At 46.9% G+C, this 59,467-nt stretch overlaps 2 protein-coding genes across 3 annotated transcripts; one reads left to right on the top strand and one right to left on the bottom strand.

The window, feature by feature from the left end:
• The first annotated feature begins 1,940 nt into the window (after positions 1 to 1,940).
• On the top strand, positions 1,941 to 19,064 carry ASPA (aspartoacylase). Its single transcript, XM_010847484.1, has 6 exons — positions 1,941 to 2,343; positions 6,185 to 6,380; positions 7,771 to 7,864; positions 10,693 to 10,800; positions 15,370 to 15,479; positions 18,239 to 19,064. Exons 1-6 carry the CDS (start codon positions 2,108 to 2,110, stop codon positions 18,434 to 18,436), a joined length of 942 nt encoding a protein of 313 aa, XP_010845786.1. The 5' UTR covers positions 1,941 to 2,107; the 3' UTR covers positions 18,437 to 19,064.
• A 7,424-nt stretch (positions 19,065 to 26,488) lies between these two features.
• Positions 26,489 to 53,512, bottom strand: TRPV3 (transient receptor potential cation channel, subfamily V, member 3). Of its 2 annotated transcripts, none has more exons than XM_010847482.1 (17): positions 53,394 to 53,512; positions 48,580 to 48,684; positions 48,368 to 48,454; positions 47,453 to 47,607; positions 46,489 to 46,665; positions 43,617 to 43,757; positions 41,014 to 41,294; positions 37,566 to 37,742; positions 36,481 to 36,639; positions 35,661 to 35,762; positions 34,558 to 34,631; positions 32,509 to 32,674; positions 30,550 to 30,616; positions 28,748 to 29,022; positions 27,445 to 27,557; positions 26,823 to 26,902; positions 26,489 to 26,586 (listed from the first exon to the last, which is right to left on the bottom strand). In XM_010847482.1, the coding sequence occupies exons 1-17, from the start codon at positions 53,510 to 53,512 to the stop codon at positions 26,489 to 26,491; spliced, it is 2,376 nt and encodes a 791-aa protein (XP_010845784.1). The 2 variants fall into 2 exon arrangements, with proteins under 2 accessions (XP_010845784.1, XP_010845783.1); XM_010847481.1 differs by having other exon boundaries at positions 26,489 to 26,583.
• Between the last annotated feature and the right edge of the window lie 5,955 nt (positions 53,513 to 59,467).

The raw sequence follows: 59,467 nt of genomic DNA, 5'->3' as shown, positions 1-59,467 counted from the left end.
GTTTCCCCATCTACTTGCCATGAAGTGATGGGACTGGATGCCATGATCTTTGTTTTCTGAATGTTGAGCTTTAAGCCAACTTTTTCACTCTCCTCTTTCACTTTCATCAAGAGGCTCTTTAGTTCCTCTTCACTTTCTGCCATAAGGGTGGTGTCATCTGCATATCTGAGGTTATTGATAATTTCTCCCGGCAATCTTGATTCCAGCTTGTGCTTCTTCCAGCCCAGCGTTTCTCATGATGTACTCTGCATATAAGTTAAATAAGCAGGGTGACAATATACAGTCTTGACGTACTCCTTTTCCTATTTGGAACCAGTCTGTTGTTTCATGTCCAGTTCTAGCTGTTGCTTCCTAACCTGCATACAGGTTTCTCAAGAGGCAGATTAGGTGGTCTGGTATTCCCATCTCTTTCAGAATTTTCCACAGTTTATTTGTGATCCACACAGTCAAAGGCTTTGGCATAGTCAATAAAATATGGTAGTAGGTTCAGTATTTTAATTCACTATTTAGAATTCTAGGTCCTTTGTCACAAGAAGTCCACATAGTTTATACTGCACACTGTGTATGGAGGTGCAGAGCCTGTGGTAACTTTGCCTAAAGTTATATGGTGGTAACAAGTTCCAGTCTGAGCACAGGCTGACCAAGGCTTGCATCTGTCCGCTCACTCCAGTGTTGCCAGTGAGCACTTGCCAAGTAGGCACTGTGATTGCACACTCCTCACTCCCTGTCATTATCACTCTTCCTACTTTTGTGGTGGCTTATTTGATGCCTTACTAGTTCTACACACTGATAGCTGATGTGTTGAAGTGTCTTAAATGTTGTAAGGGAAACCATGACCCCGCTCAGCTTGACCACTCATCCAGCGGATGGGCCTGTGGCACCTGAGTGGGTTGGCCGTACTTTCCAAAGCACAGACGATGCCCCAAAAATGAGGCAGGTGACATTTACAGTCATGGGTTCTGAAGAGGCTCACTTACTGAAAAGTCCTGAGGTTCTAAATCAAAGTGAGTATCTTTAATCAACACTCACAAACTATGTATTATGCTGGTTGGAGGCCAAAGGTCAGTGTTATAATACTACACTGTAATTGGAGGGAGGGGAGCGCCAGCCAGTCCATCGTGCTGTTGTAAGAAGCCGTTCACGTGCATAAAGTTATTAGATACACAAAGACAGGCTTTGGTAGTGCAACTGAAGAAAGTGTGTACCCAAGCATCTTCACAGCTTCTACCGGATGCATTTTCTTTTTAGGAATGAAGGAATATTCTCCCATTTTTGATCCATTCTTTTATGTCAGTTCTACAAAATTGCATGTAACTTTATATTTTTAAAAGATTCTTAAGTATTTAATATTCTGCTAATTTGATTTTGAATTATAAATGCCAGTTCAATTGAGGGTTTTGTGTTTTACTAGGTTAAAAAGGAAAAAGTGTACATTTTTAAGGATTTTTTATGAATAAATTTAATGTACTGAAAATAAAAAAAAGAAAGGATAGTGGTTCCAGAGGAGTTCTCTGAGGATCTGCCATTGGCTGTTTATAGAGCTGAAATTCAGATGCCCTCAGAAGATAAATAGGGCCTGAACTCATTTCAGAGAAGAAATGGTTTTAAGCAGAAATATAAATATTGAATAATAAGATGCATACTATAGGCCAGTCTTTTATTTTATATTTTTGAGGATAAGAAAAGTGTAATCTATTTTTACTACCACAAATAATCATGAAAACACTGTTAGAAAACATTCTGGCTAAAGAGAAAGCAGAAGTTTCGCTTAAGTGTGAGATGCTAACTTATTATTGCATTTAGGTCTACCGACCATTTGAGGGAGTTAGAAGTTAAAGTAAACAGCTGCATCTCTAGTTGATCTCTGCATATTTTAACCCAAATATGGTAAAGGGCAGGGCTAAAGAAGGGAGTATCCCTATAATAAACACAGCTCAGAACTTGTAACAGAAAATTAAAATATACTCCACTCAAGAGAAGTCTGTACTTTGCACTTAGGTTAAAGTCTCATTTAGATTTAAGTTTCTAAACTTTGCCTAAGAAATTAAGTTTTCTTTGATCTCCTCTCTTCTGAATTGCCGAAATCAGATAAACCTACTTCACAAAAATGACTTCTTGTCACGTTGCTGAAGACCCTATAAAAAAGGTGGCTATCTTTGGAGGAACTCATGGGAATGAACTAACAGGAGTATTTCTAGTTAAGCACTGGCTGGAGAACAGCACTGAGATTCAAAGAACAGGGCTGGAGGTAAAACCATTTATTACCAACCCAAGAGCAGTGAAGAAGTGCACCAGATATATTGACTGTGACCTGAATCGAGTTTTTGACCCTGAAAATCTTGGGTAAGACTATATTTTGTGTTGTATGTGTGCACATGTGTGTGTGTGTGTGTGTGTGTGAAAAGTAGTATGTGTGAAAGCACATGTGTATACATATGATATTCATGTTCATACACAGAATCGCTATTGTGAATAAGATCACTTTCACTTTTAGTCATACTATGTGATGAATTAATTACCTAAACTGGACATTCATGTACTCTTTTATAAATTTTTTTAAACATCAAATACTTCTTAACTGATTTTTTAAAATATATTCTATCTAGACTGGGACAACAAATAACAGAGGTTTTTATTTTTAAATTATGTCTTTAAAGAAACAGATTTAATAAGTCTTTTGCATTAAATTAATATTTAACCGCTACACTTAGGTACATATTTTTTAGCTTTCTAGGTGATTCACTACTACACTTTTTGCAACTATATTTTGGTAGCGCATGAAGTTCTAGTTAAGAAAAGTGTAATGTTTCAGTTAATGTTTGTTTAATGAAAGAGTGAATAAATGACCATCATCAGAAAACATTAGACTGCTCTGTGATCTGAGGAGTACATGTACTACCTTCAGTAGTGGGTCCTTGAGACCTGAATTTTCTGAATTTAAATTATAGCTGATGATACATTACATATAGTGTATACAATCATAATGCTCTATGTCCTTATTATTTTTGCCTTTGTTTACATCATTGTAGCTACTCCTGTAGATATTTAGGCCTCTAAGCTTTTTACCACTTCTTTCATTTACATAAAAATATTATTAAACACCTACTCTTCATGGGGCACTGTGCCAGATACTATGGGAATACAAAGTTATGTACAAAATGATTTCTGCTCTCAATGAGCTAACAGACGACAAGCTAAGATATAAGTAATGCCCAGCAACAACTAATATAACACTTTTATATACTCATTTTCTATTAAATCCTGTTTTGAGTTTAAAGAGTTACTTTAATCTCATCATAGATCAAAAGATGGCTACTATATTTATACAAATCTGCCTCACTTTATGGAATACAATCTCTGGGGCAATTATACATTAGTCATAGCTTACATCAGAGAAGGCAATGGCACCCTACTCCAGTACTCTTGCCTGGAAAATCCCATGAACAGAGGAGCCTGGTAGGCCGTCCATGGGGTCGCTAAGAGTTGGACATGACTGAGTGACTTCACTTTCACTCTTCACTTTTATGCATTGGAGAAGGAAATGGCAACCCACTCCAGTGTTCTTGCCTGGAGAATCCCAGGGACAGGGGAGCCTGGTGGGCTGCCGTCTATGGGGTCGCACAGAGTTGGACACGACTGAAGCGACTTAGCAGCAGCAGCAGCATAGCTTACATATCAAACCATATTTTTACTAACATAAATTTTAAATTCAAACATGCTTTATATTCACGACTGAGGTTATGTCAACACGATTAAGGTTTATCTATTCACCTAAAATACCTATTAACTAACTCTTACATTATCACTAAAGATTTGTTGAAGAATAACTTTTAGTTGGCATGTTAACTTGCCAAATAACTCTGAAATGAACTAGATTGAGTTTTCTTATTATGACCACTCAGTGGCTTGCATTTCAATGAGAGTAGTCTTTTAAATTAAACTCACTTTCTACTTCTTATATTTAACACTTATCAGAGGCTGGACAGTGTTTTTTCAGGGTGTTCATGGAAACTTATGAGCTAGATTAGTCAATTACCTTCTCCCATCCTCCTTCTCCTAAACTGTGCTGCTTTCCCTGTATTCCTCATCTCAGTGATGTCACCATTACCCACTAAATCACATGGAAATCATCTTAGAACCTTCCACATTCTTTATTCCCTACATCTAGTGGGTTACTAAATCTTTCAATTATTCAAATACTGACTAGATGTTTATTACCTTTCAGGACATCATTTCTTGACTCTGAGCACCTGAGTAGCTGGTGGTGTCATTTACTCACATGGGGGAGAGGAAGAAGCAAATCAGTTGTGGCAAGGAGGGAGGAACTTATGCAGTTGTGGCGTTAATTAGCTTTTAAAGTGCATTTGTAGCCTTTGGGCTTCCCAGGTGGCACTCGTGGTAAAGAAAGTGTTAGTCACTCAGTCACGTCCGACTCTTTGTGACCCCATGGACTGCAGCCCACCAGGCTCCTCTGTCCATGGAATTCTCCAGGCAAGAATACTGGAGAGGATAGCCATTTCCTCCTCCAGGGAATCTTCCCGATCCAGGGATTGAACCCAGGTCTCCTGCATTGCAGGCAGACTCTTCTGACTGAGCCACCAGGGGATCAGTGGTAAAGAACTCACCTGTGAATACAGGAGACATAAGAGATGCAGGTTTGATCCCTGGGTCGGGAAGATCCCCTGGAGGAGGGCATGGCAACCTACTCCAGTATTCTTGCTTGAAGAATCCTATGGACAGAGGAGCCTGGAGGGCTACAGTCCATAGGGTCACAAAGAACATGTCTGAAGCAACTTAGCCTGCACACACATACACATGTAGCCTTTAGGAACTATCTGGTTGCTTATAATAGAAATCTGAAAACAATGACTTAAACAAATAAGGGTTTCTTTCCACAAATAACAAGTCCAGAGGTAGGCAGTCCAGGCAGGACTGGATAGCTCAGTGATATTATAAAGGCCACAGACTTCTGTCTTCCCACTGTGCTGTGCTAGTCGCCCAGTGTCCGACTCTGCGATCCCACAGACTGTAGCCCTTCAGGCTCCTCTGTCCATGGGGCTTCTCCAGGCAAGAATACTGGAGTGGGTTGCCATGCCCTCCTCCAGAGAATCTTCCCAATCCAGAGATCAAACCCAGGTCTCCCACATTGCAGGCAGATTCTTTACCATCTGAGCTATCAGGGAAGCCCAAGAATACTGGCGTGGGTAGCCTATCCTTTCTCCAGGGGACCCGACCTAGGAATCGAACTGGGGTCTCCTTCATTGCAGGTGGATTCTTTAACAGCTGAACTACCAGGGAAGCCCCAGTCTTCCCACTGCACTAGCCTTAGTATGCAGCTTTTCTTCATAGTTGAAAAACTGCTGCTCCAATTTCTTGATTGCATTCCAGGCAAGAATTACTCAGGTACAAACTGTAGGTCTTTTGAAGATGCTAACAAAAATAGTCAGAGAATAGAAATAAATGGAATTATAGGGAAATGTTGAATGCTTTCATGAGAAAAATAAATTTAAATTATCATGTACATTAAGAAAAAATGTATCCTAACCATTGAGGTTGGAGGTGGGGGGCAGCAGGTAGAGACTCATTTGAGAATTCAATAAAAAATATCAACCCTCATCCTAGAAAAATGCATATATGCATACTCCTGCAATGTTTTGCATTTTCACAGTGTACCCAGACTCTTCTCTGTAAACCTTGACCCTGGACCACTAGTGGGTCCTAGAATCACTTAAGAATCCCTAATAAGATGATGTGAGCTCCTAAGTTTGACTATTCTTGTGCACTAGAATTAGCTAGGGTGTAAAAAAATAATAGGTGCATTTGATGGTCTAGCTTCATTATAGCCCAGTGCACTTAACTACTAAGGGACTCTTGATTAAATTAATGGGCGAATTTCATTCAGAGTTGAAGTCAAATGATAAAGTGTTTGAAATGTCCTTCCTGTGACCAGCCACATAAATGAACTATTATTTGCAAGTGTGACAATGCAACATTACTTGGAATCAAACAGAGGGGGGAAATGTAATTTTTAATTTGTAAAATTTTCAAATAAAGTTCCCCTTCCCTCAGAGGTTTTTCATATTAAAGGTTTGGTGCCAGGTTTCTAATATACTGTGTTCTCATTGTATATGTATGTTATCTTAGCTCCAGGTGTTGTTAATCTTTTTCTTTCTGCTAATAACAGCAAAAAAAAGTCAGAGGATTTGCCATATGAAGTGAGAAGGGCTCAAGAAATCAATCATTTATTTGGTCCAAAAGATAGTGAAGATTCCTATGACATTATTTTTGACCTTCACAACACTACTTCTAACATGGGGTGCACTCTTATTCTTGAAGATTCCAGGAATGACTTTTTAATTCAGATGTTTCATTATATTAAGGTAATGTCAATGTTATTAATTTACAAGTTAGCCTAGGACCTGTAATTTTAAGTTGATTATAGATGTTGAAACAACCAGAAAAGGGTGAGGAGGGAGGGTCCAAGAGAAATGAGAGACTGAGGGGAGCACCAGAAGAGAAGCAGCAGTGACAGGCAGAAGAAAAGGAGAAGGGATGAGCAAAATAATAAATATAATGAAAAAATAATAGAGCATATGAGTCACTGTGTCTATAAAATTTTAGATCTTTTATTAAGACTATGACAGTAATCATGGGTTTCTCAGTAAAATTAATACCAAAATTTTGAAGTGGTTGAAGTGGCTCAATTACAGTTTTAAGAAGCTTAAAAGATAGTCATTTAATGTTGACTAAAGACCAATGATAAAAAGACTGTCTTTAGCCCTGTCTTTGTCTCCGTTTGGTTCATATACCCCAACATACATCTGATCTTTCAGTACTTCATATAGCTAATCATCTTAAGGCTCAGAAATCTACAAGATGAAAAAATCAGCAGTCCAGTGCCTATAATAAGAAAAACTGCTAGAAAATAACTGTCAAGCAAAACACAAATAATGAACTGTATGGTTATTTCTATGTAATGGATAGCCTTCCTTCCAGAGAGCTAGCATGAGCTAGTATGATTTAATGAAAAGTATGTGACCCATATAGCCAGTACCTGGGTTCAAATCCTGATTTTCTCACTTGCTAACCTTGAACAAGGTAATCAACTTCCTTGCTTTCCTTGTTTTATAAAATTGGCATAATAACAACAGCTACCTGATATGACCATAATAAGCCTTACATAAGAAAAAAAAATTCTTAATGCATTTAGCTGAGTGCTTTGAGCAGATAGTAAGGATTAACTATTATTTTTGTTTCCTTGAATTAGTGACATTGACTAGATAGTAGTTCTGCTAGGAGATCATAATGCAGTATCTTTGCTGCTCATTGAAGGGAGCTGAATACTTTGTATGCTGCATTGTCATCAAAACCAAGAGGCCTGTCTTGAATTATTCAGATAAGTGGGGGAATTACTTGCCATCTCTAGAGACCTGGCCCACAAGGGTAGAAACAGAATTCTTTAAGAGACCCATAGTAAGCTAAATACTCAGAGTAACGAGTGATGAAAACAAAAATAACGAAAGCCATTCAGAAGAATTTATTCATATACTTTGTTCATGGTTCTGGAGAATTGTTTAATATACATTTTATCCAGAAAGTTACATATAATCTAATTTTATATGTAGTTGGAGTTTAGAATGTGTTTCATAAAGTTGTCTTACTAATCTTAGTTGATGAAGTTAAACATACTGAAGGCATTATTGACTGACAGCAAAGAGAACAAGGCATATGGTCTTTACATAATAAGAACATGTTTTAAATTCTTTTCAGACGTCTTTGGCTCCATTACCCTGCTATGTTTACCTTATTGAGCATCCTTCTCTCAAATATGCAACTACTCGTTCTATAGCCAAGTATCCTGTTGGTAAGTCACATTTCCCACTGTCACAGCTAAACAAAATATGTCTGAGACAAAACTCTAAGAAAACTAATTTAAAGACTATTTGCAGCTACTTTGCTTATCATTATGGCTTGTAATTGTCAAGTAATAAGCAAACTATCCCCAGGCTGTCTCTAGCTATATCAGATTTCCTCACTTTCATTGACCAACTTTCTACATTCCAGAAAGAAGCACTGAGTGAGAGGAATTTGAGTCTTTTATAATGGGTAGTAAGCAACCTGCTTTTTGCTCAAGCAAGACACCAGCCCTATCTTCCAAGGGTATCCACTGTACAAAATTCTTAAAACAATAATCTGGAGCCAAGGTAATCAGTATCTTGCTGGCAAGACGTGCAGAAATACAGAAGACCCATGGAAAATTCTCTCCCAGCATCCCTCTTAGCATCTGCTTCGAAGTAGAGTCTCTGATAACCTGTGTTTATTATCCATTCACTTGTGTGCCCTGTCAGTTACTGAGCTGTGGATTTGTCTTTGCCTTCTGGTAACTTCCAGCACGCAGGCTTGCACTCTCATACACCCTCTCCGACAGTCTCTTTTTTCTACATCCCGTTCTCCTTCCTGAGTGACGTACTAGCATCATTGTTTGCAGACCGCACTGTAATCCTTAAAATTGCTGTTGTCTTACAGTCCATGGGGTCACAAAGAGTTGGACACGACTTAGAGACTGAACAACAGTAACACAACTTAGAAGTAGATTTAAAGTTATCTTGGTTATTTGGTTTTTTATAATTTTGGTGCATAATCAAGGGGTCCATTGAGGCAAGCTAAATGACCAAGTGTAGGTAATTATTTGAAACAAACCAAGTGCTTAAAAATAAAGGATAGAGATCTATGACACCAAATAAAGCATAAGATTTACAAGCCTTGGTTTATTACATTTATGGGAAATGTTGCTCTTAGCTAGAATGAATATCTATTGATATATCTGTCTCTTAAAAATAGATCCAGGGACTTCCCTGGTGGTTCAGTGGTTGAGACTCTGCCCCTCTGCCGCAGGGTGCCTGGGTTTGATCCCTGGTTGGGAAATTAAGATCCTGCATGTAGTGTGGCAAAAAAAAATAAATAAAAAATCCCACTCCTCTGAAAATAGAGCCAAATCTTGCAAGCGTTTCAGTGTGGGGGAATATTAAGATCATTATAAATAATTAGAAATATTATACCTACTTTACTATATTATTTGGAATATTTTTATATCATCCAGTCATGGGCAGAGGGGACACTTAAGATCAGAGAGACACTGTCTCCACCTCAGTATTTTGTAATACTTCTATGACTTTAGATGGGCATCCCTGGTGGCTCAGCAGTAAAGAATCCACCTGCCAAGGAGTCACAAGTTCAATCCCTGGGTGAGGAAGATCCTCTGGAGAAGGAAATAGCAATCCACTCCAGTATTCTTGCCTGAGAAATCCCCTGGCAGGCCATAGTTTTCTGGGGTCTCAAAAGAGTCAGACATGACTTAGCGACTAAACAACAATGACGTGACTTTAGGTGGCACAAGATGTGCACTGTAATTTCAAGCATCATATGCCAACATGGCAGTATCTGGTGGAAGAAAGGAGAGTCCCAGGAACTCCCCTGTGGACCTTCCGTTGTGGCCAGTTATTCAGAACTGAGTCATATATGCATTCTTCAATTAATTACTAGGGCTGATGGAGTACTGTGATTGAGCAAAACTGTTCTGTGTTTACCCCTGAGCTGGAATCCCAGCCAAAATCAGGACTCTGTCAGCAAGGAGTAGATGGAATGAATTTTGGGTAGGGAAGCAATAATACCTTGTACAGAATGCAGACAGATATATCCACAAACACATTTTCACACATTTACAAATCATCTATGCATCTATGCATACCTTAGCCACACTTATACCATATTCTTAAATATATGCCCAAACATAAATCCAGAAGAGCTAAACACAAAAGTGAAAAATGAGATAAAAGAGACTACAATAAGATTTTGTGAATGGGGAAATAACAGAAGTGGGTGAAAACAGGATAGGTGGAAAGGAATGTATATGAATAGATGGAAAGGATTGGATGATGTTATATTGGTAAATAGCTTTATAAATGAATAAGGTGATGATTGTAATTATAACAGTGTGGGAGACTTGGATAGGAGGGAAAGGACTAGATAAGTGGTTTAGAGAAAAATATTTTGTAGGTTTATGGGAAGAATGCTTGACAGCCACAGGAAGTAGACCTAATGGTATGGGAATTAATTTCATTGTGATGAGAAGAAATGAATACAGGTTTTTTCCACAGAAAATTAAAACCATTGACTATCATGGCGGGTTGGGTTGTTGTGTTAAAGGCAAGAATATTGCTCCAGGGTCACACAGATTGTCGTTTGACTTAAATCCATGGCTTGTTTAGTTTAGCTTTCTATTACTAAATAGATGTGTTTTCTCCTACAAGCTGTGTCTATGACAGTTTCTCTTTGTGGTCACTTACTATTTTGTCAATATAAAGTTGTCTGCTCCTTTTACTGTATTATAATTTTTAAATATTTTGTCAACATTGAAGGAAATTTAGAGAAAAAAGACCCATAAGACCTTACTACTATAGCACAACTCTGATTTTCTTATGTTCTCTCCCAGTCTTTATTTACTATGCATATAACTTGTAAATGCTCGGCTTAATTTATTGCCTAATAGTATGTCTCACGTATTTTCCATTATGCTACATGGTCTGCCTTTTTAATCATTTTTAATGATTCGATTCTAGATCTTGATGTATGAAAATGCTCCATCTTGTATTCTAACACATGAAATGTGACTATCTCCCCTTCTGTACCTAGGTATAGAAGTCGGTCCCCAGCCTCAGGGGGTTCTGAGAGCTGATATTCTAGATCAAATGAGAAAAATGATTCAGCATGCTCTTGATTTTATACATAATTTCAATGAAGGTAAGTAGTAGGCCGAAATTGTTTCTCTCATTGTTAGCTTGTGTGTGTGCAAATAAATCAGGACAGGAAGACGAGATGGAGCGCACATGATGACTAAACCACTCAACACTGAAATAACAATGGACCCTAGGTCAAGTTTGCCACGTTTGCGATATTAATTGTTTTTTTAAAAAAAATGTAATCATCTCAGCCATTCTTCAATGACCAGTGTAGACACATTCAAGAAGAACAGCTACCAAATAAAGTCTCACAAATGAAATCCTCGTTTTCCTATTAATGTCCATTTTAAAAAGCAAAGAAATACCAAGAAATATAGATGTCCAATAAACAGATGAAAAGATGTCCAATATCACTAGTAGTCAGAAATGCAAATTAAAATACAAAACCATTTTATCCCATTAGATTGGGGAACTAATCTCTTTTCTGCCTTGCATGAACACTTGGGGAGACCTGTGAATAAATTCTGAATACATACTTCAGGAGAAACATCTTATAGTAGAGGTTAGCTAAGGAAATGGGGAGAAGGCAATGGCACCCCACTCCGGTACTCTTGCCTGGAGAATCCCATGGACAGAGGAACCTGGAGGGCTGCAGTCCATGGGGTCACGAAGAGTCGGACACCACTGAGCAACTTCACTTTCACTTTTCACTTTCATGCATTGGAGAAGGAAATGGCAACCCACTCCAGTGTTCTTGCCTGGAAAATCCCAGGGACGGGGGAGCCTGGTGGGCTTCCATCTATGGGGTCACACAGAGTCGGACACGACTGAAGTGACTTAGCAACAGCAGCAGCTAAGGAGATGACTGAGAATGTTGAAGAGTTTGAAAACCATAATAAAAATAATCCCAAGGATGCACATAGAAGTTCAGTTTACGGAATACCTTCACATGTATCCTCGTGTATGTGACAATATTTGAGTGCTGGTTGATAAAATTAAAGGCACTTAGACTGGCAGAAAAGGAGTCTTAAAGCCAATTTTATTTTAGAGTTTCAGAAGTATTATACTGGAAAGGAATTAGACAAGTTTTCTGTGACTCAGAGGGCAGAATAGAATCTGTGGGATAATGTTATCTAAGGACAGAAATTTTTGATTAGCAAAGCTGACCAACAGTGGAACAGACCACGCTTTGTGAGGCTGTTCAAGCAGGAGCAAGATGACCACTTAGCCAGAAGGATACGGAGAATATTCAAGCATCAATGGAAGTTAAGCATTTGAGAGTCACTCCAGCTCTGAGATTCTAAGGAGCAAAAACATGTTCCTTCGTGTTCTACCACTTTCTTCTTTTCTCCCAGTGAACCTTCTGGTTTAAAGAAATGACATCTGATATTTCTGTCTTCATCTTGGAAGATTTGGTAAATTATAAAAATGGCCACAAATTCTTCTCTTCCCTGCTTCCATGTCCTAGCTAGAGATAGAGTCTGTTTTCCTACCACCTGGATCTGGCTTGGCCATGTGGCATGTTTTATACCACAGAAGAGATCTGAAAAGAACTTGCATGTCCGGGCTTGCTGTCTTGCTGCTCTTAGGAGCCTTGCTCTGTCATTTTGTGAATCAGCTCACCTAGCCTGCTGGGTGATACAAGACCATGAGGCTGAAGACTGAGACCTCCAAGCCAGTAGTTCTGCAGCTCCAGCTGAGGACCCATCAAATGCCCAGATATGACAGCAAAGCCATCTTAGATCATCCACCTCCTGCTGATCTGCCAGCTCACCGAAAATGCATGAGCAAGCCAATTAGAAATCAGCCGTTCCAGCCTAGACCAGAGGGACTGCCCAACCAAGCCACAGAATCATGAGCTAAACTAGAGAGTTGTTTTATGCCACAGAGTTCTGGCATAACATATTATGCAGCGGAAGCAAACTGGTACAGAAGTGATGGCAGGATATCTGAATTCCACCCTGGCTGCACTTTCTGCACTAAGGGGAAAGGAAGATTTTCCTTTGGATTGCAACCATAGCATAGTGTGGGCTCTATGCTGGATGAAAGTTCATCCTGTTTATTCAGAGGTAGCCCGGTATAAATGTAAACTACCCCTTTTCCAAGTTTCTGGGCACTGGGTTGTTTAATGTTCTGCAGCATTGTAAGTTTCACTCCACTATGGGCAGACTGGCTATATCCCAATATCTCACTGTTCAAGAGCTGCCCAGATGTTTAACATACTTAGTTAAGAGGAGGAGCACAATGGTGAAGTCATCTAACCTGCTGAACGTCCTCCTGAAGTTACACAATCACAGGATGTCAGAGCTGGAAGGGGCCCTCCAAGATGAATTGATGTGAAATCTTCATCTGACAGGTAAAGAAAGTGAGCATCGAGAAGTTAAGCATGTAGCTCAAGTTGACACGGCTGGGAGATTAGAGCACAGGTGTCCTGCCTGACTCTCATTCCTAGCCTCTCTCTCCCCTGCACTGACTTTTTAAGTTCTGCTTTCCACCTCTGTCCAACCTCTGTGTACTTGTGGACCCAGTGCTGGTAGGAATCATTCGAGAACATCCTTTGGTTTAGTGTTGTTGTGAACATCCTTAACTAAAATTTTACGGAGCAATATAAGACCCCAAATAGCCAAAGCAATCTTGAGAAAGAGGAGCAAAGCTGGAGGCATCACACTTCCTGACTTCAAAGTGAAAGTGAAAGTGAAAGTCACTCAGTCGTGTCTGTCTCTTTGCAATCCCTTGGACTATACAATCCATGGAATTCTCCAGGCCAGAATACTGGAGTGGGTAACTGTTCCCTTCTCCAGGGAATCATCCCAACCCAGGGATTGAACCCAGGTCTCCCACATTGCAGGTGGATTCTTTACCAGCTGAGCCACCAGGGAAGCCCCCAACTTCATATTACAAAGCTGTTGTAATTAAGCCATATAGTGTTGGCATAAAAATAGACACACAGATCAATGGAATGGAGTGGAGAGCCCAGAAATAAACCTATGTGCTGCTGCTGCTAAGTCGCTTCAGTCGTGTCCTACTCTGTGCGACCCCATAGACGGCAACCCACCAGGCTCCCCAGTCCCTGGGATTCTCCAGGCAAGAACACTGGAGTGGGTTGCCATTTCCTTCTCCAATGCATCAAAGTGAAAAGTGAAAGTCGCTCAGTCGTGTCCGACTCTTAGCGACCCCATGGACTGCAGCCTACCAGGCTCCTCCATCCATGGGATTTTCCAGGCAAGAGTACCGGAGTGGGGTGCCATTGCCTTCTCCAAACCTACCAGGCTCCTCAGTCCATGGGATTTTCCAGGCAAAAGTACTGGAGTGGGGTGCCATTGCCTTCTCCAAACCTATGTATATATGGTCAATTAATATACATCAAAGGAACAAAGAATCTACAGTGGAGAAGGGGCAGTCTCTTCAATAAGGGGCCTTGGGGAGACTGGACAGCTAGGTGCAAAGGAATGGAATGACCACTATCTTAAAGACCATACACAAAAATTAACTCAAAATGGATTAAAGACATGAACATAAGAACTGAAACTATAAAACTAGAAGAAAACATGGGCAGTGAGCTTCCTGAAATAGGTATAGGTCTTGGCAATTTTTTGAATCTGACACCAAAATTAGAAGAAACAAAGGCAAAAATAAATGAGACTATGTCAGACTAAAATCTTCTGCACAGCAAAGGAAACCATCAACAGAGTGAAAATACAATCTACTGAATGGGAGAAAATATTTGCAAATTATATATCTGATAAGGCACTAATATTCAAAATATATAGAGAACTCATACAACTCAATAGTAAAAAAAAAAAAAAATACTGATTTAAAAATGAGAGGAAGATCTGAATAGACATTTTTCCAGAGAAGACATACAGATGGCCAACAGACACATGAAAAAATGTTCTACATCATTAGTCACCAGGGAAATTAAAATCAAAACCGTAATGAGAGGGGAAGGAGGTAGGATGGAATGGGAGATCAGGATTGATGTGTGTACACTACCATGTGTAAAACAGATAGCTAGTGGGAACCTATGGTGTAGCTCAGGGAGCTCAGCTCAGTGCTCCCCGGTGACCTAGATGGGCGAGATGGGGCAGCAGGATGGGAGAGGGAGCTAGGAGACCAGGGCTGTTTGTATATGTAGAGCTGATTCACTTCATTGTGCAGCAGAAACACAACATTGAAAAGCAACTGTACCCCAGTAAAAAATTAAATTAAAATATAAAGTATAAAAAAAATAATAAGATATCAGCTCGCTCCTTTTAGAATGGCTATTAGCAAGAAACAAGAAATAAGTTATGCTGAAGATATGGAGAAAAGGGAACCCTTATGCACTACTGGTGGGAATCTAAGTCGGTGCAGCTGCTATGGAAAACAGCATAGAGGTTCCTCAAAAAATTAAAAATAGGATTCCCATATGATCCCAGCAATCCCACTTCTGGGTGAAATTGTGTTTTATGTACTTTCTGAGTATTATATTTCACAATGAAAAATGATTTAAAAGCAAAAAAGATACTGTGTTCTCCCTATAGCTGTCTGTTTGCAGTTTTTGGTTCCTTTTTTGAAGTATAAACTTCCCTTTTATCAGGAGTGTTTTTTATTTTTTAGTTGCCATTTATATTTATTTATTTTGCCACAGGAAAAGAATTTCCTCCCTGTGCTATTGAAGTCTATAAGATAATGGAGAAAGTTGATTATCCCAGGAATGAAAGTGGAGAAATTTCTGCTATCATCCATCCTAAACTGCAGGTAATGGTTACTATTTCTTTTAAATATTCAAAATAATGATGCCCTACCTTTCAGGGGAGGGATTCCCAGGTGGCTCAGTGGTAGAGAATCCACCTGCCAATGCAGGAGACACAGGAAACATGGGTTCAATCTCTGGGTTGGGAAGATCCCCTGGAAGAGGAAATGGCAACCCACTCTAGTATTCTTGCCATGGAAATCTCATGGACAGGGAAGCCTGGCAGGCTATACAGTCCATGGGTTTGCAAAGAGTCAGACACAACTGAGCATGCTCGCAGCTTTGAGTAGACCTTTACAGTCCGTGGTGACTCAGACAGTAAAGAATCTGCTTGCAATGCAGGAGACCCTGGTTCAGTCCCTGGGTCGGGAAGATGCCCTGGAGAAGGAAATGGCTACCACCTCCAGTTTTCTTGCCTGTAGAATCCCATGGACAGCAGACCCTGGCTGGCTATAGTCCATGGGGTTGCAAAGAGTCAGACATGACTGAGCGACTAACATTTAACAGCCCATTAAGCATTTTACATATGTGAGTGCCTCAATAGATGTTCTCAAAAACACTGCAGTCTAGATAAGGTATTCAGATCATCGCTGAGTAAATATTTATGGAATAAATCCTGTGCTGGCTCTGGAGGTACATCAACGAATATGGTTTATATTCATGTGGAACTTATAGTCTAGATATACTAAAGTCTAAACTGTGGTCTTGAAATGAAGATAACCAGATGCTATAACAGAATAATGAGATGTGGATGGGGGTCAGAGAACATGAAATTCCTGCGTCAAGTGCAATGGATAAGAATTATTACATCTACTTTAATATAAGAAAATGGAGGCTCAGAAATTAGATCCTTCCCACAGTCCTGTAGTTATTGATGGCAGATCCAGAACGAAGGTTCTTTGCAGTTGGCCACGTTGCTACCACCTCCCTGTCATCACTACTGTAAAAGTTAGAGCAAACCAATCAGAGCCTCCTCCTTTGGGATGTTTTCTGCCTTTTTTCCCTGACCCCTCAAGACCCCAGTATGTATCTGCTCTTTGTCTGGTTTGATCAATAATGGTGTAATGAAGGGGAAGAAAAGGCTCGTAGGAAAGAATAGGAAGTTTAAATCTGGAAGAGGCAGAGGTAAAAGCAGAGAAGAGCAAAGATTCTAAAAAGCTAAAACATCCATCTCCCCACACACTAGCAGACATCAGAAATGGAAGAGAACCAATGGATTGTCTAGCCTGGTGCAGTCAGCCCTGGAGGCACATCGCCTACAGCGCCTTTTAGAAAATAACAACGCCCGTCCCTGCTCTGGGATAATCTGATCTTATTGGCCTGTGTAATTAGAATGGGAAACCACTGATCCAGTTCAGACTGCTATTTAATGACCCTAATGATAGTCATTAGGACTTACAACTTAATAAAGCTGCTGCTGCTGCTGCTAAGTCACTTCAGTTGTATCCGACTCTGTGCGACCCTGTAGACTGCAGCCCACCAGGCTCCCCGACCCTGGGATTCTCCAGGCAAGAACACTGGAGTGGGTTGCCATTTCCTTCTCCAATGCATGAAAGTGAAAAGTTAAAGAGAAGTCACTCAGTCGTCTAACTCTTAGCAACCCCATGGACTGCAGCCCACCAGGCTCCTCCATCCATGGGATTTTCCAGGCAAGAGTACTGGAGTGGGGTGCCATTGCCTTCTCCGACTTAATAAAGCAGCCTGCCCCAAAACACAGACTAGTGGAGCAGATCCAGCTTTGTGCCTTAGTGAGATCCAGGTGGAAACTTGAAGGAGCCTGAGGCAGTGTTTTAAAGGATAGAAAGATAAAGATTGTGAACCTCTTAAATGATTCAGTTGTTATCATAATGTGGGAACAGGTATAGGAAATATTCACCTATCTTGTGCTTTTCCCAGGTTTTTCCCAGCCTATCCCCACCTTCTCCCACCAATCCCCACCAGAATAGAGCCTTCTAGCATGCAGGCACAAGGTCACTCATTTTTTATCCCCAATAGTAGAATGTCTTATATACAGAAGACTCTTAATGAATATTTCCTAAATTTTGCTGAGTGGAATTTAACTTCAGCTAGCAAGAGATATAATTTGCACTTAAGAATATGTGCATGTAGTTTGGTTTTTGATATTATAAACCTCTTCAGCAACATTCAAGGTGAACTTGATACCAAAGCAGACTCTGATCATGTGGCAGTTATAAAAATAAAAAGGGGAACTCTTAAAACTGCTGCCAAAACAAACTGCTCAATCTCAGTTTAGTCACATATCTCTAACTTGTCTCTTTTAAAAGAAGATAGTGCTGTCATTTTGGTTGTCTAGAGCCTGACATAAGAATGTTTTAATTTATTTTTTATTGAAGTATAATTGATTTTTTGACGGGACTTCCCTGTAGCTCATACTGTAAAGAATCTGCCTGCAATGCAGGAGACCTGGTTTGATTCCTGGGTCGGGAAGATCTTCTGGAGGAGAGAATGGCAACCTACTCCAGTATTCTTGCCTGGAAAATCCCATGGACAGAGGAGCCTGGGGGGCTACAGTCCATGGGGTCGCAAAGAGTCAGACACGACTAAGCAACTAACACTACTTCTATGTATAGTTGATTTACAATGTTGTGTTAGTTTCTGGTGTACAGCGAATGATTCCGTCACATATATGAATATATAGAGATAGATATACACATATACATCCTTTCTCATATTCTTTTCCATTATACAATTTGTAAAGTAGGAGAGAAACCAAATGTAATTTATGTATGTTGTTTCCTGAAAGGATCAAGATTGGAAACCCTTGCACCCTGAGGATCCTGTGTTTTTAACTCTTGATGGAAAGACTATTTCATTGGGTGGAGACCAAACCGTGTACCCAGTGTTTGTAAATGAGGCCGCATATTATGAGAAGAAAGAAGCTTTTGCAAAGACGACTAAACTAACACTCAATGCAAACAGTATTCGCTCCTCTCTACATTAGAAATCACTTGTGGCTCACTTGTTAGAGAGCACCTTGAAAAATTCTGCCAGTTTATAAGCTCTTGAAGAGCAGGAGTGTGCCTTACTCATCATCATTTCCACAGCTCCTAGTGGTGCCTTGAACACAGTGGACATTCAGGTAAATTTGTTGAATGAATGAATGTGTTAATGAATGCCTTTCACAGATATCATACTTTATGTATGTAGCCTATTCAAAGAAGTGCATTTCTTATTTCTCTATAGCTTTATATACCTTATACTTTGATAGTTTAACGTTCTTAGTAAACAGCCTTAGAATTCAAATTTTAACATTGAAACAGTCCATGGGATTGCAGGGTTGGACACAACTGAGCGACTCAGTACAGCGCAGCACAGATACTATATACAAAAAACTATTAACTTGAGCATAGAGTTAAATACTGTATGCTTTTAAGTAATATAGAAATACTCCTAGAAACTAATAGCACAGGCTCACTATTTTAAATTTTTTCACGTTTGAATTAATGCTAAAGTATTAAAGTCAATCAGCAGCAGTTGTGATATCTGTAGATTTTAAAATGCTCTTATGACGATGAAATGTGAATGAGAAATGAGGGCTGATTGTAAAGGTGACATTATGAATAAATCAAGAAACTCTGAATGGTCCTTTGTCCACTGAGAGTCACCCACACAAAGCATCACAAAGCTTCGAGCTCGGGTACGCCCACTTGTTCTGTGCTGACCCCAGGAAGCCAGGAGCCTCCTTCAGACCTCTCACACGCCCCCCCAGAAGCTCATGTTCTTTCCCAACTTGGAAGGCATGTCCTTCCCAGCTGTCCCTTCTACTTTGAAAGAACTCATTTGTCCTTCTTCCTGACCAATGTATAAGAAAGTCTCTGGGCTCCAGCCGTGTAGGTGGTAAAGACAGAGCTGAGGGCAGTGGACGCTAGTAGAAATGTGACCCAAACCCGTCTCTGGTTCACAAATGCATTCTTTTAAGACATTCCCTCCTGTCCTAAATGCCCAAATCCCCCACTCTCAAGATCCTTCTTAAAGGTCTTTGGTCTAATTTTACACCTCCCTCCCTCTCCAATCCTTGCAAGAGCCTCTCCTCCCCTCTCTCTTAGGCCATGGCAGCCAAGTAAAGAACATTTTATCCCATGATTTGGACCCCAAGGAAACCCATGTTTACAGTTTCAAATATATTTACAAAATCATACTAATATTGTCATTATCTGTAACATGTATATGTCTATATATATAATTTCATTCTTGCAAAACAAATCCCATTAAGCCAATTTCATTCCATATTCAGTGCTCTATAGCACACAATTAAACTGCTTTGAAACGTTCAGCATTTATTTTTGTACTTTACCAAAATTATTTTCTTTGGAATAGACTCTCTTCCTTCTAAATTCTTTAGTAAAAAAAAATTTTTTTTATCAATTGGCTTTTGTATAGAACAAGCTTTACCAAGCTTCCTTCTCCCACTGTGAATGTTTCTTTGTGTCCTATGCACAAGTTCAATTTTTCTAGGTCAATTTTTCCATATATATACTTTGGGAAAAATATTTTCCCATCAAATTTTAGTTAGTTCCAAAATTTACAATGTGCAGTTTAGGCCACTGTGGTTTCAGTTTTTGTATTGATTCTTTCTATCAAGTCTAATTTTCTCTGACTCAATATTTATAGTCTTTAGAGTTTCTAATTAGATGTTATTTTTTTTTAATCTATAACATATTGCTTGCTGTGTGACTTTAGCCACTTTCAGTTTCATTTTTATTATTTCTAACAGTCTACAGATTTGGTTTTCCCATTTATAAAATAGGGATATTCATAATAATAGTGTCCCTTTCATGAGATTGTTGTGAGGATTAAGTGGGCTAATGCATACAAGTACTTACCACAGTGCCTAGCACAGAATAATAAATTATTCAAGTTGAAATTTCTAACACAAAAAGCCCTTTATGATCTGTCCCACACTCCCCACAACCTCTCTAGACGCATCTGCCTTTAGCTCTTCTCTGTTCCAGTCGGCTTTGCGTTGTTTTATTCCTGTGTGTCTTTACAGAGTTTGGCCCTTCCACCTAGAATTTTTTTCCTTCCCTTTTCTTCCTCCATCCTTAACACCCACACCAGACCTCACCTTATCGAATTCCTATTTTTTCTTCAAAATGCAACTCAATTCTCATTTCACCTGTAAAACCTCTCTTGACTCGGCCCTCTGCCCCTCTCTGCTTCTGTCCCATCTCAACGATATTACCCGTGTCTTTTTCAGTACCTGCAATCTGGTAAGTGCCCTGTGAGTTTAGCTGAGTAAATGAGTGTGCTCAGACATTCCTTCTCTACTGAAACGTCTTCATGTTCCACCAGCGTCTCTGCCTTCTCTTTGCCTTCTTCCCTTCTTTCCCAGTCACTTCCCGAGTATCTCCTTCACTGTCAGGTGGAAATCTCTCCATTCCACGCTCCAGCCTGTTACTATGTCCCAAATGTTGGCAGATGGAACAATACACCCTTTTAAGTCTGCAACCCTACGAGGGGGAAAGGAAGTGTTCATATCCAATAATACCCTTGTGTGAAACCTTTTAATGGTTCCCCTAACCCTCAGTATGAAATCTCAAAGCCTTCCCCACAGCTGGAGGAGTTCTGTGTGCTCTGGCCTCTGCCTGCCTCTCCAGCCCTGTTCCTAGCAATTTGGCCTCGCAGACTTCGCCATCCTCAAATTCACCCTACTACCTTGGGGTCTTTGCTTCTCTCCATCTATGGTGCGCAGGTTCAGCTGCCCCAGGGCATGTGGGATCTTAGTTCCCTGACCAGGGGTCAAATCTGCATCCCCTGCACCAGAAGGCAGGTCCTCAGCCACTGGACCAGCAGGGAAGTCCCGACACTTATTCTTAAGTGTGATTCAAGGACTTCCCTAGCGGTCCAATGGCTAAGACTCCACACTCCCAATGCAGGGGACCCCAGTTTGATCCCTGATCTAGGAACTAGATCCCACATGCTACATCTAAAAGATCCGCGTGTACCACAACTAAGACCCAGTGCGGCCAGGAAAGTCTATTTTAGGGTGAGTCGGGCTAGGCTGACCCACTCTGTTACACAAGCTCATTGACACTGCCGGACCAGCACATGCCAGCACACCCAGAAAACCTGGATCCTTGGCCCAGGAAAAAGCACTGCCACCTCAATCTGTCATTCCATCTCTCTCTAAGTCTCAAATTCCCCAAGTCTCCATTTTCTCTGTTCTGTTGAATGGCAATAGAATACTCATCAAACTGTCTACAGAATTGTGGATTAAGATAACCAATATGAGTGAAAGCACTTTATAAATAGGGAATTGTACAATCTCAAAGGCTGAAAAATTGCAAAATATCTTTTGGAAGGTAATTTTTCATAATATCAAAAGTCATAAAACTGTTCATCCTCCTGACCTAGGAATCCCACTTTCAGAATACATCCTATGATGGGGCGCCCACTCTTTCTCTATCAAGAATGTTCCCATGGATGGCACATTCCTAGATTATAGACTGAAGCCTGTTTGAACTAGCATGTGGATTATGTACAAGTCCCATTTCCTTGCCAGTCAAGAAAACATAGCCCAGTGAAGGGTGTTATTCCGGGAATCGTTTGGATGACGTAATGGACCAAATGCAGCATATTGCTTATTAATAAATTGTTTGCAAGTTCTACAACCCTTCAAGACACAGCAGCATCTTGGCATTCAAGTTGAGAACCACCATTCTTTCAAAATAACACAAAAGAATGAAAAAAATGCATATACATATACATTGGGCAATAATGATAGTAATAATATCAGTTCTTTCCTATCCATTCCCTTATTGCCTCCTTATAAAAGTGTGTGAGGTAAACAGGAGGGATTTCTACTTCCTGGTCTCCAAGTGGAGCCATGAGTTCATACGCGTGCAAAGTGGAGAGCCAGCGACCATGATGGATGGACCCCCTGCTTGAGGTCATATGACCCGAACCTGTAACATTTTCAGGCTGTGACTCCTTGCGCATGTCACTTCAAATCTCTAGGTCTCCTTTTACTCAAATTCCTCCCAGTTATTGAGTGGTTTAGATGGGGTACTGGATGTGATGTACTTTGGGATGTACAAAGGTGGTATGTCTTAGCACGCCGAGCTGGGACCAATAATTGATCCTTTAAGTCCAAAAAGTGACCTTCCCTTTATCCACTCATGTTAAGCAACACCCTAAGATTTCAGTCATCATAGTGGCCCTCCTAAGACAAAGATAAAACATGATCACAACAAGGCAAAATAAATATTTATTAGAAATCATTAAAGCATTTCTTCAACGACACTAAAATGTTCTTACTCCACTTATGACTTCTCTCTTGCACATAGAGTTTCACACACACACAACACTAAAAACAAAGATGTAAATGGAACTTGTAAACATGAGGCACATTCAGTGAGAACAAGGTAACAATTCTATGTTTGGGACCAAGATCACAGTTAAAAAAAAAAAAAAAGTAAATCGATGCAGAGATCAAGTATGGCTTACAGGCCCACATGATGGTCCATCTATCTGGCCCCTACCCAGAGCCAAAGGACTTAGTCCACCAGGCCTTGTAGAAGGAAAAGAAGGTCAGTAACACTGGGCTCCAGGGCAGGAGCCCTCTAAGAGCTTAGTGACTTCACAGTACAGCCTTGAACTCCTTCTCCCATTCCCCACCCAGGGAGGAAGGTAAGCACCTTTTTTACTCCAAACAGATATATAACTTAATTTCTAGAATAATAGATTCTTCCTGAGGCAGAATTTAGCTAAAGGAAAATTTCTAGCCACAACTATTATCTGAGCATGTGAGATTCCATTCCTGGAAAATGCTTTCCCCTGAAATTAGTGAAATGTGAATCACTTAAGATATCCTTATACACCTGTGGATTCAGTGTGTGCAGTGTGTGTGTATGTGTGTGTGGTTTTGTGCACATCTGTATGCACACACTTGAATTTAAAAACCCACAGGGATCACAGGGACAATGCAGACTGCCAGCATGAATCATCTGTGCAAAAAACCTAATCCCCTAACACATGCCAACCACAAAAGCAGACTCAAATTTACCAAAGAACTGTGCCAAAAAAATAAAATCTCACAGGAGGACATCTGTGATCTGTGGTCCAGAATCAGAACACTCCAGCTTCAACAGCTCTGATACAATCTCCCGCATGACTTTGAACAAGTCCACTTTCCTCTTGGAGCTTTGGTCTCCAGGTGTCAAGTAAGAGAAATGGTCCTTTTAAACCAATGCTCTTTGACTCATCACCTTCCTTGGAAAACCTGCCTAGGTTGAGACTGTCTAGGATAAAAGCCTTTGGGGGACACCACTGTCAGGAGGAAGATTCAGTATAGAAAATGGTCCTGCCAACAAATTCGATCCAGATCCATAGACAGGTCTCCATATGCATACGAAGACAAAGATCCAGTTATTGACTTCTGTCTAACCTCCCAGCTTTTTTTCAAGTGGGAAGTGAAGAGTTATACAGTTTTATCCATGCATATCCAGACCAAAACAATTCTGAATTCCCAGCTGCACAGAGTAGAGCGTGGAGCCATGTATCCGAGTTGCTGCCCTTCAAACCAAGACATCTATCTGTTCAGGATAAAGGCAAGAAGTTAATTCCAGATACAGGATGCTACTCTCCAGGCTAAAAGGAGCTTCAAGTTCATCTGATGATGGTCTTTAACAATATCCCTCATATATGCTCAACCAGCTTCTGCCTAAATATCCCCAGTATCACAACTTCCCTGGAGGTCCAGTGTTTAAAACTTCACGCTTCCAATGCAGGGAGTATGGGTTCAATCCCTGGTTGGGAGTGAAGATGGCAAATGCTCTGGGGGTGTGGCCAAAAAAAAACCAAACATAACATCTGAAGAAGTTGTTGGACTACATTGAACCATAATCATTTTCCCTGAAGCTTCCAACTTTGGGGCCCTAGTTCTGTTCATCTGCAACACATCTGGTCCTCCTGCCTCTGTGATAATCCCCCTAAATCTCCCCTTCTGCAAGAAACATGCCTAGCCCCTTCCTCCCCTGCTCACACTCGAACCTGGTCTGACCACTACGCTTGGAGCACTGGGCAGTTCCCTGGGTCATCTGAGAGTACAGGGGCTACTGCAGATTGCAAGGCTGCATCCTCGACTCATCTGTCCCTGACCCAGCCCATCAGGGACACAAGGGCTAAGATTCTGCCCAAACAAGTAAGCTGGTGCACAGAGAGCCCAGAGCAGAGAAATGAGCCAGGAGTGGACTGGGTGGCCCACACTCCTTAGTTTGCTTCTAGTCAGATTAACTAACCAACAGCCAAGTTATCTAAAAGCTGAATGATTTTGTGCCATTTAAAAGTAAATTTCATGATTAATATCGTTACAATTTCACCTTGAAAATCCCACAGGACTGTGATGACCTAAAGGGGTGGGATGTGGGCGTGGGGGGCAGGAAGGAGGTTCAAAAGGGAGGGGATATATGTATATTCATGGCTGATTCACATTGTTGCACAGCAGAAACTAACACGACATTGTAAGGCAACTATACTAAAAAAAAAAAATTCCCACACAAATCTTTCACCAGACAACTGAGTCAGAGTGGATTTTCTGGTTGTTTAGGTTCCAATAGGACTTCTCTACTGGCTCAGATGGTAAAGAATCCCCCTGCAATGCAGGAGACCCGGGTTCATTCTCTGGATCAGGAAGATCCTCTGGAGAAGCGAATGGCTACCCACCCCAATATTCTTGCCTAGAGAATCCCATGAACAAAGGAGCCTGGAGGGCTACAGTCTGTGGGGTCACAAAGATACGGACATGACTGATGGACTAACACACTTGAGTCATCTGGAACATTTCTACTCTCTCCACTTCATCTCTGTCCCCAAACTGAGTAATTTCAGGGAAGAAAATCAGAGGATGAGAATCTAAAAATAAGCCCCATATCTTGGCTCCTCCTCAGATGCCTTCTCCTCTGCTTCAAAATTCACAGTTAAAAAAAAAATATTGAATACCAGAGCATTTCAGATATTCTGTAAAATTCCTCCAATGAAAAATACTGATGTGTAAGAGTAACCTCTGAGATTCAAGACCATATAAATAGAGCAGCTGCTATTTCTGTTTCAGACGAAGCCACTATCCCAGCTTGGAAGCCTGCACTGTGCCAGGGCTGGGACAAGGAAACCAGCCAAGATCTTTCACCCAGATCACAGGACCTGCCTGGCATTTCTCATGTTGTTTTAAGTATGTAAAGAAAAGCTTTTTATCCTTGTTCTGGCCACCTTGAGGCCAAGTATATAATACTTACATCCAACCCCCAAATCCTAAAAACTATTTCTCAGCTTTTAAAATCACACACTTCATTTGAAGTAATTTTCATTTAAAACGGAAATGTCCTTTCTCTACTGAAAAGAAAAACCCTGTGTTAATTATGCTTCTAGAATTGTCTCTCCGTTGGAGACAGTCTGAGCCTTGAGTACCAAGGCCACTTATTCCAAGGGTGTTTTCCTGCTCCCCGAAGATTCCAGAAGCTCATTCCTCTCTGACCCCAGGATACCAGGCTCAGCTCAGTCCCCTGTACATTCTAGGATGGGATCAAGAGGCCCTTAAATTCAGGAGATCCAGTCACAGTAGGGGAGATGGTAGAATATTAGGGCTGGGGCTAGGGGCTGTCAAGACATTGTCAAGACATCGGGAGAAGAAAAACTCCTCTCTGTGCTCCTTGGGCCCCTGTCCCTGCCCTGCCATCCTCTCTCCCAGCCAAGTCGACCTGCAGTTGGTGAACACAGGAGCTTCACCCAGGATTCAGGGCTCCTGGAACTCCCAGGCTCAGGACTGCTGGCCATAGGTTTTTACAAGCTCTGCCAAATAACAAACTCCAGGGTGTTGCCCACTCAGACAAACTGACAACTGCCCCTTGGTTCAGCTACCCGCTCAGCGTGAGGGTGCGTTCCTCGTCTCTGCAGGCGGAGCCAGGCTCCATCACTCTGCAAAGCATGCAGCACCAAGTCCAGCACCCAGGTTCCAGCATCAGATGGCCCACACGCACGTGAGCTCTGGGTCCTGCTTTTACACTGAAGTTTCCGGAAATTCATCTATTTCCTCAAATGCATTGAGGGTGGTTTTGCTGTTGCTTCTGGAAGAATCTTGGATTTTGTTGGAATCTGCTTTAAAGACAAAACACTATTTTACAAATACAGCACTCTGCAAGTTGTGCCTCCAGGTAGGTCTTGGCCCACCACTTGACTTTCAGAAATGTTTCCAACTCAGGTTATAAAATGATAGAGCTGGAAGGGATTAGTTCAACCCTCCTCCCCCACTTTACAGATGGGGAAAATCAGGGTCCCCCGGGGTCACATGGTCAGGCAGGAGTGGGCATCATGCTTCCTGACAGCAGCGGTACCTGTCCGTCTCCCGGGCCCCGGATCTTCATTGAGGAAGGAGACATGAGTTTTCCATTCAGTCCACTTCACCTCGTTGATCCTGAGGGTGTGATAATCATTCTCACTATTTCCCAAGCGCACTTCATGAAATACAAACAAATACACTAGCACCACATTTGGGGTGTCCCCCACGGGGATTGGGAACACCCCTGACTCATGTGTCCATATCAGTGTTACTGGGGCTTGAAGCCTGCCCAAGTACACATCTTCCCAGGCCTCCAGGATCAGTCTCCTCCCAGGATATGGGACTCAGAGAGACATAAGGGGTGAACCCACACAGGGGAGACAGAAGGACAAAGGGTGCCAGGCTGGCAGATCTCTTCTAAGGTAGGCACTGGGCGGGGAGAAGCCACAGAGGCACCTCCAGAAGGGCAGAGTCTCCCCGCTCTCCCTTCTGAGGCTCAGGAAGCCTGTCCCAGGGCCAGCGACCCCAAACAAGCAAACTCCATCTTCTGAGGAGGCGGAACAGACCATGGCCATGGTCCGACAAGCAAATGGCATCACGGCTTGGCTAACATTCACACCGCATGTCTCTTCACCCACCCACAGAGCACCAGCAAAGTGCCCCCCTCCCTCTGTTACCGCAAACACAGCCGGAAATCGTCCTCTGCCACTTTACACAGCTCCCCCATGCGGAATCTGCTCCTCAGCCATTCTGGTAATATTTTCTCAAACTCCAAGATGGTCCTGGCTCTCTGGGAACACAAAGGAGCCTGAGTGTGTCACTGAGGAGCCAGCGCCGGGGTGCCGCCTGAGTGTGGGTGTGCCCACACATGTACACACACAAACAAGAACTTGCACACACAAGAACACACACACACACCACCAAACGGCCCACTCCACCTGCACAGAATGCTTACTTAATGCACAGATCCTGAGGATCTGGCTCACCTACAGAATTCAAAAACCCAGGGTCTTCCCCGATGGTCCAGTGGTTAAGACTTCACCTTCCAATGCAGAGGGTGTGGGTTCGATCCCTGGCTGGGGAGTTAAGATCCCACAGGCCTCAAGGCCAAAAAAAAACCACATAATACAGAAGCAATACTGTAACAAATTCAACAAAGACTTTAAAAAAATGAAAGAAAAGAAAGCCCAGTAAGTTTGGGAAAGGTGTTAAAATTATTTTAAACATCACATAAACTATGTTTATGCGAGTCCAGAGTTTCCTAACTGAAAGGTAGGATTCTGAGCTCCTGTGGTGAAAGGAGGTTCAGACATCACACAGTCCTATTCCATCTCAGGCTGGGAATCCCCTCAGCAATTTTCCCAACCATAATTTGTCTAATCTCCCCTGAATATTATTGATAATCCATTAAGAAGGCCCTAACAATTAGTAACTTCCTTGTATCAGATCAAAGCTTTTCTCCCTCTTGTTCCCCATATGTCCCATTTCTGCCTCTGGGATCACAGAAGAAAGCTGCTCCCTCTTTCCCAAGTAGCTCTGCAAGAAGGAATTCTCACCATCTTCAACCCGGTTTCAACACCGTCTGTTGTGAGGCATGGTTGCCAGGCCTCTCCCATGCCCGGGCCATTTTGTGGGTTAGTATCCCCAGTGTGTAAGGCCCACAGCATATAAGGAGTATTGGAGGGAAGCAGAATTGTCACCTCCATTGTCCTATACCCTCAACACCCACATATCACACCATTGACTCTAAGCAGAGCACAGCCATAAGCCTGAGTACCTCTCACACATGCCATTGTCCAGCCACACTCCCTGGACCCTTTACTCCAGGAACCTACCTTCCTTGAACCTGGCCAAGCACAGGGAGCTTATGCAGGTTTCCAGGCCCCAGCCTAGATCCACGGGTTCCATGTGCTGAACTGAGTCCCCATGACAGGACCCCCCCCACACACACACACACAGAGGGGACTCTGCCAGGCTCACCTGTAGGCGCCAGATGCGCTCGCTCTCCTTGGAGACATTCTCCACCGTCTCCCCCATCAGGGCTATGAGCATGTTGAGGAGGAGGACGAAGGTGAGGATGACATAGGTGATGAGCAGGAACAGGAAGAGGATGGGGTACTTGGAGTTCTGCTGGATGTTCAGGTCACCCAGGCCTATGGTGAGCTTGAAGAGTTCCAGCACCGCGTCGCTGAAGCTGCCGTAGGAGCTGCAGTTCTCATGGCTCTTGGGGCATTTCTCGATCAGCGAGGCCAGAGCTGTGAGGACATAACAGGGTGTTCTCTGCAGCCTTTCTGTCCGGTTACTCAGTGAACTCGTGCATACCTGCACGTGCACACATGCACACGCGGACATACAGGCACACAGACACTGCTGTCTTCCTCTCTCTGGTTATTGAAATCGCATCTCCAGCCTCAGTTCCTCCAGAAGCCTCATCAGGCTGGTGTTCTGCCTTGAATGACTGCAGAAAGACCTTTCTGCCTAACAAAGCCCAAACTCTTCTCTCCCTTCGCTACCCCACCGTTCAGCCCTTGACCAATCAAGGGTTTGCAGAGTTGAAAATTATAATCTATAATCTGTGTGTCCCTGGCTCCTCAACCAGGCTTGGAGCTCCCAACTTCCAGTAGCCTGGGTTGTCTCTCCCAAGACTGGCAGGGCCTGAGTCTCCTTCTAATGCTGTGTGGCACGATCTCTGGTCACAGCCTGAGGCTCTTTCTTCTTTTCTTCCCAATGCACTACAGCAGTGGCTCATTACTTAATGAATGGATGGATGGATGGATGATCAAATTAATCAGTGAGGAAATGGGTGGATGAATAAACAAGCAAGTGAAGGAGCAAATGAATAAGCAAACTGTGACCCAGAAAAGGTACCAGACAGATGGAATCAGCTGCCTAGTTTCAAATGCCTGTGATAACTGGGGAAAAGAACTGGCTTGGGAAAACAAAATCATATCTCTTTAGGCAGAGGTTAGAAGCAAAATCAGGTTGTGCTTTTCCCTCTGTCATAAACAGACAGGTTTTTAAGAGGGTTTCCCATCCCTGGTCCCCAGCAGACCAGAGGCTCTCACAGATATGTCTGAAGTGATCCACGACAGTAACATGACGTGGAGGGCCAAAGGAGGTTACCTCGATACATTACTCTCCTCCTATTTTTCAAAGACTGTCAATCACATTTCTGCAAACTTTAGCTTCCCTATCTGTCAGTTTGAGCCAAAAACACCTGCCAAACCTATCTGAAGCTGAGAGGGACACATATGATGATGTGAAGGTGGGAGGCATACCACATAGTGTGGTCGGATAAAAGCGACCTCGTCAAATCCTGGCGTCTCTAAGCCTCAGTTCTCTTATGATCAGAGATGATGATGACTCCTGCCTTGGTCAATACATTGTGAGAAGTAAAGAGATAATCAATGTTATTGCTGCTCAGTTGCTAAGTTGTGTCTGACTCTTTGTGACCCCATGAACTGCAGCATGCCAGGCTTCCCTGTCCTTCACTAACTCCTGGAGTTTGCTCAAACTCATGTCCATTGAGTCAGTGATGTTATCTAAGCATCTCATCCTCTGCCACCCACTTCTCCTCTTGCCCTCAATCTTTCCTAGCACCAGGGTCTTTTCCAGTGAGCCGGCTCTTCACACAGATAATCATTGGGAAATGCTGATCACGGTGAGCATTTCACTGGTGACCGATATAACTGTTGCTGAGGCTCCCGCATGCTCTGTCATGCTAATGTCTATATAAAGGGCTTTACAAATGTGGCAGTTGCTATTATTTGTAAATCATTTACCTACTCCAAATCCAAGTAAGAACACGATATATACAAACAAGAACTTCAGAACATCATGCAAAATGACCTACAAAGAAAGAAACATGATTCAAGGGTAAGGTTTGAGTACATATTCGCTATAGATTGATCTCCTGCTTCCCACCGTCTCCCGGATCTGCACTCCAACCATGCCCTCATTCACTTGGGCCACTCTTCCGTGACCCTCCCCGGATCCTCCTGACGCTCCCTCCACAGCTCAGCACTGGGCCCACCTGTTCCAGAAAGACTCTTCTATTCATCCTCTCCACCCTCCTCCCTCATACAACACAGTCTGTTTCTGTCCTTGCTAATACAGGCTGCACATCGGCACCTCTCCTCATAGAATCTCACATCGAGAATCCTCACGCTTTCTGGAAGTGGCCGTGTGCTGGGGACTGCTCACACCAGTTCACAAGAGCTGACTGTCACACTCTCGTGAATTTCCTGAGCTGGTTGCTAAACAAGCCATGACTAAGAATTGGATTGTGTAAACATAATTAAATAAATTACATTAGAAACAAAGATAATAAGTAGTCAAAACATTACTTCCAAATGACTTTACTACATTTTACAATTATTTAGGCTTTTTTTTTCTTTTTTTCTTTTTTGGCCACTCCATGTGGCTTGCAGGATCTTAGTTTCTGGATCAGAGATTGAAATCATGTCCTCCATAGTGAAAGCCCAGAGTCCTAACCACTGGACTACCAGGGAAGTCCTAACAATTACCTAGAATTTTAAGGCTATTTACATCTATTGTAGCTATATGTTGAAAACACTATATAATGATGCTTTACTGTGCATCCTTGCCCGATTCTGTACTCATGTTGATAACTGGAAATCAGCCATGGTGGGTGATTTACATCATAGAAACTGGTGAAAGCTACAAGTCAAAGATTGTTGATTGTCTAGATCTGGACCTAAGACAATGATGGAAAAAATGTTAAGGCAGATAAAACTTTAAAAATATATACTATCCGTGGCTGTTATATTGTGAATAGTACAAAAACATTGATGAAATATTCTTCTAGTATTTGAAAACTATTATTCAATTCAGCAAATAAGTGTCTCAGCATCACTGACAAACAAATTCAATTTCAACACGTCTTCATTGTTTCCTTTTCATCTTCCTCCTTAAAGCAAAGGAAAGGACTTCCCTGGTGGTACAGTGGATAGGAATCCACCCACCAATGCAGAAGACACAGGTTGGATCCCCGATCCTGGAAGATCCCACATGCCGTGGAGCAATTAAGCCCGTGTGACAGAACTACTGAGCCCACACTCTAGAGCCCACGAGCCACAACTGCTGAGCCCACATACCGCAACCACTGAAGCTTGTGTGCCCTAGAGCTGGTACTCCACAAGAAAAGCCACCACAATGAGGAACCCTCACACCAAACTAGAGACTAGCTCCCGCTCGCTGCAACTAGAGAAAGTCCATGCACAGCAACAAAGACCCAGGGTAGCCCCCCAAAAAATATTTTAATTAATTATTTATTTTTAAAAAGCAAACGAAAATTCCAGGCAACATTTATATTGGCACAATGTTCACATGTCAATTGCAACCATAGGTTGGCAACAGATACAAGTTAAACCAAAATCAACAAATTATTTGGTGAGATTCAACTAGCCATGTGGAATTTACAACAAAAAAGTATTGCGTATTTTATTATTATTTGTAACTTGCATGCTACACCATCCTCTATATGGTAAACATCTATAATAAACATACCTACATATATATATATATTATACATGCATATTTTTCCTCCAAGACCATGAGCAAAGGCAAAGGGAGACCATGACATTGAGAGAAAGAGCAGTGGCCTGTCCCTTGGGTGAGTCTCTTTTCCTCTCCAGACCTCAGTTTCCCCATCTGAAGAGTGGGCCTTCTCTGAGGGGCCCCTCCCTGCCCATCTCTGATGCTCAGCATCCCCAACGCACCTTCTGGATCATGACGCTGTACATGCCCATGGACTGGAACCCCCGCGTGTAGTAGAGCATGTTCGCCCAGCCCAGGGCCATGGCCAGCACGAGGCAGGCAAGGTACTCTTTGTAGGCAAACAAGTACAAGAAGACAGACAGTATCACAAGCACAGCTTGGGCAAAACTGTTCAGGAGACACAGGAAACAAGGGCCTTACTTACTTCTCCTCGGCATCAGGGCAGAGATGTCCAAACCCTCCAACCTCCCATAAACCCTGAACAATGACCCTGGTAGGTGGTACCAAAGAGACAGCCGAGGCTGCCCCAGACATGCTGGACCACGTCTAAAACCCAGCTTTGCAGACTGCATTGCCAGATGCAAGTCAGGGCTGGTTGCAGTTGACAAGGACTTTTTAAAGATAGAGTTCCCCAGGGCCCAATAGATTTTGGTTCAGATGGCCCAGGGTGGTTGCCAGGAGGCTGGATGTTTTTTGAATCACCCATGTGACTTGTGATTCCCACAGAGATTGAGGCACTCTGGAGTAGACGAAGGATGCAGTAAAAGATTCCATTTTTAATCAAAATGACAAAGCTGACAACATGTATACTCAAACGTCAGTCATAACAAAAGTCCCCCATAACCTACTTTGAGAAGTCTTTTAAAAAACTACAAGACATGCCATGTAATAGATACGCTAAAAGGAGATTGCACACCAATGCAAACGTACCTAACAGCACTGAACTTAAAAACGGTTAAGATGGTTTAACTTTCATGTTACATGCATTAAACCACAATTTTAAAAATTTAAAGTACAATATCCACCAAACATACAAGATCAAAACCTACTCCTAAACATTGTCATCAGTTAGGCAGACATCTGGACAGAAACCCTCTCTTGCTTATAGCATCAGGCAGTCTCCGCGATTATGAAATACCTAACTAGTTAAAGTTGGGACACAGTCAATCTCGATTTTGTGCAGTGGAAAGCAAACATTTGGGTGATCGGTGTATTTGGCACTGAAGTGAGGAAGCATTTTAAACACCTTCCTCCACACAAAGAAAACAACAGAGAAGGAGACGAGCAGAACAAGGCCTTTCATCCGCACCAAAGCCAGTGGTGGTACAAATGGATTTTTCTCTGGGATCGTCACACTTTGTTGAAGGTGTCAGGCTCACATGTGACTTGCACTGTGGGTAGGACTGCACCTGGCCTATTCATTCACTGCAGTGTCAGGGTGCCCCACCCGCCCACAGGGATGGAGAACTCGGTTCATACTTCTGGAAGGCACATGCCTACTTAATAAGACAGCTATTAATAAATAGGTATTCAAGGTGCTATAGACCCACCCAAAGGCTCAGAAGAGGGACTTTGGTGGGGTCCACAGAACCCCGGAGCCCAACGTGCTTCACCCCAAGCCGCAGATCCTGTTCCTTTTCATGAAGCCATGATGCTGAATCAGCCTTCTGTTGTTTAGAGACAGGGTTACGTAATCCTCTGACATCGGCTGCACATGACCTCATTCAGTGAAGCTGCTGAGCTGGGCTTTCTGACTGGGGCCTACAGTAGTTGACCCCAGACTAGCTTGGGGTGAGGATGACTGGGACACTGGGCTGGCTTCGACATGCCCGAAGCTCCACGTGACTCAGTGATTCACTTCCCTCCTCTGTGCCTCAGTTTCATGAGATCAGACACGGTGATTTCTCAAGTCCCTTTCAGCCCTGATCTGCCAGCGTCCAAGACAGCAGCTGGGAGGAACTGGCTTGGAATGTCCCTTCATTAAAACATAAACATGCTTTCTCTATGCTGCCTGCCCCCCAGGGCTCTGGGACAGGGTGTAGTCAGCTCTCCCTGTGACCAGATGGTGGGCACTGTCCCAGTGTTTTCTGGCCCTCCCCTCTGTGCCTCTCTCAACAGAAGGGAGGAGGAGGTCCCTGGCCACATGCCTTGGCGTAAGGACTGGGACAGGGTGACAGAGTAGGGTGGCCATTGCAGAGGGACATAGCAGTCCTCATACAGGACTTCGGCCCTGACTGTGAGGTGGTAACCAAGGCGACAGACCTACTTACAAGACAAAGTGAAACCAGGCATCAGAGAGAATGGACTGCAGATCTGACGGTCTCAGCAGGAAGATTGCGATGCCCTGCGGCCAGAAAGGAAAGAAAAGCTGCCCCCTCTTCGTGCCCCTCGCCGGAAGACCTGGGGAAGGGGGCGTCTCCCCAGGACTGAGACTCAGGAACCAGGGGAATGTGTGAAGGCCCAGTCAGAGCCCAAGTGAGGGATATGGAAAGGGACTGGTACCTGGGAGACAGAGACAACCCCAGGGTAAGAGTGGATGCTCCCCCCAGTCTTCTTGCATCTCTTACTTTCATCCCCATCATCACTCCAGAACCCACAAAGCAGCAGGGCCACACAGTTGCCTGCCATTCCCCAAATATGGCCTGGCCTCCCAGCCTCTGAGCCTTTGTACACTGCTCCCCACATCTGCCCTGTAATGCCTTCTCCCCAGAGTCCTCATGCCAACCCCACCCTACCACAGTTGGTGACATCTCTACCTTCCAGCCTTCCTAACCTCCCCCATCCCCAAATAAAAGTCACCTCTCTTCTGAACATGGGTCTGACCCCAACATCAGGCCCTTTTCACAGTCTATCTTACAGTCTTGATATCTGTGTCCATCTGAAATTCCTACCAGACTATGACCTCAAAGAGGGCAGACTCCCTCATCCCTATTAGCTCCCCCCAGGGCCCCACAGGTTGAAGGTGTTCAGAATATACCTGCTGATTCATCACCTGGATGGATGAATGGATCAACTGACAAACAGATGGAAAGACAGTTGGATGAAGGACTGAAGGACAATAAGTGGGTGTCTGAATGGATGGATGAGCAGTTGGGTGGATGAGAGATGGCAGGTGATTGGGTGGATGGATGGAGGGGAGGGGAAGATGGGAGGGACACTGAGTGGCTGGGAGTGTAGATAAATAGCAGAGAGATGGACAGATGGATGGAGGGATGGATACATGAAATAGGTAGGATAAGCCTGCTTATTTATGTAAATCTAAAATTAAAGAGGAAACGAGTCCCCACAGTCCCCCAGCAGCAGTAGCAGACAGAGCTTGCTGCCCCCTGCCTGCCTCGCAGGCCAGACCAGGAGGGCTCAGTGACCCACTCACCTCTTTCACAGAAATGAACATGGCCCAGATGAGCACAAACATCCTTCCTAAGAGCTGCAGCCACCCCATCTTGTGCGTGAGGGCCAAGGGGTGTGGCAGGGCCTACGGAGGAAGGGAGAGGAATGGATAGGTGCAGGGTGCGGAGTGAGGAAGGCAGGGGTAGCACCCACCCTGGGGCGACCGTGCACATACGCATGCCCGGCCCTCGAGCTGGACCAGAGGCCAGCATGAAGCCCGTTCTCTGTAAGAGCCAGTGCAGGAAGGGCAGCCCCCAGCCCCTGCCTACCCCACCCGCGGTGGGAACCCAGGATTCTACGGTGAGAAGCATGATTCAATCCATGCTAACAACTCCCTCATACCTCTTGGCATTTGTCTGTCCCATCTGTATCCAGACACTCACAGAGCCCCACCACACAGTCAAAGCCAAGACTCTGTGCCTCATGTGACTGGACAGGAAACTGAGTCCCAGATTGGTGGGAAAGCTTCTCCAAGTGACCTCCACCTCCTCGTGTTTCCTCCCACAGCCGAAACACCCAATCGGCTCCAGATTGAGACCTGGAGCCTGGGCCAGGCCTGGGGCTCCTAATTCCCTGAGCCTCCCTCATCAGGGGTCCGCCTGGGACTAAGCACCTGGGGTTGAGCTCCACTCAGGGCTGGAGACGTATTCCATGTCCAAGACACTGTAAAGCGTGACAATCGGGGTACCCCACGCAAATCTCTTGGCTTCTCTGGGCCTCAGTTTCCCCATATGCACGTGGGGTGGATCCCATCTCCTGCAGCTCTAACCACCTCATCCCCCACTTCAAGGGGCCCAACATACCTCCTCCTCGCGGGGGCGGTAGTAAGAGACGAGGGTCAGGGTGATGTTGTAGAAGAAATAGAAGCAGAAGGACAGGAAGAACATGTACTTGGCGAACTTCTTCCACTTCATATGCAGCAGCGTGTGCAGGGGCTCCAGGGTCAACATCTCGTGCCGGTTCTGGGGATAGAACAGCACCGGTCACCATGGAGATGAGAGGGAGGGAGGGACCATTTTCAAAGGGCCCTCATTTCAAAGGGAACTCTGAGTCAGCAGTGCCCCCGGCAGAAGGGGCCAATGAACTGGTTTGGCTGGAAGTGTTGGGAGGGTAATTTCCAGCTCCTGAGGCCCCAGTGCAACCAGGCATAGCCAAACACCACAGGAGCCTGGTGCTTTTGGCAAGAGGATCAGATGCACAGTCGGGAGTGAGGGCTAGAAGTGGGGCCAGGGCCACGACTGGGGTTCTGGCCCCTCCTGGGCCCCCCTTCACTGTGTGACCCTTGGAAAACCCTTGACCCTTTCTGTGCCTCATTGTCCTCTTCCATAAAAACTGATTGCAATCCCTGCCCTACCAGTCAGGCTGCTGTGAGAGGCCAGGGAGACCCCAAGCAAGGCAGGCTCTGGGAGGCACAAGTCTTGGTAAAATATAAAAGATGTGTTGCCTCTGTTCCCCCAAGAGCCAAAAACTTCCCACTGAGCTGATCCTTTCTTTTCTTCTTCAGCTTCACTGACCTCCCTGCCTTGCCTCCTCCAGAAAGACCTCCCTGACTGCTCCAACGGTACACTCCCTGACCCCCATTTGAGGCCGGGTTTGGGGACGAGGGGATTCTAAGCTCAGCCATAAGGAACCAATAAGAGGAGTTGGGGGGAAACAAGATGGAGAAGATCTACACCCCCACCCCCACCCCATCCAGGATTATGGGGCCAGGAGACCCCTCCACAGGGTCAGCTGGGAACAGGTGTCCCCAGCACCTGCCCCACCCACTGAGGCTAAGGAACGGGGGTGGCAGACACATCCAGCAAGTAGAATGGGGTCTCCCAGGGCCCCTGGCCTGAGGCCCAGCCTGCCGCCTCCTATCTCCCCCCAGCCCAGCCGGGAGACCCACATCAATGTTGGTGTTGTAGACGATGATCTCCAGCACGGAGTTGTCGGTCGTGGTGTCCACGTTGGTGAGGTCGTACAGCGAGGATGACACAGGCCCGTACGCCCAGTCGGTGAACTTCCTGGACAGGCTCCGAAGCCGCTTGTCCTTGATCTCACGGCTGAGAATGTACTTCAGGATCTGGGGACAGGAAGAGGAACAACTGTCAGCCAGCGGACAGGGCTCGGGCCAGCACAGCTTGGCCCTCCACCCCTACAACAGACAGGGCCTGGGAAGAGTCTCCCACGAGAGCCTGGCCGAGTGCCTGTTACTGTGACCCCTGGGCCCCACTTTATCTGTGGAATGAGTACAAAGCTTGCTGACCTGTGCATTGCACCAGAGACTGTGAATACCAGAGACAAAGGGGTGAAGGCCCTTTGCACACTTCAGAGAGTTGCACAATCAGCTCACAGATCCTTCCACCGGCTGGGGAGTCTGTTCAGGGAAGAATCTAGGAACTGACCATTTTGAGAAGTAATTTCTGTTTGACCTGAGCTTGAGTTAGAAGTTTCTCCAGCTTTCACATCCCACTCTCAGTCAAGACCCTGCCAATTGAGGCTCACTGCCCTGGCCAGTCAGGGACTGGTGCAGGACACCAGCCTTGGGAATTCCTGGGCAATCTAGTGTTTAAGACTCTGAGCTTCCAACACAGGGGCATGGGTTTTGCTAGGCAGGTAGAATAGGAAAAAGGAGTCCAAAATGGCGGTGGCTAAAAGACAAAGAAGGGAAAAGCATGCGAAAATAGAACAAAAGAAGGTCCGAGGACCGGAGTGAGGACCTCAGGTAAAACAAACAACACTCCTGGCTGGCCCAATTTACATAGGACAGGCCCAGGGAGAGAGATAAACATATAAAAAGAGGAACCAAAGCTAGCTCTCTCTCTCTCCCATGAGCTGGGGCGCTCTTCTCCTCGCATCTTTGGATCAATGTGCCCTCATGCCTCAGAGACGGATTTTCCTGCTATCTTCTAAATAAAATAGAGCTGTAACACTGAGCTGTAGCACTGATTTGTCTAACAAGAGCTATAACATGATCCTTTCGAGACCTGAGAGCTATAACACAGTCTATCCAAGACTCAAGAGCTGTGACACGCCAAGGGGGCTATAATGTCCATCACTCCAAATCTTTGTTGTGACGAGACAAAGAACCGAGGAACGTGCACTCTCATGACAGTTTGATCCCTGGTCAGGGAACTAAGATCCCACATGCCGCATGGCACAGTCAAAAGAAGGTTAAAATATTAAATTTTTTTGAAAAATTAAGAAGCGCCAGGGCTTCCCTGGTGGCTCAGACAGTAAAAGAAAGTGAAAGTGAAGTTGCTCAGTCATGTCCGACTCTTTGCAACCCCATGGACTGTAGCCTACCAGGCTCCTCCGACCATGGGATTCTCCAGGCAAGAATACTGGAGTGGGTTGCCATTTCCTTCTCCAGGGAATCTTCCCGACCCAGGGATCTAACCCAAGGATCGAACCCAGGTCTCCCACATTGGAGGCAGACGCTTTAACCTCTGAGCCACCAGTGGAAGTGGTGTGACAGTAAAAGAATCTGCCTGCAATCCAGGAGATTCGATCCCTGGATCGGGAAAAGGGTATGGCTAAAGGGTATACCCAAAGAAGGGTATGGCTACCCACTCCAGTATTCTTGCCTGGAGAATTCCATGGACAGAGAGCCTGGTGGGCTACAGTCCACAGGGTTGCAGAGTCAGATATGACTGAGCAACTAACACACAAGAAACCACCAGGCTTTTTCAGAGAGATTCGTGAAACCTAGGTCAGCTAGCCTCGCTCTCTGCTGAATGTTAGAGTTACTAGGTCAATTTAAAATTCCCACACCACTGACTAATTCAATCCAGATCTCTAAGGGTGGGGACACCCAGTCATCTGCATGTTGTAAAGCTTCCTGGATGGTCCCAAAGTCCCGGCGAGATGGAGAGTTTACTAGTTCCCCAAAATGAGCCCTGGGAACCGTAAGATGTGGCAGGACTTCCTGGGGCACCAACCCAAGGCCCAGGAAGAGAGTCCTGATGGGGAAGACAATGTCAGGGCCCTGATCTCACGTGACCCAATGGGATTCCCACATCATCCCACATCTCTCACATCTCTACAGACCAGGCAGGGAGCTTCTGGGGCCAGGGCACGTCTCCCCTTCCTGCACCCCAGCCTAGAAGAATCCAAGGACAGGGACTGTGTCCTAAGCATGTCCTAGGCATCTCTATTCCCAGCAGTGACCAACTTGAGCAGCATCCAGAAAGACGTCCAAAGAACAGTGAGTGAAGGAGAGAAGGGAAGTGGGAAGGGTGCGGGGGATTCCCCAAGACTGACAAGGCGTGGTTGGGGTACGGGGAGGGCATATTTTCCTTCAGGGAACCAGGGGGTCATGGAGCCAGACTGCATGCAGGAAGCTTCATCTTGGGCTCCCCAGGGACCTCATATGCCACAGCGGTCCTTGGAGAAAGTTCCAACTTGGCAACCACAATGTGACCCTCCTCAAAGCCCCCAGGAAGCTGTGTCCTTGGGGTGGGCAGGAGACCAGGGAGGCAGGCACACACACAATTGCTCCTTTATCCAAGCTGTTCTTCCTCCCCCCTGCTCCCGCAGAGAATGAAAAGGTCCCTTGTGGGCACCAGCCCTGAGCACTGGGAAGGGACCCAAGGCCCTCAGGGCAGCGCCTCCCTCAGCAGCGGCCCTGAGGCTGGCACAGCTGTGCCACCAGGGCTGCTCAACAGCTTCTCCCCCACCTCACTCCCACCCCCAAGCAGAACCCCCTTGCAGCCTCCTCAGAGCCTTGGTCCCCTCCCAGGGCTCAAGATATGAAGGCAGAAGAGGCTCTGCTATGACCCCAGCCCCAACCTGAGTCCTGCCCTTGAAATCAGACCAAGCCATGGCTCCAGCCACTTGGAGAGATGAAAGCCCTCCCCAGCTGAGTCTTCACCAAGGCTCCCAGTTAACCTGAGTTTCTTGGCCCACATCTCAAGGGCGCAAATGGCCACCAGCCACCGCATCCTCCACTGGGGACTTGGCTCCATGTTTCAACCTGACAGACAGCCTGGGATCTCCCCAGAGTTGGGGAGAAGCAGCACATTGGCTCTATATCCAGAGCAGACATTCTGGGCCTCCTGTCCTCACAAGAGACTGAAGGCTCTGAGGGTCAGACACTCAGCCTCCACTGAGTACCTTGCCACACAGGAATCCTCGGCCACAGAGCTTACATCACTGCAGCCCTAAGGCTCCTCCACCCTGGCCCAGGCGACAGGGTCCCAGGACAGGAGACAGAAACCCAGAGTGTCAGGGCCTGAAGTCCCGAGGGTGGGCCCACGAGCTGCCTGGCCAAGCAAGGCTCTGTGTGCTTAGCCACAGAAGGGCCCCCGGGGGGCCGTGCCTGGTGCCCTCCCGCCTGCCCCCACCTCGCCCACCTCGGCCTTGCCCATCTTGGCGGCCAGCTGCAGGGGCGTGAGGCCGTCATTGTTGCGTGTGGTCTCCAGCTCCCAGGTGCGGCTCCTCAGCAGGATCATGTCATACATGCGCTTGACGAAGTCGTTCTGCGTCTTGAAGTCCTCGGCCACGGTCACCAGGGCATGGAGGATGTTGTTTCCCCGTGAGTCCTGCGAGGTGATGTCCGTCTGCTCGTTCTCCATCAGCATCTGCACAATCTCGGGCTGGTTGGTACAGGCTGCCAGGGCCAGGGGTGTCTCGCCTAGGGGAGCGGGGCACAGGGGCTCGGTTCTCTCCTGGGCCAGATCTTGACTTGGATCTTAGTCAAGATCTCAGATCCAAACCTTCGATCGCGGTGATCGCCAAGGTCTAGGACTGGGCCTTCTCCTGACCATCTCAGTGGGAGTGGGAGACTGAAGTTGGATCATTGCTTCAACCTCCTAATGGGTCTCCCTGCTACCACCCTGGCCCTCCAATCCTATCCTCAGCACAGCAGCCAGACTGATCCTGTTAACACAAAAGGCTTGCCTCACCCAGAGCTAAAGCTCAGGTTCCAACAACAGCTTACAAGGCTCTACACCTTCTGACATCATCTCCTCCACTCCCTCCTTACTCACTCCTCTCCAGCCACAAAGGCTTCTTCCTTTCCCCGCCCCCTCCCCAGCACACACAGGTGTTTTTCTACTTCAGGGCCTTTGCACATTCTGTTCCCTCTGCCAGGTGTGCTGTTCCTTCTGCTGCATCACTTCCTCCCTCACTACCTCTGAGTCTTTGCTCAAACATCACCTGTTCAATGAATCACCCTAACTGCCCTTTTTAAAATTGAAACCCATTGCCTTCCTGCCCCAGAACTCCTGATCGCCTTCCCTTGCTTTGCTTTGCTATGCCGTGCTCAGTCGTGTCCGACTCTTCTAGACAGCATGGACTGTAGCCCGCCAGGCTCCTCTGTCCATAGGATTCTCCAGGCAAGAATACTGGAATGGGTTGCCATGTCCTCCTCCAGGGGATCTTCTCCAGGGATTGAACCTGCATCTCCTGCATTGGCAGGTGGATTCTTTACCACTGAGCCACCTGGGAAGCCCTCCCCTTGCTTTACTTTTTTTTCAACAGCACTTATTATTTTCTAACCTATTACATAACATTCTTAGTTATCATGTTTATTATTGATGGTCTCTCTTCCATCTAGAATGGAAGTTTCATGAGGGTAGAGATCTTGGTTCTGTTCACAGATATATTTCAAATACCTAGAACAATGCCTGGTGTATATAGTAAATGACAAATATTTACTGAGAAAAGAGAAGGCAAGTGACTTACAGATGGTCACACATCAAAGGGGGGGACAGAATCAGGGCTGGACATCGAGTCTTATGCTGTTTCCCTGCCAGTCTCCATCCTGTCCCCTCTCCTCATCCCACCGGACGAAGGTTTCCCAGCCAGGTCAGACCAGAGGCTGCCCAGACCCATCTAGTCCTATAGGCTAACTAGTCCTGCAGGTTAAAAACAGTAATAATAAAAAATAAAAAAAAAAACACCCAGAAGAGAAAACAGATCCATGGCCATCAATCAGGGCCTTCTAGGAAGAGGCGTTAACTACAAAGTTGTACTTGGAAATTTTTTGGTGGGATGAAGCTCTTTGTTCCCTGTCCTGATCATAGTGGTGGTTACACAACTGTATGCATTTGTGGAAATGAACAGAACTCTACATTAAAATGAGTAACTTCATTGTATCTAAATTACATATATTAAAATTTTTATTTTTCATCTGGGATAAGGCTTCCCTGATGGCTCAGATGGTAGAGAATCTGCCTGCAATGCTGGAGACCCAGGTTCCATCCCTGGGCTGGGAAGATCCCTTGGAGAAGGGAATGGCTACTCACTCCAGTATTTTTGCCCGGAGAATTCCATGGACAGAGGAGCCTGGTGGGCTACAGTCCATGGGTCACAGAGGGTTGGACACGACTGAAGGACTTAACGCAACACAGCCTAACCCCAATTGTTTTTGGACTCCCTAGAGTGTTAGCCAGGGAATTTTCATCTTCTCACTTTTTCCTCCCTGTTGCAGTCCTGAGAGGCACTAGATATAGGGAACAGAGGCAAGAGCTGGCAGCCTGAACGCCTACATTAGCTCCTTGCTACACAGGGACAAGTCATTTCCCTTCTCAGAACCTGTCTCCTCTCCCATCAACTAGGGTTTAAACTGGGTTCTCTTCTTGCCCTCCCTCCGGGTCCTGGTTCCCTGCAGAGGGCTGCTCAGGTGAATGCCTATGTCCCCACTAAGACCCCCAGGGGACACTTCTGGAATGCAGGCTCCCCCATCTTCCCCACTACTCCGCTGCTTCCTCTCTGGTCCAGCCTGGTGGCCCCATTCGGATACATCAGCCCCTGCCGCCTCCCTGGTCACAGCTCTGTCCTCCAGGGTTCTCCCACACAACCCAGCAGGCAGAGGCTGGCAGTGGGGTCTCCAGCGCTCAGTCTGCTAGCGCCTTTCTCAGGGAAGGAGCCCCGCCCCGCCCTCCGCCCCCTCCCGAACCCTGGACCCTGGACCCAAGAGCCTGGACCCCAACCCGGGCGGGGGCGCACCCACCGAAGTAGAAGCCTTCGTGCTGGTACTTGGGGTTGAAGAAGACCCCCTTGGCGTGGGCGTTGACGTCCGCCCCAGCCGCGATGAGCGCCGCGGTGATATCTCCTTGCCGCCGCTCGATGGCGATGTTGAGCGCCGTCTGCCCTGTGGGCGGGTCGGGATGAGTGAGGGGCGCTCAGCTGCTGGGACCCGGGGTACCACGCACTCTCTCGCCGTTCCTTTCTCTAGCCTCTGTACCCTCCACGGATCACTGAGAAATACTAGCTGCCTGTCTGGTCGGCGTCGCCCAGCTACCAAGAGTCCCAACTTCATTCTTTGCTTCATTCAGTCTTGCCTGGAAGCAAGGATTATCCTTGGAGCATCTGTTCTGTGCTCCAACGTGAACACAACGGGACAGGGCTACAGTTTTAATTCTGGTCCTCTGGAAGCTCACAGTCTCCCTGAGAATTTACTGCTACGATGGGGGAAGTACAGGAGCTGTGGTACCCAGAGGTGCTCTTAACACAACCTGGAGGACTGGGGTGCTTCCCATAAGTGGCCTCTCAGCTGGGATCACGAAAGTGTAGCCAGGCTGGATGGGGCCAACTCAAAGCCTCCTAACTCAGGATAAGAGGTTAGAACTTCAGGGACTTCACCAGTGGTCTGGTGGCTGACTCCATGCTACCAGTGCAGGGGGCCTGGGTTTAACCCCTGGTCAAGGGACTAGATCCCAAATGCTGCAACTAAGACCTGGGGCAGTCAAATAAGTAAATATTACATATTTTTTTTAAAAAAGAGATTAGAACTTTATCTTAAAGGCTACAGGAAGGCATAAAGGCACTGAAGCAGAGAAGTGACATGACCGAAGTTTGGGGGTTTGTACATATGTGTTTCAGATCACTCTGGCTGCAAAATTGGAAGATGTGTAGCCCAGACATGTGAAGAGCTGTCCATCCAGTGCACCCAAAGATCCTTAGGAGGAAGAGTCCTCAGGATGGTCTGTGGGGTTTGGAGGAGGCGTGCCTCAGGCAAGATCCAGGCATCTAGCCTGGGTGCTGGGTGCCCAGTGCCCTGATGACTAAGAAAGAGAACAGGGGAGAAGAAGCAGGGAGGGAGCAGGGGGACATTGACCTTGTTGGTGGAGCCTAGAGAACCTCCAGACAGAGGGGACTGGAAGCCTGGGGGGTAGGGAGGTCTCAGAACTTCCTACCAGAAATAGCATTTTCCAAAGAGCTGTAATCATGCCATACATAAAAATTAAGCCTGGTGGATTAAAAAACTAAGAGTTTTTAAAAACCGGTAAATTGCTTGTAAACTAAACTTTTAATTTATTTATTTTAATTGGAGGATAATTTACAATATTGTGACTTTTTGCAGGGAAAACCTTCTTAAGCAAAATCCAAAATGCAGAAACCATAAAGAAAAAAACCAATATATTTGCTTACATAAAAATTAAATACATTTGCTTGCATAAAAATTAAACACATTTCTGTGTTTCAAAAGACATCTTAAAGAAAGTGAAACAAATGATAGACTGCAGGAAATATTTGAGATGAATAAAAGAGGCAATGTGTTTTTAAGAGTCCATAATGGATTAAGAGCTTTTACAAATCAATAAAAAGACAAGAAGCCTAAAAGAAAACTGAGAAAAGATTATTAACAAGCACTTTACAGGGAAGAAAATACACACAGCCAATACAGAAAATTAAAGATATTTGGAATCAGTGGTAATCAGGAAGAGGAAATTTTGAACTTAATGATTTAACACTTTTCACCCACCAGACTGGCAAAAACCAATAATAGTAATAATATATATATACATAAATAGATACACATAAATAAACTTACTTTATCCCATGAGAAAAATAAATTCCCAAGCAAGATTCCCACCTGCAAAAAGCTGACATGTTTAGCACTCATGACATATCAGCAAAATGACATCAAGTTATTCTTGGGCCAGTCATTTGTGTCACAAGCATATCATAAGATCCTAACAGGATGTTTATTGACTCCAAAAAATCAAAGACACACCTTACTGATAATCCACAATGGATTTCCTGAGCAGGAAACATCCCACGTTTGGTCTCACTGCCCCCTCTCCAGCCCACCTCAGACAGAAGCCATAAAACCAAGACCCACATGGGGCTGTAATAATGCTAATGGTGATTTGACTTCCCCAGTAGTCCAGTGGCTAAGACTTCATGCTCCCAGTGCAGGGGGGCCTGGGTTCAATCCTTGGTGGGGGAACTAGATCCCACATAGACCACAACTAAAGATCTCACATGCCACAACTAAATTTCCCATGTGCTGCAACTAAGACCAGGAACAATAAAAATAAATATTTTTTAAAATGGAGTGTCTTATATTTTAGACATGGTGCCTATGACATATTTTTTTGAAAAAAATAATGATGATGACAATACTACCAGTTGCCATGTGCTAGCCCTGCCCAGTTCTCTAACCTCATCTCCAGCCTTCTTGCCATCACTCAGCTGTGTCAAGTTCAGTCCTGTCTTGGGCTTTCGCTCTTGCCTTGTCCTGGAGCCTTATCATGCCAGCTTCGGGTGCCCTCTGACCACCCACACTAAAGTTGCCCATGCCCAATCACTCTTGATGACATTATCTTTTCTGGTTTTTTTTTTTTTAAACTTTCCTTTTCATAGAGATTTCCATCAGTTTTGAAATTACCTTATTTAGAGCCAAGAAGCTTCAATCTGGTCTTGTTCAATCCTGTGTTCTGGGGCCAAAAGCACTGCCTGGCACATGGTCAGTGCTTCAGATTGTTTGTAGAATGAAGGAAGGTGCTGGGCACCATGTTAAGTGCTTTGGGCTTCAGAGACAGCACTGCTTGTGTGTGGCATGATTCCCGCTCCCCTGCCCCCCCACAGGCAAGTACCTTCATAGGCCTCCTCCGTGTACTCGGCATTGATGAATCTGTCTAGGATGTCATTTTCCTCAGCAAAGGCGAGAAGGATCCGCACGATCTCCTTGGTGTTGGGGTTGATGTTTAACAAGGCCTTCATCAGGCACGTCTTCCCCGTGTCCAAGGCTGTCAGCTTGTGCATGAGGAAGTCTGCAGGCAGGAGGGCAGGATGGAGCCACAGTACAGTGGGGCCCCGGCTGCCCTGGAACCGCCCAGCCCGGAGGAGGGGAGACTGGATTGTGGGGGCTGCAGCCCCAGACCGCAAGACCCTGCCCAGTCCCTCCGCCAAGCTCCCTGCCCCAAGCTCCTCCCCTCCCTCTTTCCTGTCCAGTTCTTCCTCCTCCAGCCCCCTGGCTGGCCCTTCCTCCCAGGTGAGTTACCCAAAGTCTTATCAGAGACCTTTTGCTCATGGCCTTCTGTACCATCTCCCTGGCAGGGGGCAGTCCCACCCACTGCCTGACTTCCCATTGTCCACCTCAGAAATCTCAAGCCCACCACCCCTCACCCTGGTTGCTTACACATGGAGCTAGCCGCCTGCCTTTAACTCGCTACTTCCCTGGTCCTCAAGATGGCTCAGGCCCCATCAGCCACCAAGTCTCCCAAGTCCAAGTGGCACCACCCTGGATTCACTCCTCAGGTCTTTGAGTCCACGAAGAGTTTTTCTCTGTCTCCCAGGCCTGCTGCTGGGGTTCCAGCTCTGCCTGAACAGCGGCCTTCTCCAGATTTACCCCCATCCTCCGCCGAGTAGCCAGACCATGATCACAACCTGTCTAAGCCCTTCCATGGCTCCCCACTGCCCTCAGAATCAGGTTCGAAGTCGCCAGCCCAGCATTTAAGGCTGGAGGTCAGGGCAAGTGGTGGGGGAGGGAGGGAGGTGGACGGCAGGGGCTGAGCAGGAGCCCCAGCCCTGAGCCCTGGGCCACGGGCGGGCACTGACCAGGCACGTCCAGGCTGTGGCGCCGCTTGCAAAGCTCCTGCAGCTCCCCCAGCAGCTCCAACAGCTCCTCCACGCAGCCCTCCGACACCGCCGTAAAGATGCGTTTCTTCAGCCGCTTCTTTTTGCGCCTTTGCTCTTCCTTGGCCAGGTTTGCACTGAGGCCAGAAAATGTTTCCAGCTCACAACGTGTGCATCGCCCCTCCCCAGGGTCTCACCTTCCTCCAACAGAGCCACTGTGCCCACAGGCTCTGCCCACAGGGCGCTGCACCAGTATTTACATCTGCCCTTCACAATGCCTGACGTCCCCTCCCTTAGTGCTGGGGGAGGGGGTAGGGGGATTCGTGTGCTGCTCCGCTTCTAATCCAAAGGCAATCACGTTTTAGCAAACTGTATCTCTGGTTCCACATTGTAATGATCAGGAAAGATTCGTACCTAACCGTTCATCGTGAAGACCTCGAAAGCACGAGATCACAGGAAGAGAAACTGCACCTTCATATTTTGTGTTGTTTGAATATTTTTAATATATTCAAATATCTCTCCCCACCCCCACACTCGAAATAGGCAGCTGTAGTAACACACTGCTGCGTAATCCTTCTCTGTGTGTGTGTTCTTGTAAAACACACACTGATGTTTGATGGTTGCATGCATGTATTTTTAGTTTAAGTATATGGCATTGCATTAAGTTCTCATTCTATTGCGTGCTGTTATTCTGGTGTTTTATGATGAATGGATATTACTTTTATAAAATGTAATACTCCTTCCCTTCCCCCCAAAAATGACCTACAGGCCACTGCCATGGGCCCAGACATTAAGCCCAGCAGTAGCGGACTCTTTCTCTCTTCTGCAGGGTCCTGGTGCCTGGCCCCTCTAGCACTGCCTGGGGGCACAGTGGGAGGAGGGGAGGGCCCGGCTCACCTGGGACTGTTGGGATTGGACGGGGTCTCTGTCACATCATCCTGAGGAGATTGTGGGGAATCCATGTCATCACAGTTGCCAGAGACACTGGAGGGGAGTGGGGAGGGACAAGTTTTTAAATGGACAATGGTAGCATGCCACAGCCAGGCCCGGCTGTGTGGCCCAGGGCAAGTCCCTGCCTACCCTCTGAGGCCAAGGGCTGGAGTACTCACCATTGCCGGATGTTGGAGTCCATGGGCTTAGAGAAGATGGGGGGAGAGGTCTTGGCAACCGTGGGGTTGGGCTCAAACCCTTCTATCTCCAGGAAGAAGTGTGCACTGGAGGGACACCCAAACAAGCCCATTAGAGCTGGGCAGGGCTTGTTCACCTGTGTGTCCTGCAGCCCCGCTGCAAGGATGCCCACCTCGCTGAGTGCTCACTCCCGGTTAGGCCCAGACAAGCCTGGAAGGCCCAGAGCTAGTCCAGAAATGAGGCATAAGCGAGGTGAGGGCAGGGCTCACTCATACATTGGGCCCCACCTTCCTGTCTCCTGCCCATCAAAAGCCCCTCCGACTTGACCTAAAATCAAATCATTCTTCCAAAAGAGAGGAGCAAACCCCTAGTTGAGAGCCTAAGGCCAGGCTTCTAGGCTGCCTCTGCCTCTCCTATTGTGTGGCCCTAGGTAGTCACTCACTTTCTCTGGGTCAAGTGTCCTCCCCTAGAGAGACTGGGCTAGATGCTCCCTAAGGCCTGGACTCAGGAGCAACGCTGCTCCAGAGCTGTCTCCTTATGGACCGTCCAGCTGAAATGGGCATCAGCAATCACCCTATGCGATCGATCACCTTCCTCTGCACCCCTGCAGTCCCCCAGAACTATCACCCCAAAGTTGTCCCCATACCACTACGGCAGCTCTGACCCAGCGACTGAAGACACATCTGCTAGCAGCTCAGCCCCAAAACATCCTGGCTGAGATGTGCTGACTGTTTCCAGGCAGAGCCAGACGACTCTCACACCAGCAGCTCTTTCCCCAGTTGGTCCAACCCCTGCCCTTCCTCCATCCCACCCTACCTCTCTGGGCTCAGTAGTGCATTTACTAACAAACATTTACACATACAATCTGCCAAGCACTATTTTAGGAGCTGGGGAACACTGTGGTGAACAAATAGACAAAAATGCCTCCCCTTGCAAAGCTCCTGTCCCAGTGGGTTGGTAAGAAGAGACCAGGTTATAGCACAGGGAAGCCATTGCTTTCCTTGCTCTAGACAACAACACACTGTCTTTCATCTGTAAGTTCTTCAGTGGCGGAAACTACAGTTGCAGCATCCTAAGTCTCTAGAACACAACCCTGATCGTGATACTCAGAAGACCTAACAATGGATGAGTGTAAGGATGGATAGGTGAAAGATAAATGAGTTGAAAAAAAAAAAAATGACTGGTTGGACAGATGAATGGATGGTTGAATAGGTAGGTAGATGATGAATAGTTTGGAAGGATGAAGGACGGATGGATGGATGGATGGATGAGGAATGAATACTTGGCTGGATAAACAGGTGGACAGATGGAGAGACCAATAAGGAAACAAACCAACATAACCCTAAACTGTAAACTGTGGGAGGTTGCTTCCCTCAACAGGAAGCTGAAGGCTGTGACCGAGACAGAAGGTCTTCAGTGTCGGGAAGGAGGGTAACGAGAGTTGAGCAGCAAAGGACCCAGTTGTGGGTCAGGAGCTAACTCCTGGGACGGCCTGTCCCACACCTGCCCTGCCTGCCACTGCACATGCCGTATCTCACCCACCAGCATGAGCGGACGTCAAGGTCTTGGCCAGGTGACATCCTGGCTCCTGACCCGCAGCAGCTGCTCTTTGTTTACTCCTATCTTTGACCCAGCCCAAAAGGAGCCACCACCCACATGCCGTTAACACAGGCAGGCAGACAGCCCTGCATCATTTCTCCTGCATTTCTATTCCTCTGAAGGCAGAGAATGATCCCTAGGCAACCCCTGGGCTGGGGAGGACTCTCTGTTACTTTGTCCCATGGAGAGCCCAAGGGCTCTGAGCTTCAGGGCCCTCTATAGCCTTTGTCCTGTGCCTGTGTCCCTGGGCAAGGCAAGGCCCAGGGGACAGGAACCCCAGCAGCCTCTCACAGAGAGGGGCATGATGCTTCAGGAAAAGCTCCAGGTCCAAAAATTTCTCTCAAATCTGGAGTTTTTGGTGCCTCCAATTTAACTGTTAGTACATATTTCCTTAGCAGTCAGAGCTGCCATCTTTATTTATGTATAATATTTAATTTTCTTTTTCTTTGTAAACCTGAGTCCTATACTCAGTTCTGAGGGAGATGCCTAAATCTTTGGGGTCTGGGGAGAAGTAGGCACGTGAGGGCCCTCAAAAAGCCTTGGGAAGGAGAAGGGATCACCTATTTGGAAGACCAAGGTCACACCTCACCCCAGGCCCTTGGCTGGGCAGGGGTCATGGGCAGAGCTGAGCCTGGAACTAAGTTCATGAGCCAGGCTGGGCCCAGAAGGGCAGCCTGACTGCACGAAGAACCTGGGATTTTCCTAGAACGCTGTCCTCAGTCCTTCTGAGGTCCAAACCTCCCCTGGGAAAGTGAGAGAGGAGGGAAGAGGGACAGGAGGCAGGAAGCTTCAAAGTTATCGCTGCTCTAGGACTGGCCTGGAGAACCAGGGGTTAAGACTATGCTTAATGCAGGGAATGGGTGTTTGATCCCTGATGGGGGTACTAAGATCCCACTTGCCATGAGGAAAAAAAAAAACAACCCAGGTATCTCTGCTCCTACTCAGGCAAGCCTCTCCAGAAACAGGCTTCCCCCACAGGCCTCTGACACCTGTCTGATCTCCATGTCCACCCAGTCTTCTCTCTTATGCTCCAAATTGGAGCTTCCACCTGAGTGTGCCTCTAGTACCTCTCAGCCAGCATTTCACACCTGAACTTGGCTCTTTCCTCCTGACCTTGCTCCTGCTCCTCTGAAGTACTAATGTCAGAGACAGCCCTGTCATCCATCTGGATCCCCCCATCAGAACTGAAAATGTCTCTACGTCCTCCTTCGCCCTCCCCTCCCATAGTCGATACTTCAGACTCCATGATGCTAATACCTCTTTGATCCCTGCCTGCTTCTCCATGCCTCACCACCAGGCTAACCACCTATCACCGGGGCAACAATCACAACAGACTCCCCTCTGATCCATCATCCACACAGATCACCCAGAGTATCATTGCTGCTGCTGCTAAGTCGCTTCAGTCACGTCCGACTCTGTGCGACCCCATAGATGGCAGCCCACCAGGCTCCTCTCTCCCTGGGATTCTCCAGGCAAGAATACTGAAGTGGGTTGCCATTTCCTTCTCTAACGCATGCATGCATGCTAAATCGCTTCAGTTGTGTCCGACTCTGTGTGACCCTACAGACAGCAGCCCACCAGGCTCCTCCGTCCACAGGATTCTCTAGGCAAGAATACTGGAGTGGGTTGCCATTTCCTTCTCCAAGAGTATCATTTCCACAATGCAAACCTCGCCATGCCCTCCCTCTCACACAAAAGCCCTCCATAGCTCCCCACTTCCCCCAAGATATCCAATCTCAACTGACAGCCAAGACCCAGCCTCAGAGGGGTTCATCTCCCCCACCTACCCAGCACTTTAGACACATGGGACTCCTCACTGGTTCCTGCCCCAAGCCCTGCCTGGAATGCTCTTTCCCTTCCTGTCTACCTGCCATCGTCCACAGTAATACCAGCTCTTCTACAAAGTACCCACAGAATCAGAACAACCCTCCCCTCCTTAGGCCCAGACCACCCTCTCTCCAGGCCACTCCCCGAATTCTCCCTGGGGGCCCCCTCACCATCCAGACTGTGAGCAGAGGTGGGTGTTCTTTCTCTCATGTCCCAATCTCCCCATCCTGGGCCCAGCCCTGGGCCTGGTGCTCGAAAGACCTCAGCAATTATCACTCGAACCAACAGAAGGGAAAGCACCAAGCTCACCTCGGCCTAAAACAGGCCTGGGACGGAGTAAAGGAGGCGGGGCAAACGGGCCAAGCTAGACCGGGCCCACCCGGGTCCAAGGGAAGCACAGCTGGGGTGAGGGAGGGCGCTCAGGTTGAAAGTGAGAGAGTCAGTCACTCAGTCGTGTCTGACTCTGCAACCCCATGGACTGTAACCCACCAGGCTCCTCTGCCCATGGGATTCTCCAGGCAAAAATACCGGAGTGGGTTGCCATGCCCTCCTCCAGGGGATCTTCCTAACCCCGGGATCAAACCCAGGTCTCCCCCATTGCAAGCAGATTCTTTACTAGAGCCACTACTCAGGCTGAAGGGCACCAAATCAGCTGAGGGGGCGGGGGGACTGCAATGGGGTCAGCTCCAGGGCCAGCTGTGACCCCAGAGAAGTACTTTCTCTGCTCCCACCTCCCCCGCGCCCTCACCTGGGAGTGGTCATAACTGTCCCGGCCCTGCCCCATTCCCAGGGGCCCTGGGGAGTGACAGTGACAATAACAACAAGGAAGACAAAGTTCAAGGCAATAAAACACCATCGGGGCCAACAAGTTTGGTGCCAAGCACCTTGTTGGCACAACTGCAATTAACCATCACTCTATGGACTGGTGCCCCCCTTACACAGGTGGAGTTGGAGAGCTTGAATTACCTGGCTGGGCACCCAGTGGCTATGAAATCCCCCCAGGGGACATGGAAAATGTACCCAGGAGGGAGCCCCTGCTAACCTGGAATTTCCACCCACTTTTCAGCGCCTTGTCTCAAGATGACTTCCAGCAACTCCCTGCCTCCCCAGAAACCTTTCTGAATGTTTCTGCCTCAGTGCCCCAGGCCCTCCAGTCGTACTGACCTCTCCAGCTCAGCCCCAGAGTATGCAGGGCTCCCCGCTCCACACACATACATCCCCACTTATACCTGGCTGGGCACCGGGCCACCCAAGGTGAGATAAGAATGGCGTCTCAGGTCCACCCCCAGCAGGTGCTCCCTGAAAGTGGGCGCCAGGCCCCTCCCATGCCTCTCACCGCAGCACCCAGGCCCACATCTACTGGCCCTACCTCTTTTTGGTGGGGGTGATCTCAGATGGCCTCTTCTCCTGCATGATGGCAGGGTTCACAAAGGGGATGGTGGCTCTTCTGCCCGTGAGGGGCACCATCTCCTTGGGGTGGGCTTTCATGGCTGGAACACAATTGCAGTGCAGATGCTCAGGTTGAGGGGACACGGAGGAGCTTCAGGGGGGTTTTCAGACCATGTGGTCCCTGCTCATACTCCCTAGGATGGAATTCTCCTTCTATCTTTCCAGGCTGCCAACCCTGCATAAGGTTGACATCCCTGTGGCTCAGATGGTAAAGAGTCTGCCTGCAGTGCAGGAGACCTGGGTTCGATCCCTGGGTCAGGAAGGTGCCCTGGAGAAGGGCATGGCAACCCAATCTAGTATTCCGGCCTGGGAAATCCCATAGACGGAGGAGCCTGGTGGGCTACAGTCCATGGGGTCACAAACAGTCAGACACGACTGAGTGACTAACACAACTGTGTATAGATGGTCTCTGCAGTTTCTCTTGATCCCTGCTTCAGCACCCCTGCTCCTGGGGGTCCTAGGAGAGCCCATCAGCGCTTCCAGGTAGAGACCACCATGCCCTTGACTTCTCTCCAGTCATCTGCCCCAGCCCCACCCATCTCCAGGTAGATTCCTGAGAATTAACTCTGCTTTTTAAGTGTCTCAGGATCTGTGTTCAGAATGCTCCTTGACAGAGCAGGACTGTCACCTCCTTTGTTCTAGACACTATGCTCCTAGTAATACAGCCCAGCTCTCTCTGGTTTTTTAATTTCTCACACCCCCGGTGCTCTCTTCTGCTAACACACAGGTCATCTTTCTCCCCTCCCCAAAGCTGAGTGTAACCAGCCTAGTGGCTATCTGCCCACTGGAGGGAGCAGCTGAGCCTCACCCCGCTCAGCACAGACCTGTCTCACTGATGCTCATATGGGCTGGACCCTATGTTGGGCTGGAGGGAGTACAGGAAAGAGGAACTGCTACGTCTTCCAAGAAAACTGAAAGGAACTTAGAGGTTTCTGTGTGGATGGGGAGGCCTGTCCAGGCAGAGGGGATAGCCTGAGCAAAGACCAGGGGTCAAGAAAGTTCAGCAAGGAACAAGGAGCTGGTGTGACTGGATCCCTGGGCAGTAAGAGGCTCAAGAGCATGTTGGGCCTGGAACAGCAGCAGGAGTTGGCTGAGCCTGAGGGCAGGGGGGACATGAGAGGGATCTGGGTCCTATAGGAGACAGCACGAGGGAGAGGGAGGAGACCAGAGGCCAGGAGGAGGCTGCCGCTGGGGCCAGCAAGCTGGGGTGGTGGGCTGGCCCTAGAGGAAGGGGCGGACAGGGGAAAGGGCTGTGTGGATAGGAGGGAGATGGAGGAGACCAGAGGCCAGGAGGAGGCTGCCGCCGGGGCCAGCCGGCTGGGATGGTGGGCTGGCCCTAGAGGAAGGGGCGGACAGGGGAAAGGGTTGTGTGGATAGGAGCTGACTCTGCAGTTAGCTTGAGCCACCCTTGGAGACACGGAGAGGCCAGAGGGGGTGATTTCTATAAGAAGAGCCCAGCTGGGTGGAGGGGGGCCATTGGTGATCCTGACCCACATAGGAGAGCTCTCTGGAGGAGGTGTCTGGATTGTGCTGTGTTCTGACTGTGTGTATTAGTGTTAGTCGCTCAGTCATATCCAACTCTTTGCAACCCCATGAACTGTAGCCCACCAGGCTCCTCTGCTCATGGAATTCTCCAGGCAAGAATACTGGAATGGATGCTTGGGACTAGTGCACTGGGACGACCCAGAGGGATGGTATGGGGAGGGAGGAGGGAGGAGGGTTCAGGATGGGGAACACATGTATACCTGTGGCGGATTCATTTTGATATTTGGCAAAACTAATACAATTATGTAAAGTTTAAAAAAAAAAAGAATACTGGAATGGGTTGCCATTCCCTTCTCCAGGGGATCTTCCCAACCCAGGGATGGAACCCAGGTTTCCTGCATTGTAGGCAGATTCTTTACCATCTGAGCCACCAATGAAGCCTGATATGTAGAATTACACTATTACAATGATTTTATGTTGTATTTTTAGCCATATACGTTTTGTTGGAGGCCTGGTTACAGACTGGGTATTGTAAGAGACCACAATCCTATAAATTAGACAAGATGTAAGTAATGGATCTAGCGACACTGACAAAGACATAGAGCAGACACAGAGGCACAAAGCACAGACAAATTTGAAAACAAATTAAAACAGCGATTAACCAGTTTCAGGGGAAGATTTTCCTTAGCCCTGGAAAACAGATTTAAACCAGTATTTTTAAAGATAGAAACCATAAGATTATAACCACATCTACCAGTTCACTCAGTCCTCTATACCTCATCCTTTCTGTTAACAGCTTTATGAAGCCATCAGGTTTCCCATTAAAATTATTTGCACTGCTCCAAAAGTCCCTTTTATAACTCTTCTTGAAGGGGAGGCATTTTTGCAGAGGCATCAGAGTGAAACCATAGCTATCTAAAGTGACAAAAAGACTTAAGAAGGCACGTTTAAAGCAACCAGGTTACTGCTGATGCAGATATTCTAGATTATATGGAATTCTGATGTGTCTTGGTAAAGCGTTCAGTCATAATTCTAGTTATTATCTGAAAGTGCTGTGCATCACAGCAGTAACCTGGTTGAGACTGTAGTGAGGTTTAGAAATGAGAGAGCCTCATTACCAACTCCACCCCCCCACCCCCCGCGCCCGCCCCGCCACCAACTAAACATGAGCAGCCCTGGAAGAGGGGAAGAGAAGGGGGTGGGGGCAGGGGGGCATCAGCCCTGGAGTGCAGGGCACCCTGAGGCAGGGAGCTCCGAGGGGGGGGCCTCGAGGCATTCCATTAAGAAAGACCCATCAGCACCAGGTCCCTGGCCATATCCCCAGTCATACCACCTCCATCAGCCCAAAGCGACCTGTAGACAGATGGGGTTAAAGGCTGGGCTGGGCCAACACTGGAAGAGAGGAATGGAGGGCAAGTCCCTTATCCCTCCCTGAGACTCAGTTTTCCCTTCAGAGAAATGGGCTAAAGGATCTTTTATATCTCTCACCTATGACCTTTGGCTGCTCCATCTTCTCTGCCCTGGCCAGTGAGTATAGGGCAGTCCCTGCCTGAGCAGGAGAGGGTCAGGAGAACTGTGGCTGGAGAGACTTCAGCAGCTATAATTAGCTGCCTGAGTCACCTCGTAAACCTGTGTTCTCACCTGCTGGACTCTCTCACAGGCCTGGCCCTCCCTCTCTCAGGGACTCGGCTTCCTCCCCTGGGAAGTGCCTCCCAAGCCCCGGCACTGACTGGAATGGCCTTTCCTGGGAGATGGTGCTGGCCTGGGGCCACAAGGCCCACCCCCATCCAGGGCTTGCTGGCTCAGCCCCTGTGAGACACCTGGGCCCCATCCCTCTCAGGCTCTGGGGCCTTCTCATCCCATCCTGAGCCCCCATCACACTGCTGCCCTGGAGTTCATGTCCCCAGGGCCTGCTAGAGGTGTCAGGAGCCTCACCTCTGCCCTGGGCAGCTATGAGTGTCCGCCTTCCCTGAGACCCCCAAACCTGGGTGGAAGGTGCCCACTTCCATCAGAGCCTGTGCTCTCACACACTCCCAGTGGCCAAGAGCTCACATCCAACTTTGCCTCCCCTGCTAGAGGCCCAAGCTTTCTCCCAGTCCCAGCTGAGACCAATCAGCAAAGGGCAGGCAAAGCCCAGAGGGACCCCTGAGGTCCTCGCTCTGGGCCCCCTGGGACCTTGAAGAACACTCGATACCTGTGCGGTAAAGACTCATCTGGTGAAGTCCAGGTGTGGCAGTGGCTGCCTTCCTCTCAGATCACCGCATGTCCGGGGCCCAGGGCCCCCCGGCGGGACTACAGCCGAGGCGGCGAGAGGCTCTCATCGTAGTCAGAGGGATGGCTGGAATGAAGTGTCAGAGGCAGAACTGGCTGGGTCACCTGCCCTTGGTGCCAGGCAGGCCACGCCCACCAGCCACAGCTCCAGCTCCAGCCCACCGCCCACGTGTGCTGCCTGAGTCACCCACGCCCACAGGGCAGCCTCACCCCAACCCAGGAGAAGACAGGGAGATGGCAGGTACCAAGACTAAGGGTCTGGTCCAACTCTTCTCTGGTATTTGATGCCTCACATCATGCCCTCATCACATTTACTTCCCAAGGATGCTGTGAGAAGTCAGAGATCCTGTTGGTAGGAAGGCCAAATGAACTGAGTGCTCAGGGCCAACCCTGGGAGGCAAGGCCACCACCAAGGGTTGGCCCACTGACCCCATAGTGGCCATCTCCAAGGCTTGGTTTCCATTCTTCAAAACCTGGGATCAAGTCCCCTAGGAGACAGAAGTCTCCATTCAATGCTTCCCAGCAGAAATTATGCACCACAGACCTGGGTGTCAGACAGCTTCACCCCTAGACACTATGACCTTGGGCAAGTCATTTCTCATGAAACTCCATTTCTTCATTGTGAAATGTGCATAATAAACCCACCTTGCAGAGGTACCACACAGCTTACATGCAACAATACGTAGAAAGGGCTAGAACAAGGACCAGAGCACAGAAAGAACTCTATGAACAATGACAGCTATGAATTGTTATTGTTTTATCCTGCATTCAACTGACAGGCCACCTGCTTCCAAGGCCAGAGCATCAGGGGAGACTCTGAGCCCTCCCTCCTCGCCCAGGCCACAGCTGTGAGGAGGGTGGAGCAGGGCTGGGGCAGCCCTGACGGTCTCTGCATCACTCAGGAATTACACACCTGTTCCCGCAGGCAAGACAGGACTGGGATGGAGCAGGAAGTCTCTGCTGACAGGGACAGCGCCGGTGAGCCATGTAGCAGGGACTTCCTCGGGTGCCATGGGGACAGGGCCCTCCATCTCTCATCAACACAACCTGCCAGGCCTGGGCCGAGGCAGGAGGCAGGCCAAGCTTCTGACCATGGGACAGCAGGACCTGTGGCCGGTAAGGGGCAGAAAAGCTGGATCCGTGGCTGACAAGCTTCAGGTGTGGGTGAAGAGGGGGGCCCCAAAGCTTCCCAGGTGATCCAGTGGTAAAGAATCTGCCTACTAATGCAGGACACACAAAAGACATGGGTTTGATTCCTGGGTCAGGAAATTCCCCCGGAGTAGGAAATGGCAACTAACTCCAGTATTCTTGCCTGGAAAATTCCAAGGACAGAGGACCTGGTGAGCTACAGTCTAAGGGGTTACAAGGAGTCAGCACAACTGAGCACATGCGTGCACGCACACGCGCGCACACGACCCAGGCACACATCCCAGCTTCATCACTCCCTGAAACCCCATTAAAGCCCCATCTTAGATCAAACATAGTCTGTCCTCTATTACTCCAGTAATTGCCCCTCCTGACTCAGCCCCCACCCCTTCCAGCTTGCTCCTCCCTGACTGCGTCTGAGCCCTAAGGGTGGAGCTGTTGCCCAACTTGAGTATTTGCATTTTGCTGTGTGTGTTAGCACATTTTCTCAAAGGCCAGACTGGCTAAAATGGCCCCTGTCTCCCTCCCAAAGGCAAGCAGTATGCCCAGCATGGAGAAAGGGGAGCCCCCCTCTGCTGTGTGTGGAGTAGGGGCTGGTCTGCATTCAATTCCATTTAATCCAACACATCATGGGAGCCCACACTGGGAGGCCAGGCAGGAAGCCAGGGCTCAGTGTAGGGTTCAGAACTGGGGAAAGTGGTCTCCACCCTCAAGGAGCTGTGAGCCACAAGGGATCCAGGCTCAGGTAGAAAATCTAACCCCACCAAACAGGTTAGAGGACAAAGAGGACTCGGGCTACCCAGGAGGAGGAAGCGCCTCTAATGGGGGATGGGGGAGGGATTCAGTGAAGAATTTTGCGGTTGGACTTGGAAGGAGGGAGTGATAGGGACAGAGTAAAAGGACAAAGTAGGTGATTAAATCACCTCCCTGGTGGCACAGTGGTAAAGAATCTGCCTGCCAATGCAGGAGACTCGAGAGATGTGGGTTCAATCCCTGGGTTGGGAAGATCCCCTGGAGGAGGACATGGCAATCCCCTCCAGTATTCTTGCCTGGAAAATTCCGTGGACAAAGGAGCCTGGTGGACTACAGTTC

The sequence above is a fragment of the Bison bison genome, unplaced genomic scaffold (genome assembly GCF_000754665.1).
Source record: "Bison bison bison isolate TAMUID 2011002044 unplaced genomic scaffold, Bison_UMD1.0 scf7180017864249, whole genome shotgun sequence".
Taxonomy (NCBI): Eukaryota; Metazoa; Chordata; class Mammalia; order Artiodactyla; family Bovidae; genus Bison; species Bison bison.
This window is presented reverse-complemented; position numbering and strand designations above follow the sequence as displayed.

What these genes read in the sequence shown, in the direction of transcription:
- ASPA (XM_010847484.1), top strand. Translation starts at nt 2,108, where the DNA reads ATGACTTCTTGTCACGTTGCTGAAGACCCTATAAAAAAGGTGGCTATC. An exon ending in TATACATAATTTCAATGAAG is followed by an intron (nt 10,801 to 15,369) that starts GTAAGTAGTAGG and finishes ATTTTGCCACAG; the next exon opens with GAAAAGAATTTCCTCCCTGT. An exon ending in TCATCCATCCTAAACTGCAG is followed by an intron (nt 15,480 to 18,238) that starts GTAATGGTTACT and finishes GTTTCCTGAAAG; the next exon opens with GATCAAGATTGGAAACCCTT.
- TRPV3 (XM_010847482.1), bottom strand. Translation starts at nt 53,512, where the DNA reads ATGAAAGCCCACCCCAAGGAGATGGTGCCCCTCACGGGCAGAAGAGCC. An exon ending in CCACAGCCTGGACGTGCCTG is followed by an intron (nt 46,666 to 47,452) that starts GTCAGTGCCCGC and finishes TCCTGCCTGCAG; the next exon opens with ACTTCCTCATGCACAAGCTG. An exon ending in ACAGCGTCATGATCCAGAAG is followed by an intron (nt 30,617 to 32,508) that starts GTGCGTTGGGGA and finishes CTTTCTTTGTAG; the next exon opens with GTCATTTTGCATGATGTTCT.